The sequence below is a fragment of the Talpa europaea genome (genome assembly GCF_964194135.1).
Source record: "Talpa europaea genome assembly, contig: HAP1_SCAFFOLD_147, whole genome shotgun sequence".
NCBI classification, from domain to species: domain Eukaryota; kingdom Metazoa; phylum Chordata; class Mammalia; order Eulipotyphla; family Talpidae; genus Talpa; species Talpa europaea.
The window spans coordinates 51,691-114,000 of NW_028167972.1; the positions used below are offsets into that span (position 1 = coordinate 51,691).

The 62,310-nt window shown below is 43.6% G+C and overlaps 10 protein-coding genes across 10 annotated transcripts; 5 read left to right on the plus strand and 5 right to left on the minus strand.

The window, feature by feature from the left end:
* Window positions 1-2,982: 2,982 nt before the first annotated feature.
* On the minus strand, window positions 2,983-12,925 carry HFE (homeostatic iron regulator; the record flags this gene model as incomplete). Its single annotated transcript, XM_084259826.1, has 6 exons — window positions 2,983-3,023; window positions 3,949-4,059; window positions 4,177-4,452; window positions 5,210-5,509; window positions 5,711-5,974; window positions 12,850-12,925. The coding sequence occupies 6 exons, from the start codon at window positions 12,923-12,925 to the stop codon at window positions 2,983-2,985; spliced, it is 1,068 nt and encodes a 355-aa protein (XP_084115952.1).
* Window positions 12,926-29,654: 16,729 nt separating this feature from the next.
* Window positions 29,655-30,317, plus strand: H1-2 (H1.2 linker histone, cluster member; the record flags this gene model as incomplete). The annotated part of the gene is made up of 1 exon (XM_084259827.1): window positions 29,655-30,317. The coding sequence occupies exon 1, from the start codon at window positions 29,676-29,678 to the stop codon at window positions 30,315-30,317; it is 642 nt and encodes a 213-aa protein (XP_084115953.1). The 5' UTR covers window positions 29,655-29,675.
* Window positions 30,318-37,872: 7,555 nt separating this feature from the next.
* LOC311188060 (histone H3.1) lies at window positions 37,873-38,283 on the minus strand (the record flags this gene model as incomplete). Its single annotated transcript, XM_084259830.1, has 1 exon — window positions 37,873-38,283. One exon carries the CDS (start codon window positions 38,281-38,283, stop codon window positions 37,873-37,875), a length of 411 nt encoding a protein of 136 aa, XP_084115956.1.
* Window positions 38,284-39,096: 813 nt separating this feature from the next.
* Window positions 39,097-39,489, minus strand: LOC311188053 (histone H2A type 1-D; the record flags this gene model as incomplete). The annotated part of the gene is made up of 1 exon (XM_084259823.1): window positions 39,097-39,489. One exon carries the CDS (start codon window positions 39,487-39,489, stop codon window positions 39,097-39,099), a length of 393 nt encoding a protein of 130 aa, XP_084115949.1.
* Window positions 39,490-39,813: 324 nt separating this feature from the next.
* LOC311188051 (histone H2B type 1-B) lies at window positions 39,814-40,194 on the plus strand (the record flags this gene model as incomplete). The annotated part of the gene is made up of 1 exon (XM_084259821.1): window positions 39,814-40,194. One exon carries the CDS (start codon window positions 39,814-39,816, stop codon window positions 40,192-40,194), a length of 381 nt encoding a protein of 126 aa, XP_084115947.1.
* Window positions 40,195-47,235: 7,041 nt separating this feature from the next.
* Window positions 47,236-47,628, plus strand: LOC311188052 (histone H2A type 1-B; the record flags this gene model as incomplete). The annotated part of the gene is made up of 1 exon (XM_084259822.1): window positions 47,236-47,628. The coding sequence occupies one exon, from the start codon at window positions 47,236-47,238 to the stop codon at window positions 47,626-47,628; it is 393 nt and encodes a 130-aa protein (XP_084115948.1).
* A 965-nt stretch (window positions 47,629-48,593) lies between these two features.
* On the plus strand, window positions 48,594-49,004 carry LOC311188064 (histone H3.1; the record flags this gene model as incomplete). The annotated part of the gene is made up of 1 exon (XM_084259833.1): window positions 48,594-49,004. One exon carries the CDS (start codon window positions 48,594-48,596, stop codon window positions 49,002-49,004), a length of 411 nt encoding a protein of 136 aa, XP_084115959.1.
* Window positions 49,005-52,694: 3,690 nt separating this feature from the next.
* Window positions 52,695-53,006, plus strand: LOC311188063 (histone H4; the record flags this gene model as incomplete). Its single annotated transcript, XM_084259832.1, has 1 exon — window positions 52,695-53,006. One exon carries the CDS (start codon window positions 52,695-52,697, stop codon window positions 53,004-53,006), a length of 312 nt encoding a protein of 103 aa, XP_084115958.1.
* Window positions 53,007-59,398: 6,392 nt separating this feature from the next.
* LOC311188054 (histone H4) lies at window positions 59,399-59,710 on the minus strand (the record flags this gene model as incomplete). Its single annotated transcript, XM_084259824.1, has 1 exon — window positions 59,399-59,710. One exon carries the CDS (start codon window positions 59,708-59,710, stop codon window positions 59,399-59,401), a length of 312 nt encoding a protein of 103 aa, XP_084115950.1.
* A 758-nt stretch (window positions 59,711-60,468) lies between these two features.
* Window positions 60,469-60,879, minus strand: LOC311188062 (histone H3.1; the record flags this gene model as incomplete). Its single annotated transcript, XM_084259831.1, has 1 exon — window positions 60,469-60,879. One exon carries the CDS (start codon window positions 60,877-60,879, stop codon window positions 60,469-60,471), a length of 411 nt encoding a protein of 136 aa, XP_084115957.1.
* Between the last annotated feature and the right edge of the window lie 1,431 nt (window positions 60,880-62,310).

A 62,310-nucleotide genomic window follows, 5' to 3' on the forward strand; every position in this document is an offset into this window, starting at 1 on the left:
CAACATAGATAATAATATCCCTACAGTTAAGAAAAGCAATTAATTCAGCTACAAGAGTTTAATAAAATTTTCCTTAAAATCAAAATATAAACAGATTGGCAGTATGTACCTCCAAATGGCATGATCAAGTATACACATAGGATGCACGAGTACGTCAGAAAAATCATGCAATACAAATATACATTAATTAAAATATATGTATTTGTTAATTTTCTATGTCTATGGTAGCAATATCAAGGGGAAATATACCAATTAACATCACTGGCTAATGGAATGATAGCTTCGATTCAGCATTTGTACAAGCACATGTTACATGTACTTTTAGCCATTTGACTACTGTAAAGAAGTCAGAAAAAAAGTTAAAAAAAAATAGTTGAGATCCACATGCCCCCAAACCAGACATACAAAATAAACTTTTGAGTAGTATTTCATCTCTAGAGGAACTCCTCCTCCAAGACAGAAGAATGCCTTGTTCTCAGTTATGTGATCAAATAAATGTAGCAGCAGAAACACCAGCCATCAGGGTGTGATATTAGTACTCTTTTAAATATGGTCAGATGAACGACTTTCCCTGAATCCAGTCCTTCTGTAATGGGGTCATCCCCAAGGAAAGGGGAGGTTCCAGGTTCCCTGCCCCATCTTATGGAAGGGAGGAGCTAAGCAGGGATGGGGAGCTAGAGCAGACAGGGAGGCCAAAGGAGAGCAAGAAGGAGACCTGGAAGAGGCACTTGGAGCAGAGAGACATGTGAAGGAGCTGCACTTGCTTCTCAGCCTTGGACTTGTAGAAGGGACTATGGGGGACATGGAAGGAGGAACTTGAAAAGAGGCAGAGATGTAGGTAAGAGACCCGTGGGGAGGCTGACATTGGCAGCTTCTATCTTGACTTGGATTTTATTTTGCTCTTTTCCTTCCAGATTTGTCTGGTCCCTTCTGTCCCTTTCCTATTGGTCCCCACCAGAAGGTAGCAAGCTTTCAAGGCCTTAGTGGTCCTGCTTTGAGCCAATCCTGTTTGGCTGGGCATTTACCCATAACTTTGGGTGCTTCGTGGAAAAAAAAAAAAAACTTTTAAACTAGCAATATATATTCTTTCTCTTCTCTTTATTGCACATTAATTGTATTGAAGGTCTTACACACTAGACTATGTTTTATCTTGACATGGTGGCTGGTAGACTCCATTTAGAGAATGTAGTTTGAGGGTCCTGAGGTGCCCCTCAGCCCGCCCTGTAACAATTCCTGAGTGATCTAGTTAGATTCATTTGAATGTGCCAGTAGGGGATGAGAAGCAGTCATAGGGACCCCAGGAATTTGCCAGTCCACTTGGTAGCTTCTGGTTAACCATCTTTATTATGAAATTGCTCCAGTTCTTGGAGGATAAAGGCACCAGGGTCCTGACTCCAGAGGTTGTGGTGGAGGGAGGACACTGGGAGGCCCAACACAGCCATTACTTGACACCACCAATCGCAGTGCTGGGGGTGCCTAAAAGAGATGCCAGGAGATGCTAGGGAGACACATTTTAGGGACTTTGGAAGGAAACATGGCTGAGACTGTTTTCTGCTGTTTTTCCTGCATTTGGGTCAAGTTCCTGAAAAATTAGGAGAAAACAAGAGAAGAGCTATCTCCTCCTTTCTCCGTTTATTCCAGGTAGCTAAACCATCTGAATGCAGGGCTCTGTGAACTGGATCATAGTGCCAGACTGAGTTTGAAACCTGTCTCTATCCCTGGCAAACTGTGGCAGACTCTGTACTTCCTTCATCTAAAATAATAATACTAATATTGATACTAATACCTATTGATACATCAAAGAATTGTTGCAAGAATTACATGAGATAATGCCTATAAGCAGGTGCTCAGACCTGAGTTTGGCACCAGATAAGTGTTTTTGGATAAGTATCAGCAACGTTATTACTAATATCATCATCATCCTTATTATCATTTTCTTTAACAAGACAAGGAGAGAGGGTCCGCAGAGATCAAGTAGAAAATTACTATGGTCGGTGCTTCTAGTCTGACACCAGAGAGGCATTAGATTGATAAATACAAAGGCATCACTAAACTGAAGAAATATCTATGACACCTTTCTCCAAATTAGAAAGAAAAAAAAATATTATTCAAGACACATGCCACTGACTTTCTGAAAAACTATCCTAATGAGTCCCAGGTCAAGTTAGGGTTCATTAGGCAGCTTCAGGGACAGTACAGACAGGGACTTCAGGAGAGTTAAAGAGGCTTCTTAGTAAGTTCTGTGAAGTGCTAACCAAACACACTCCAGAGATGAAGTCAGATAGTCCAGGAGGACTAAACAAAGACAACAAAACTTGAGAGAAGACAACCTTGGGATAAACCTATATAAATCACTAATACAAACATACAGTATGCTTCTGTAAAAGGAGCTTCCTTGGGTTGTACAATGCACAACTTTCACAGCTGTACAGTGACCCAGATACATCTCTGTTAGAAGAGACCAAAGGGCTTGTCAATGAACTACTATATAAAGGGGAAGGGGGAAGGATTCAAAGAAAACTTGAGTGTTTAAGAAATGCCTGGATGTGTGTGCAAAGTTCTGGTAGGGGTATGAGAGTGTATGTCCTGATGAGTAGGTTCACAGCATTTTCAGCTGTTGCAAGGAATCATGAGGGCCCCCCAAATTTAAGAAGCCCTACTCCAGAGGAAGGAGATGAGATGTAGGCATATGGAGTCTGAGGTGCTGCAGGCAATGAAGACAGGCTCCAGATGCAGCTTGAGATTCCTGAGATCTAGTGAGTTCCTGGGGAGAGGTCACAGCTAGGAATTCTTAATATGTAGGAACTCAAAAACCTACATGGGGGTAACTTTTTGTGGGTGAAGAGGAAGGCTAAGAACAGTTCCACAGGCGGTTTCTATTTGTTAGGTCCAGCTCTGTCTTGAAACCTGAGGAAGGCCACAGTGCACCCTTCTCTCTGAGTCTCTGTTTCTCTTTCCCACCAGGGGCCTGCAGGTGGCACTTCATTCATATTCTGATAAAACATAGTCCCCCCTGGCTCCTCCTGTAAAGACAAGAGAAGAGAAAGAAGCATCTCAGACCTGGGTGGTGTCTTCCTCCCTATCCCTTACTCCTTCACCTGCTCGTCTCAACTCTGAGCACTCCCTTCCCAAAGAACTCTGGATTTCAAGTACCATTATCCCACATCTGGGATCACTTAGTATCTTTCTAACTGGTCTCCTTGTTTCCCATCCCACCTTCTTATGGATGGTGTATTCTCCAGACCGAGATTATGGCCCTCCCTGCTTATATCCCTTGCACTGACTCCAGTGTAAATAGACATGAGGTGCCAAAGGTGACCAGGGTGCTGCAGGAGCTGGCTTCGGTTGGCCTGTCTTTTCTCACACCACAGACTTGCAGAGGTAGAATTGGTCACCGATAATTATGCACAGTTAAGGAAGAGGCTGGAGAATATGGCCTCACCTCCCTCTGTCTCCCAACAGCACCTGTGTAGCTCTGTCCTCATGTTCAAGCTCACCTAAGAAATCCTCCTTCCTTTAGTTCTGGAAGCCTTTCCAGATCCCCAGCTGAAAGTGGACATTCCCTTTTATTTACCCCCTCTCCCCCAAAAGTGTATCTACCACAGGGTCATCTATAACCACATTCCCTTGTGTTAGGGATCTCAATCCCTACTAGCTCTGGGTTTGGAGACTAGTAGTAGTGACTAACTAACGTAAAGACCTGCACCACCTTGCAAGATAATAGGCGCTCAAAGGTATTCATTGAATTTGTAGCTTTCATTCTGAGGAAAGCAGCTAACTCCTGCTTCCAGGGAGGTGTTGGTGCCCCCAAAGAAAAAAGAGGAGACAAGGTTTCTCCTGGACTCCAAATCCCCTCTGCCCTCCCTCCATCCCACTTCCTGCAAGAGAATTATTGGGGGTGGGGAGAAGGGAGGGTCAGAGGCAAGAGAGTTCCTTTTGCCTACTCACTGGAAGCCTGCCTTTTCCTTAAGATTCTGAGCAGAATCCCAATAAAGATGATGACACAAACAGCGATCCCACTGATGATGCCAATGACCAGGGTGTCAGGCAGCGAGGACTCTAAAACAACAAAAGCCTCTGATCACTGCTGGGCCCAGCACAGCGGGCACTCCTCATTGCAAGGCTCACCTCCATCCCCCACAGCATATTTGCTCAGTCCCTGGCTCTCAGCCTTACCCCAGCGGGCAGTGAGGGGCTGATCCAGGCCTGGGTGTTCCACCCTGCAGGAGTATCTCTGCTCTTCCCCAAAGGGCACAGTCAAAGCCACCCAGGCCCGGTACATCCCATCTCCACAGGGCAGCACGTTCTTAGGGGTGCCGTCCTCAGTGGCCAGCAGCTGCCTGTCCTTCCACCACACCATGGTGATGTTCTGGGGGTAGAAGTTCAGAGCCTGACACCGCAGCATGGTTCCTGTAGAGGCTTCGTGGCGAGTCACTCTCACCAGAGGTGGTACTGCACGAGAAGAAGGAAGCATCTGGAGAAGGGATCTTTCGACCCTTGCCAGGAAGACCAAAACTTTCAATTCCCTCCTACCAGTGGGCAGGAGGGAGGGGAGCCCACTGGTTAGACAAAGGCAGCTACAAGGGAATGTGTGTTCTCCACTATATTCCCAAATGCAGCTCTGAGGTGGTCCCACACGCAACAGTCACATCAGCCTGTTTTCTGTCCCCTGTGGAAATAGCTGTGTCTGTTGCCTGCATCTCCTGTTTCGCATTAATATATTAAGTGCAATTAGAATGAATCGCTATGTACTAGTATAGGAAATGACCAAATAACTACTGTCAGCAGTTTCCCCTGGTTCAATCCAGTAAGTGTTCTTGTGAAAAGGGGCCTTGACAGAGAGCTAGGTGGCTCAATGTTCTAGGAAAGTAACGTTTACCTCCAAAGGATTCTGCTACTCTCATCAGTTACCTCACTGGTAATTCCTCACCTGGGCATTCCTGTGAAAATCATGAATTCCTAAAAGGTACAAATGTACACAGGACATTTGGTTAAACAAAGAATAGATCACAGATACCTCTTTGGCCTCAGGCACAGAGAAAACTATGAAAGCTGTGAATAATGGCTGCTGTGTGTTTCATTTCAATTATGAGATGAGACCTCAGGGAGGAAACCACAGACCTCAGTTCATTCTCATAGTCACATAACCTCAGGCTCTGAACCCCTGGCCAGGGATCTCCTCCACTCTGGGGGGGGGCTCCCATCATACCTGGCTGGTCCAGAACCCCTCTCCCCAGCTCCAGTAAGCGCCGCAGCTGCTCCGGGCAGTCTCGCTCGAGGTAGGCCCTGTTCTGCTTGGCCCGAATCTTAGTATTTTCCCATTCCAGCTTGGTGACCTGGGCCCCGGGTCCCACTGCTTTCCAGTCCTGTGTCTCAGCGCAGAATTCAAGATGGTCCAGTCCATCATACCCATACTTCCAGAAGCCCCTGGTGCTGTTGTCCTCTTGCACTTCACAGCCCAGGATCACCTGCAGCGTGTGGGACTCTGGCAATACCCCTGGCTTCGTTACTGAAACCAAAAGAGTAGATCCTGGTCTCCAACTTCTCCAGGGACTGAATGACCTCAGGAAGCAAACTCCTTCCCCTGTCCCTGCTCACTCCCTTCAGGACCTTCAAACTCCCATCTCCCTCCCTCCTCAGGAATGGAAGGGCTGGGTCCACCTCAGGAGGGAAGCCCCCCCCTCCCCCCCCCACCCCCCCTGCCACATACCCTTGCTGTAGTTGTGGTTGTCCATAATGGTCCAGAAGTCAACGCTGAACATGTGGTCCCACCCTTTCAGGCTCTGACTCAGCTGCAGCCACAGGCGGCTGGTGGCCGCACCCAAGACCCACTGGGCGCGAGGCTCAGCACGGCGAGTCTCGTGATTATAGGCCACGAACAACTGGTCATCCACGTAGCCCAAGGCCTCAAACAGGGACAGCCCCAGGTCCCTCTCTGAGGTGCCCATGAAGAGGTATTGCAGACAGTGTGACCCTGGGGAGAGGGTGACAGGCCACAGGGGGTTGGGAGGCGGTACCTCCACTCATCCGCTAATCAAATGGTCCCCCCAGCTGTGTCTTGGACCACCATGGGCAAGGTGAAATGTAGGGCCAGCCTTCCAGTCATGGCCCAGTCTGTCTGTGCTCTCCTTGGGCCTCTCTGATGCAGCAGCAAAGTCTATGTCTGCCCCACCAGATATGCTTCCCCATATCCTTTCATTTCCCTCTAGGCTTCATAAACCCTATTTTTTAACATTGCAAGGAAAAAGAGCTATGCTACAGAGATAGCATCAAGATAGCTGAACACCAGGTGATGGCAAAAGCAAGCTGGTGTCAGATGGAATCCCCAGATACTTGTGTCCCAAGTCTCCCACTTCTACATATAACTTGAGATGAATATCCCTGTCCTCTGTCAAAGAGCAGGATGGCATCTTTCAGACACCAGTCTGCTGCCCTCCTGGTAACAGTGTGATATGCAGAGAAAGGGGGAGATTCTAGGTTCCCTGCCCCACCGAAGGAAGGGTGGCACTGGGCTGCAAGGAGAAGCTAGAAAAGACTGGGAAAAGGCACTGGAAAGGAAGGAAAGGGAGAAGAAGGAAGAGCTGGAGCAGGCACATGGAGCAGAGACATGTGAAGAAGCTGTGCTTATGTCTTGACCTTGGACTTGAACCAGGGACTTGGGGGACATGGAAGGAGACACCTGGACCAGATGTGGGCCAGAGACCTCTGGGGAGGCTAACAATAACAGTCTTTATCTTTTTTTTTTTTTTTTTTAAGATTTATTTATTTGTCCGTACAAGAACGGGGGTGTAGACCAGAGGTGTGGGGGGTGGGGTGTGAGAGGATTTACCAGAGACAGAGTGGAGAGCAGAACAGGCAGAATGACTGGAATACACTGCTGAGGGGAGCAGCAGGTGAGACAGGAGAGGTCTGCTTTGCCATGTGGGTAGCTACCTGGTGAGCTGGGGATGAAACTCATACTGCAGTGGCTGGTGATAGCTTGGTAGCTCTGAGACTTTAACCTCTGCATCACCAGGGAAACCCAACAGCCTTTATCTTGACACATACTTTGATTTCATTTCTTTCCTTCCAAACTTGCCTGGCACCTTCTGCTTCTTTCCTATGGGTCCCCACCAGAAGTTGCTTAGACTTGTGGCAGACTCTCTGGCCTTAGTGATCCTTGCTTTGAGGCAACACTGTTTGGCTGGGCATTTACCCACAGGGGAATGGGTAACTTTGGACGCTTCAATGGAAACTATTTGTGCTCTATTCTTTCTCTGTCCCACACTAATTATCTGTCTCACAGTAATTGTATTAAAGTTCTTTTCGATTGAAGGTACTAGGCAATGGCATACGTTAGCCTTTATGTGGCAGGTGGTAGAACCTATTTAGAGCATGTAAATACAGGGTTCCTGGGATACCCTTCAGTTTGCCCTGTAACATCCTCATTATATCAACAAATTAACCTACTTTGCTTCTCCTCAGACTCTGTTTCCTTTTATTGGCCAAGAGAAGCAAGAATAGCCAGCGTTCCTGCATGCTTCCCTCTGCCGCACATGCCTGCCACAGCCTTGCTGCCCCCGGCCTCTGCCCAACCATCCATCAGGCAGTCTCCTCTGGAGCCGGTAGACTCCAGAAGATCCTAGGGCAGCTTTGGCAACTGAGTTCAGGTGTTGGTGCTCAGAGATAAGAAGATCTGGGGCCTCCCTGGTGGAGCAAGGGGTTAAGATGCTACCTATGAAGCTGTCTGCGGCCTCTGTAAGCATGAGTTCAATCCCCAGCCAGGGAGCTACCCGTATGGCACAGAAGACCTCTCCTGTTTCGCCTGCTGCTCCCCTTAGCAGTGGATTTCAGTCAATCTGCCTCTTCTGTTCCCCACTCTGTCTCTGGTGAATCCTCTCACCCTCCACACCTTTGGCCTGTACCCCAGCTCTTGTATGTATAAAGAAATAATCTTTAAAAAAGAGAGAAATAAGAAGATCTGAGGTGAAAAAATCTGCTGTACATTGTTTTGTTTTGTTTTTTAGCCACTTCCTCTTTCTTTCCCATACTGTACCTCTACTCTTTCCTGTGTAAATGGTTGCTGTTAAATGCTGGTAGTAACTCAGGGCAGCTTTTCCCCTGGCAAAACAGTTGCAGAGCAAATATAGGAGGAAACCCAGTAAACCAAAAAGGCAAGTGATTGTTTCCCTACATCTTCCCTCAAAAATAGCACGCACCCCCAGTGCCTACAACACTCAAGCAAAAAGTGCTTAATACAAACTTGTTGGCTGACAAAGGATGACAACTAAATTTTTATCTCTGGCTCTGAATTCAATTGACTGCAGGGTACTGTAGCTGGATCTCCTGCTTTTTGCAAAGAAAACAGCCCTGGAATAAAAATTAGGAAGTGGATTAAACTCTAACCACCCTTTTGCAATCCTGCTTCAGACTGCTAACTCACTGAACTGAACCTCCTATTCCCTTCTTCCGATTAACCATTAACTGGCTCCATCTCCATTGCTGAGAACTTGGAAAATCGTGTTATATTGTAACAGGGTGGTCCCCAGGAAAGGGGGAGGTTCCAGGTTCCCTGCCCCCACCCAAATGGAGGGTGGAGCTGAGCAGGGAGAGAAGAAGCTGCAGAGGAGACTGAGGAAGGAAGGAAGCAGGATGGAGAGCCAGGAGGAGATCTGGAGGAGGCACATGGAGTCGAGAGACACGTGAAGAATCTGCGCTTGCCTTGTGGTCGTGGACTGGGTGACACAGATGTGGGTGAGACCCGTGGGGAGGTGTCAATGGCAGCTTTTATCTTGATTTTGATTTTGCTCTTTTCCTTCTGGGCTTGTCTGGTTGTTTCTGACCCTTTTCTGTGGGTCCCCACTGGAAGGTGCTTTAGACTTGTGGCAGGCTTTGGGGCCTTGCTCTGGGCCAATCCCATTTGGATGGAGTTTTACCCACGAGGGGACGGGTAACTTTGGGTGCTTGATTTAGAAACTAGATTCTTTGCCTTTCCTGTCTTATTTCCTAGTTGTATCAAAGTTCCTTCCCATGAAAGTCTCATATGTATGTGTTGATGTGGCGGATGGCAGAACCCATTTAGAATAGGCAGGTTTGTGGGGTTTGGGCTGCCCCTCTCCCTGCCCTGTAACAATATTCCTAATAATCTTCTCTGTGTCTCTGAGTTGATAGTGGCATCAGAACAAGAAGCACCTGCTGATTCCTGAGACAACCAACCCCTGCTGGGAAAGTCAAACACCTTGACTCCTGTCATCTAGACTGCCTGGCAACACCTAGGACCTGGAAAGGTAAAACCTTGACTCCTGCACATTCCTTCACCCCTTATAAGGTCCCAGCACTCCCTCCATTCAGGAAGCATGTTGTTTGGGACTGCCTATGCTGCCAATTCCCTTAATGGCCATTTTGCAAAAATCTCCTTCATGTAAAGATAAGTCTTGTGATTCAGAATTTGGATTTCTTGTGGTGAGTGAAAAACCTGGTTTGGCTGCTTACAATACCATCAGCCACTGCTTTTTAATACGGTTAAAAACTGAGTACAACACTGCGTGGAATCTTAAACTTAACTAGTCCCCAATCAGGCTTTTGAGGCCTCCCCACCCCCAACTGCACCTTGTTCTGCCCATTCCATCTCACACACGATATCGCCTGGTATACCATCATTCATGCCAATCACATAAAAGTCAAAAATGAAATAGTTACATTATTAAATAACAGCCACCTCTTCCTCTCACCTATCACATAGATCCTTCAAAAACCTCCTTCAAATTATACCTGGAATCCAAGGATGTCCCACCCCCACCTATGATCCCTCCTGGCCCAGTTGATCACCTTGGCTGGACCAGGGCCACAGCATCCAGGCTTCTCTCTCTGCTTTTATAGTTGCTCTCTTCCTTCTGCTCCCCAGAGAGGCTGGAGTGATCTTTGTCACAGCTATGACAGATCAGGTCACTCTGGGGCTCGAATCCACCAGCAGCCTATGGGGCCCTAGGAGAACTTGCAGTGCCCATCACCCACTCTTGACCTGTGGCCCCCCAAATCCTACTCTTCCTTCAACCCAACAGTTCTTAGTTGGAAGGTGTTTTCTCTTAGGGGACATCTGGCAAGTGTTTTGAGGCATTTTCAGTTATCACAACTAGGGGGGCGCTACTAGCCCCCAGTGAGTGAAGGACAGGGATGCTGTTAAACCCCCCCTGAGGCTCGACTGTCCTCACAATGAAACACCATCACAGTGCTTAGGATGAGACTCCAGCTTCTACCCAACCTACCAGGCCCCCCTCACCTTCTCTGGGCAATGAGTTCCCATCCTCCTGGCCCTTAGTTCCTTCAGGTCTTGTTACAGGGCAGGGAGAGGGGCAGCTCAAACCCAGCAAACCTGCCTATTCTAAATGGGTTCTGCCATCCACCGCATCAACACAAAACATATGAGACTTTAATGGGAAGGAACTTTAATACAACTAGGACAAGACAGGAAAGGCAAAGAATCTAGTTTCTAAATCAAGCACCCAAAGTTACCCGTCCCCTCGTGGGTAAAACTCCATCCAAATGGGATTGGCCCAAAGCAAGGCCCCAAAGCCTGCCCCAAGTCTACAGCATCTTCCAGTGGGGACCCACAGAGAAGGGTCAGAAACAACCAGACAAGCCCGGAAGGAAAAGAGCAAAATCAAAATCAAGATAAAAGCTGCCATTGACACCTCCCCACGGGTCTGACCCACATCTGTGTCACCCCGTCCACGACCAAAAGGCAAGCGCAGTTTCTTCACGTGTCTCTAGGCTCCATGCGCCTCCTCCAGGTCTTCTGGCTCCATCCTGCTTCCTTCCTTGGTCTCCTCTTCAGCTCCTCTCCCTGCTCAGCTCCACCCTCCTTTGGGTGGGGCAGGGAACCTGGAACCTCCCCCTTTCCTGCGGACCACCTGTTACAGTCTCAGCTCAAAGATCTCACCTAAGGTTCCACTTTTTTATTTGTTGAGGTCCCCCCCCCCATTTGCATTCCCTCCACATCTGAATGCAAAATAATCAGAGGGCATACATGACTCCCTGCTATCTCCCCTAAGCCTAGAACAATCTTATACAGGATTTGGATTCCTGCTACCTCTGTGAACAATTAATTTTTCTGTTCAACATCAAATCTTATGCTTCAACCTCTGAGGCATGAATGGTGATGTTTATGAATCACAGCCATGATGGGGAGAACTGGGCTCAACCTCCAAAGCCTGGGTTAACACTAAGGGAAGTTACCAGAGAATAAGTCATCTCCAAAATGTGGACACACATAACACCTGCCCTCAAAGTGTTGTTCTGAGGCCAGTGATAACTCGCTGAGTGATGCTCAGATAACAAACTCACTGTTGGGATTGTTCGGTACCATTTAATAAGGTTAAAAACCTGCTCCTTGCACAGCAGGTGTGTTTTGGAGGCTGGAATAGATAAGAGAATTAATATGAATGCCAGGGGAACTGGGCCATAATACATACCCCATAACCAGAAAAAGCAGCCCAGCCCCAGAAGTGCAGAAGCAGAGTGAGGACACATTTCTGTGTCACAGGCCAGTGCCAGAGACCAGACATCTCAGCAGATAATTGGTGCAACCTGGTGCCCCAAGTTAGAGCACCCACACAAACAATATAAAAGAGAACCTCAAATCCCCCTTCCCTGAAAGACCTTTCCCGTCTGGACCCCTGCTCCCTTGCAGGGTATTTCAGTAAATCTACCCCTTCTGTTCTCCACTTTGTCTCTGGTGATTTCTTTCACGCCCACACCTCCAGCCTCACCTTGGTATTTCTACCCACTATAAGGACGGGAAAGTATGGCAAGGCAGAAAACTAGTTAGCTAAAGTCTATTACCTGGGGGAAGTTATTGAACTTGAGGGCTGGTTAGCCTCTAGTAAAAGCAACTTAAAATATCTGCTACCTCTCCAGTACACAGTGGAGTCCCCTGAGATCACAGATGGGAAGATGATTTAAAACTGGGGTAACCATATTAATGGTGATTATTAGCACTCTGGCACCCACCATTAGTAAATCCTCTTCACTCTACCCAGCAAAGTAACAGGACAAGTCAACAATCCTGAGCTGAAAAAGAGAACTATTCCCGTTCAGTTCAAAAGTTCAAAAATAACAGATCTGTTATTTTTTCTGGGCAAAATAACAATTGCCAAAAGTCAGTACCTCTCAGAAGCCTTCCATCCCCAGCGGCCTCCACCCAGTGTCACCAAAAGCAGTGAGTAGGGCAGAACCCAGATTCTGCTCTCCACTCCTATACACCCCTGTTCCCCAAGTGGAAGCCCCAACCCCCCGTGGATTCTTGTAAGCCAGAAGTCTCACAATCCTCCTGCTGCCCTGCTGCCTGCGGAAACACCTAGGGGCCCTGAGGCCAAGGTCGCCCTTAGTCAGAAGAACTTCCTGTTTGGGTTTGACCTGAAAAGGGGGAGGATGAGGAGGGGGCTGAGGATGGTGGGTGTAGGGGGAAGGGAATGCAGGGGGTGACACAACCAACAGAAAAGACAAAACCCGAAATCTGAGTTCAAAGACCCCAAGCCCAGTTGCACCTCAAAGAGAAACTATTGAGAAACAAAAAAGATTTCTATTTAAAAGCATAGGGGAGGGGAGGGGTGGTTGTGAGTGCCACTCAGCAGAGCTGGGACAGCGGGGCAGGATTGCCAACAAGGTCCCGGGGCTCAAGGCCCTTTAACCCATTCTTGCACCCCAGTGGCCAGGGTCCCTTTCCTGGGCAGTCGGGAGATGGGACTGCGCACAGGTCTGAGCTGTGGCCTGGAACTTAGCGAACTCCCAAATGCTGAAGATAAAAGGAAGCCCGTTTTGGTTTTTCCTCCCCCGCCGCGCCCCCTTCCCGCCCGCGGCCCCCGGACTCACGTGGCGATCTGCCCTGGGCGGCCAAAGTCCGCAGGAGAATCAGGAGCAGCAGCGCGGGCTGAGCTCGCAGGCGCATTTCCCTGGCTCGGACCGCTAGTGCCAGTGCTTCTGCAGGGCGGGGAAACGGGATTGGCCAGAGAAGTCACCGGAGCCATTGCCATGGCTCCCGGCTTCACAAATAAAACCTCCTGCCCACTGCAATCCTTTTCCGGCCAAGAATCAGATCTCCTGAACTTGAACTCCCTCTCCTGCAGGCCTGCCTACTGGCTTGAGAAACCACTCAGTGACCCAGCCTGTTGTCTGGTTTTTATTTTATTTTTTTTAAGTTTTTAATTTAATTTATTTATTTATTTAAGATAGATTTATTTATACAGCCCTGAGCGGGGAGCAGAGCAAGCAGACTGATGAAGTACACTGCTGAGGGGAGCAGCGGGCGGGGCAGGAGAGGTCTGTCTCTGTGCACCATGTGGGACCCTCGCCCAGCAGCCAGGGATCGAACAGGCGCTGCAGAGGCTGCGGGCAGCTTCGCAGGCCAGCACTCAACCGCTGCACCACCAAGGGAGGCCCTGTTCTCTGGTTTTTAAACTTAAAAGGGATGCTTCTGATTAGGTAAAGTAATTCTAACCTTTTTCTGATCTAAATACTCGATATGTAAAAATTGAAAACTTTTAAAAGTAAATTATACATTTACAAAACTTTTAAGTCCAACTTAGATTTTTTTTTCTATTTAGGATATAATGATTTTTGTGTTAAAATTCATCCTAGTCTCTGATTAGAATTAATTAAATCGTAAGATTGACAAAATTAGGTCTTACTGAAAGAGCTTTTGCGATTTACATAGTGAATGAATTAATAACTGATTGATTTTCACAGACTTTACCGCACATTGAAATTATCTGGAGAATTATTAAACCTTTAGATGTCCTGCTTTTGTTCCCAGATATTCAGGTTTAATTGCTTTTCCATGTCACTAGGTCACTGGAATTTTGAAAGCACCCCCTCTCCCCCACATAAACACCCCCCAAAATTTGAGAACTATTGTCTTAAGGGTTTCAAAAGTATATTGACATCTAATTTTACCCAAACCTTTCAATACCTATATGCAAAACTTTCAATACTTAAATTCTATATTTAGGCATCTAAGAGAAAAATTAAACTTGAAAATTAGGGTCTTAGCTGTAAGGGGATATGAAGTAGGTTTAAGAAAATACAGAATTTTGGTGACGAGTACATGGGGATTGATGGTACTAGTACTTTTTTTCTTGGTAACAACTTTATGGGGATATAATTCACATATCAAACAATTAATTCATTTAAAATATAAAATTTGGTGGTCACAAAGGTGTGCAACCACCACTATTTTAGAGTATTTCTCACCCTCCCCACAAAGAAACCCGTTCCTGTTAGTGGTCACCTCAAAATCCCGCCTAATCCTAGCCAATTTTTAATCTACTTTCTGTCTTTGTAGAGTGCCCATACTGAACATTTCATATACATGGAATCATGTAATATGTGGTCTTTTGTGACTGGTTTCTTTCATAATGTTTTCATCATCTTTTTCATAGATAAATAAAATTCTGTCATAGGCATATACTACATTGTATTTTATTTATCCATCCAGTCAGTTGGTGGACATTTGGATTGCTTCTGCTTTGGGGCTCTTAGGAACAATGCTACTCTGAACATTCATGTGCATGTTTTTTACATTTTATATTTTCATTTCCCTTGGGTTTAAATTAGATTTAGGAGTGGAAGTCCTCTGTCACATGGTAACTATGTTTCATCTTTTAAGGAACTGGCACAGTGTTTTCCAATGTGGCTGCACAATTTTATCCTCTCAGCTGCAATGTTTGACAATTCCAGTTTTGCTACATCTTTGCCAGTACTTCTAACTGACCATCTTTGTAATCTAGCCATCTTAGTGAAGGCTCCTAGTGTGAAGCAGTACCTGCTTTGTGGTTTGGACTTACATTTCCCTGAGAACTAATAATGTCAAACATCTTTTAAACTCCTGGTTGACCATCTATAAACCTTCTTTGGAGAAATGTCTATTCATATCCTTACCCCATTTAAAAATTGGGGTTATTTGCTTTTTAATATTGACTTGTAAGTATCTTTTATATATTCTGAATATAAGTTTCATAGTAGATCTATGATTTGGAGATATTCTGTCCAATTCAATTTTATCTTTTTATTTCCTTGATGTTGTGCGTTGAGGCACAGATATTGTCAGTTCTGATAAAGTCCAATTTATCTATTTTTCTATAGTTATTTTATTTTTGTGTCATATCTAAGTGTTCATGGGTGGACTGAGGGGCACCCCAGGACCCACAAACTTGCAGGGTCTAAATGGGTTCTGCCATACATCCTATAAAAACAAAGCATTCTCTTACTGTGGAAGAACTTTAATAGGATTAAATGATATTAACCCTATTATCGAGTGCTAGAGAGAGGAGAAAGAAATGGGTAATAGTTTCCCAATGAAACACCCAAAGTTACCCATCTCCTTGTGGGTAAATGTCCAGTCAAACAGTGTTGACCCAAAGCAGGGCTACTAAGGCCTGAAAATTTGCTACAAGTCTAGCACACCTCATGGTGGGAAACCGTAGGAAAGGGGTAGAAGGGGCCAGACAACTATGGAAGGAAGAAGCAAAATCAAAGTGTAAATCAAGGTAACAGTTGCCACTGTCAGCCTCCTCACTTGTCTCTCACCCACTTCTCTTTCAAGTGTGTCTACTCCACATGTCTTGACTCCATGTATCTCCTTCCATGTCCTCCAAGTCCAAGGTTGAGAAGGAAATGAGACTTCTGCACCTGTCTCTCTGCTCCGCATGCCTCCTCCAAGTCTCTTCTCCAAGTTTTCTCTCCCAAGTCCTTTCTGGCTTCCCCCTGCATCTCCTCTCTACCCTTCCTTGGGTCGCAGAACACAGAAATGTCCCTTTCTATGGCGATTTATACTCTTACATAAGTGGGCATTGCCAAATCCAAGATCATAAAGATTTACACCTATTTTTTTTTTCTAAGAGTTTATCATTTTAGTTCTTGCATATATGGCTTTGACACAGGGCACATGGGAGATAGGTGAGTCTTTTGTTCCATTATCTCACAACATAGCCATTCAGTTGTTCCGGTCTAAAGAAAGACTCTTCTTTCTTTAGTGAGTTATTTGGCACTCTCACTAGATGTCAATTTATTTCTGAACTTGTGACTCTATTCCATTGATCTAGACTGATAAAAGTGCTCATATCAACATTAAGGACTCATGTTCAATGAAGGATGTCATGGATAAAGTTAGTATGTAGCTGACAGATTGTGGAAAATTATATGCAATATCTGAAGCACACAAAAAGATTATTCATTTGCATATACAAGGAACACCTGTTAATCAAAAAAATGGAAACTCCAAACCAAAAATGATTAGAAAAAAATGAATAAGAATTTTATCTACTGAAAACCCAAAGTACTTGGAAATAAAGGTAATGCAAAGTGATATGTTGGTTTGCATCCCAGAACACTAACATACTAGAGAGTTAACACTGCCCAGTGTCTGCAGGGACACAAGGACTCAGGGATTCCCAATTGCTGCTGATGGGAATGCAGCCTGGGACTCTAACTCCATTCCTGGGCATGCTTTTTAAAAAAATTTCTCAAATATATCCCATCAAGGACATGTCTGTGAGTGATCAGAAGTGCAAGCAGATGCGGTATCCTTAACCAAAAGGGTGGAGAGGTGACACAGTGTGGACAAGTCCGCAAGATCTTTTAATTAAAAACATATACAGAGACAACCCAAAATACGTATTTAACTCATGAGAAAGGTAATCTGCAAGTTGGAATAGGAGTGGGATCTAGGAACAGAAAAAAATACATGAACACACACACACACACACAGCTTATGCATGTTATTTCTGTGCAGAGAGAGAGAAGAAAGGATATTAATGCCCCATTAAAACACCCCTAATTATTCAGCCAAACATGGTTGGTCTTAAGTGGGGCAGCTGAGACCTGAAATCTTGCCACAAGACTAAGGCAGCTTCGGGGGAACCACAGAGAGGGTTCTGAAGCAGGTCCCGGAAAGCTGGGACTAAATGAGACACCACATCAAGATAACAGCTGCCATTGTCTGCTCCCCCCCACCCCCTCTTGTCTCTCACCCACATATTTCTCTCCAATATCTCTATGCTTCTCTCCTCCATGTGTCTCCTTCTTTACCTCCTTCCCAGCAGTACCCAGGTACAAGTCAGGCCTCAGCTCTTCTTTTTTCCCTGAGTCCACCTGACTTCCAAGTTAAACAGCTTCAATAAACTTCTCAACTCTCCCCTAGTTCCCAATAGCTTGCCCCAAGGGGGCTACATATAAGTGGGGTGGGGAACATGATACCTCTGCCTTACAAGGAGATGCCTCTGTAATAGTGGATAATCTCGCCTCCTTTTTTTTTTTTTTTTAGATTTATTTATTTATGCATACAAGAGCTGGGGTGCGGGCCAGAGGTGCGAGGGGTGAGAGGATTCACCAGAAACAGAGTGGGAAGCAGAACGGGCAGATTGACTGAAATACCTGCTGCGCCATGTGGGTAGATCCCTGGCCAGCCGGGGATTGATCTCGTGCTACAGAGGCTGTGGATAACTTCACAGTGCTGTGCTTAACCCCTTGTGCTATCAGAGAGGCCCTCTCACCTCTTTCTTTAACTTTATTTCTTCCAACTTTCTAACTTGGTCTTCGGCCTCTAGCTGGGTCTTGGTGGCTTGCACTGCTCCGGAGGCACCTTCTGTTAAATAAGCCACCTCTGTGCTAGTAAATCCCCACACTGATCATCAGGGCACACTGCTTTAGAAGTGGGGAGCATGTGAGATTCAGTCATGAGGGGTGAAGTGCTGAAGAAAGTCATTGAAAGGACATGACTATTGATTGACCTTTGACCTGGGTCCATGTGGGGCTTCTCCCCCTGTCCCTGGAATGGGCTCCAGCTTGCCCCAAGGACTAGCCTTGAGATAATAATGTGCTGCTGAGAGCATCTGGATGGCCTATGTGAATGAACCCCAAACAAAAGCAAGGCCACCACCCTTCTGCCTATCTTTCTTACCTGATAGATGAGCTTTTCCCAAAGAACTCCAATTCCAGCCACAGTCAAAATTCCTAACATGAGCACTCCAACAGTGGTGTTCATGAAGTCAGATAAAAACTCTGAAATGACATGCAACGTTTGGGGTTCAGCAGGACTGACTCTCTGGCTTCTCCCCTGCCCCTCTGGTAGAATCCCAAAGGATTCTGGGTCCTTTGGCTCAACCCTCTGGTGACTAGGCCAGACCCATTGAGGGCAACAGACCCTGGCAGTCTGGATCTTACCCCACATGCTAATGACAGCCCCACATGTTAATTACATCCTATTGAGGCCTAACTAAGGCTCTGTGGCAGGAGTGTGTGGCTTCTTCTCCCTGAGGGATGGTCACATTCACCCAGCACTGATAGGTTCTGTTCCCACTGAGCCACTGCCCTCTGTGCTTTGAGTCCAGACCTTCCTGGCCCATTAGCAAACTCAGCACAGTGGCACAGGGGTGTCCACCACAACCCCATCTTCTGCCATGCTTACTAAATGTAATGGCCATAAAAAGGGGAGGTTCCACACTCCCTACCCCACCTTTTGAAGGACGGAGTTGATTGGTGAGAAGAAGACTAGGAGCAGAGATATGTGTGAAGCAGAGCATACTTGTTACTCTGCTTTCGGACTTGTATCAGTGACTTGGAGAACATGGGAAGACACATGGAGTTGAGACATGTAGAGATATCTGGAAGAGACGTGGCTGAGAGACCCATGGGGAGGCTGACAATGGCAGCCTTTAACTTAATTTATATTTTGATTTTGCTCCTTTCATCCCAGACTTGCCTGGCCTCTTCTGCCCCTTTCCTATAGTTCCCACCAGAAGGTGCTTTAGACTTTTGGCCATTTTCATGTTTTAGCAGCCCTGCTTTGGGCCAACCCTGTCTGACTGCATTTACCCACAAGGGGATGAGTAACTTAGGGTGTTTTATTAGGAAGCTATAATCCTTTTTCTCTTCTCTCTCCATGCACAGTATCCTATTAAAAATTCTTTCACACGAAGATTTTGCTTTGTCTTTATGTGGCAGATGGCAGAACCCTTTCAGAGCATGCAAGTTTGGAGATCTCGGGGTACCCCTCAATCTACACATTAACACCACAAGATCCATGGTGGGTCACCTCCACTGAAAGACATTCTGGGGAGGAGGTGTGGGATAAGGAATGGGCCCTGGGCTGTCCTCTTTACAGGCCTTCCTGCCTCTCTCCTGAAAAGTCAGTTTACAACATGAAACCCAGACACCACTCTGCAAACTAGCCTCCGCCCTTTATGTCCCTAAAAACCCTCATGGGTGGGTAGTTGTTATGGTCTGAAGCATGTCCCCTAAAGTGGTTGAAATTCTAATCCCCAGTACCTTGAATGTGTCCTTATTTGGAAATAGAATCTTAGCAAATGATCAACTAAGGTGAGGTCATTAGGATGAGCCCTGATGCAGTGTGACTTGATTTTGACACTGAGAAGTTTACAGGCAGCTGGTGGGGAGATTCAGGGGCAGGCCAGATAGGCCAAGGACTGAGCATTCCTTGGAAGGAACCATTGCTGCTGGAACCTTGATTTCAGAATTAGCCCCCAGGAGTGGGAGACGATAGGCTTCTGTTGTTTCAGCCACCCAGTGTCTGGTACTTTGTCACAGCAGCTCTAGAACAAATGCTTCCCTAGTGCCTGGCTCAGTGCATTGTACATAGCAGATCCTCAATAAAAATTGATTGAATTATGAAATGAGACCAGATTTAATGTTCTGGGAGACAAATGAAGGGAGGGGCTAGGACAGTTTAAATGTGCAAATTATCCTTTAAAACCCTGTTTTTTCTTTCACACTGCACCCTGCACCCTCAATGTCAATGATGGCTGAGACCTCTGAGTCCAGGGTTGATCTGATTCAACATCACCAAAGAGGCACACCCCCAGGCTTCTACTGAGTTGGGTGTTGGCAGTCACCTGGGGCTAGGTAATCTGAGCATTAGAAGGCCTCTTCCACAGATTTCTAACAAACCTGCCAGTTTTCAGTCCTGCCTATAACCACGACCTCAGAGGTACCCGGTGTCTCAAAGGACTAAATCTTTTCTGACAAGGCCATTTAGCATTTATCCATCTCTCCTCCAGCTTCCAATATACTGTTGGCATCTCTCTTGAGTTGATTCTTCTCCCATTCCTTTTATCATTGAAGGGCTACGCCTTCTTTGTGAAATCTTTTGCTGTCACTGGGTGAGTTTTGGAGAAGGAGCAGCAAGTGAGATGTGTTCAATAAGCACACTTAACTGCAAGTTTATTCCTTTAAATAATAGTAAAAAATATAATGAGCTTTGATAGTAGCAGGAATAAAGAATGTTTGCTAGGAACCACACTAAACTTTATGCAAACTTTCTCTCATTTCATTGTCAAAACTATCTTGGTAGCAATGAATTTAGTCACATTGAAGAGATAAGCCTTAACAAGGAGCCAACAAGCAGTGTCCTGGAACCCCATCGTGTCCATAACTAATGAGGGTAACAGGGCTCCACAACTGTCTTGTCCCCTTGACAATTCCATTTCTTAGTGCAAATTTATATGGCTGCATTTCAAGACTGATTCCTTGTGCCTGGCCTTTTGTGAACTATGGCCTTACTCCAGCTCCTTTGAACCACAAATAGCTCATATGTTAAATGGGGGCAAAAATTTTGGATCACCAAATGATACTTTGTATGAATGATCTCTTACAACTGTTAACAGATATAGACATCACTAATGTATAGACTAATATATACATCACTAATGTATAGACATCACTAATTATAGCAGGTAATAATTACAGACCTGACAGATTAGAAATAAACTGTATATAGTACATTTTAATTTAGAGAGTCACTTATTTCCCATCAGATCTAATGATGGGTCAATGTCTAGTTTAGCTCGGAAAAGTTGAGGCGGATGCAATGACATTTCTTGTTACTAGTTATCTTTCTGCAGCCTGAGAATGTTTAAGAGAGCAAAAAGTTCTCCATATTTAATTTGTGTCAATGGAAACAGTCCACGTATATTTTTTCATTACTAATGAGAAAAGCAACAGTCTAATCCTTCTCATTTTTGTACATCCTGGCTTTTTGTAAACTGTCACTTGTATCTGGTTTCTTGAGCATATGTATGTGTATGTGTGTTTCAATGACACATGAATTAGAATTAGCCTGCAAGGCAAAGTTATATTATAAAGCTACTTAAATCTCTGCCTCCATTTTCTCATTCATAAATAAGTGATAATAGCAGCTGTCTCATAAAATGATCTTTAGAATTAAATGAAAAATACAAAAAACTGATCAAGGAACTTTCAACACAGTACCTGATATAAAATTATGATAAACCATGTTTATAATTATTATATAGCTTAATAAAATAGTAGCAATAACAATAATATTATTGTTATCAATGACATTGTTTTTCTGAAGAGGTGCTCTCTCCCAGGTGACAGGTCAGTATCCTCAGATAGTGGCCTATAATGTGGTTATCTCACTATTAAATATTTAATAAAAAAATTTTAAATATAAACCATATACAATCTCTCTAAATTCCTGGGTTTTTAAAACTAATTTGCTACTCACCTTAAAGTCCCAATTACAGTGGCTTCTCCAAGAGACTATTTCCATTCACTCATTCGGTAAATTGGCCATTTCTTCCTATGGTCTTTACCCCACACTATCTTGAGGCTAAAACATACCCGCACCTTCTCTTCCTGGTCGTTCCCCCTTGTATTTTAAACTGTAGGTTCTGATAATGATCTTTATCTCCCCTGCTGAATTATTGTTTAGGGGAGTGATTTAATCCACAAAAGTGACTTTCTTGTCCATTTGACATTTTATTTCTCTTTATTGAGGGTACTGACTTCAAAGGTCCTGGCCTCCAGCCTCACTACTTGACAGCTGTGGGTCCTTTCTCCAATTTCACAGCTTCTCAATCCTTTCATCGTGAATTATGGGTAATTATCACTGCTGTCCGTTAAAAGACTGTCTATGACAAAGGTAAGACAATGTCAAGTCAAAATGAGTAATGACACCCCGCAGCCTGATCAGCTGTCCCGCCAGTTTGGATTTGGCGCGCCACCTAGTGCCTATTGGCACAAACAACATCCTACTTCGTAAATACTTTGGGGCTGTGAAGCAAACCTTAATAACTGTTCTTCAGAAACTCAACTAGCGTTGGAAACATTAAGGCAGAAAAAAAATCTTTATACTCACTTGTTCACCTAAAATTTAAAAAATGACTACTTAACAATTGAGTTTTTAGAATTTAATTAATTCATTTATGTTTTGTCTTCCCCAATGGCAAAGTAACAGTGAGGGAGGCTTTTCAACTCTTGGACTTTTGGACAAACTGCCCTTCAGTCCAAACTACTTTGGGGTTTTTTCGGGGTGCATTTGTTACAATCAAGGTGCTAGATTGATTTTAGCATATGGCAAAGTTACAAAACCCTGAAATAGTTGTATCCCTATTAGCACATACTGTTTTCTAAATGAATTACCACTATTATATTACTGTCAACCTTGTCACAATTCATGCACCTAAACCAATAATTTCATGCTTCTGTTTGCTATTGGGAAAGAGCCTTTTCCAGTGTCATAATCTTAGCACAGACATGTTCTCTTTTGTTATTTTCCTTCTCACTGTGGTAACTTTACTTTCAAAGGAGAAGTAATTTCATCTTTTAAAAGTTGCCATTGTAAAAGTGTCTAACGTCCACCTTGGTAAATGGACTGCCCTCTCCTGTTCAGGTCCAGCAGACCTTGTCTTCACTAACACTATTAACTACAAATTTCTAGGTCTCAGCCTCCAAAATCTTCTTACTTTCTCATCTGCCAACCCAGCACAGTGCTAGGCCTATAGAAAGTGCTTATTAATTCCTTATGAAATGAATGAATCATCTAGCATGATTTTTCTGAACCTTTTAGACAAAAAACCAAGCCTTTGTTCCTCCCATGTGCTTGTCTGCCAGTGGATTTGCTGCAGTCTAAGGTCTTACCTGTGGTTTACCAGTTCATCATCCAGTAAATGGGAATAATAGTTTCTGTCCAGCAAAAGACTGAAAATATTTAAATGTGTAACTAGAAGTCAATAATTAAATAAAAGGCCAGAGACTCAGTCTCCAAAGTAAACGTTGGTTAGTTCAGAGCGCCATCTAATGCCCATCATAACAAATAGCACAATGTATTGTAAACATCTTTGCTGGGGAATTGTGAGGTCCATAAGGATGTATTGACATTTACAAGGTGAAAACACCTTCTATCCACAACTCACAAAAAAAAAAAAAAAAAAAGAATTAGTAAGTAGATAAAAGTTGAGTTTTTTTTAATTTTTTTTGCTTTTTTTTTTAAAGATTTATTTATACAAATACTGGGTACAGTCAGAAGCACAGGAGGGTGAGAGAATTCACCAGAGCCAGAGTGGGGAACAGAACAGGCAGACTGACAAAATACACTGCTGAGGGGAGCAGTGGGCATGGCAGGAGAGGTCTGCACGCCATGTGGGACCTTCACCAATGGCCAGTGATCAAACCGGTGCTGCAGATGCTGCGGGCAGCTTCGCAGCCCAGCACTCAACTGCTGCACCACCAGGAGAGGCCCAATTTTTTGCTTTTTATAAATAAAGGACAAAAGTTTCACCTTCGACTTCAGTTCATAGTGTGTATGTGTTTAAGGGTACATGGATTATAATCAGTTGGCAAGGCTATTGTAGGGCAAATTTGAATTCTTAATCTCTATTTCCTTATTAGTGAAATGCCAATGATTTAATGGTAGTTATAGGATGGTGGTGAAGAAGAATGAAATTGGTGCATATAATGCCTTCAGTTAACTGTAGTCTTTTTAGCATTACTGACATTCTCAAATCAACATTTGCAGATGTGGTCATTGCCTCCAGTCCTTGCCTCCTGCATACTGGTATCTGCATACTCTCAATGGCAGGTATGGCCATCTGGGAGAACTGGACACTCCTTTACTACTGAGCTCACTTAAACCTGCTTAAAGTATGTATGGAAATTTTTTTTTAATATTTTTACTCAAGACACGCATATATACATGTTTACATACATATATGTATATACATACAATGTTATACTTATGATATGGCAGGTACTATCTTAAGAAGTATATCAATATGAACTCATTAATTGTCATAACCTATGAAATAGGTATTATTAGTGCCACTTTATAGATGAGAAAACTGAGGTATAGAGAAGTTAATTAGCTTGCCCGAGATTGTACAGCTGGAAAATGGCAAGGCTACATTTGAATCCAGGGATTATAGTTTCTGAGTCAGTCTTTTGTATTTTTCCTGGATTATTCTACACAATTAAGAGGAAGTACTCTACCATTAGCCATGAAAAGTGTAAGAAATCTATATTTTAACAGAGGCATAACAATATACCCTTAGGTAAGCTAACCTAATAAGAATTTTGTTCCAATCAAAAGATACTGTTTAATTTAAGCAGGTTTAAGTGAGCTCAGTAGTAAAAATTATAGGGTAAAGGAGTGCCCAGTTCTCCCAGATGGCCATACCTACCATTGAGAGTATGCAGATACCAGTATGCAGGAGGCAAGGACTGAAAGACTATGAGAGTGTAACCATCATCTTTTCTCACTGAGTGGTGAGCAAGAAATGAGATCTAAGCGCAGCAATTTGGGGGTACAATCTGAGTGACAGTGATGGACCTGGATTATGTGCACACCACTCCCCAACACTTCATGCATGCACAGTCACTCATGCATATGAGCATACACATGCTTATGTGTTTACATACACACGCGCACACACACACACCCTCCCTTCTCTGATGGTCCAGTTCCTTTTCTTGTTAGACTTTTCTTAGGTTAGTACCCAGATTCTGTGACATTTCAGAGGTGGCCAGGGGAACACCACCCATAATTAGAACTAGTGAACCAATTTGTTGAAAGTGGTTTATTGTCACCCATCCTCTAAAATATGGAGAATACCAGCTACTTCAGAATCACCCCTAAATGGAAAGGTCCCATTGTATGCGGGACTACTGGAAATAAAACTCCAATTACAGCCTACTGTGTGCTCAGCCCACTCCCGGGAAATATATGCAGACTCTATCTAATTGAACCTTCACCCTTTCCTAAGGGAGGTGTTATTCCTGGAAGAGGAAATGAAAGTTAGAGAAGGCTGAGTTCTTGGCAGGGCCACCCAGCTTGTCAGTGGAGGAGTTGATATTGGATGGTTTCGCTTATATGCGGACTATAGAGAAACCAAACAAAGGGTCAAGGGTCGGGTCTGGAAAAAAGACAAAACTAGCAAGCTGACCATAGAACTGAGGAATTCTCAGCAGGGGTCAGGGCAGGAGGGGGTCAAAAGCCTTCACTGCACTAACAGCTCCACTGTGTTTTACCTGCAGGCAACTTTATGAGTTAACCTGGGGTTGCCAGGAATAAGAACTCTCAGTTCATCTTACATCATTTACATATATATGTATATAATATGTGTGTACATATATATCCATGTATATATAAGCTTACAGTGTACAAGATGTATGTATACATTGTATGTGTGACATGTTTTATAGTACATAGATATTACATACATCATGAATATTATAGATACAAATATATAGTATATAATAAAAATGAATATATATTTATAACCTATCAGCTATATATTAATTATATAGTTCTAAATGAATGTAATTGATTTTATAAAATTTAATGAATATTATCAAAGATGAATATTGTTACTAGATTACTTAATTAAATATTCAGTTTTAATTTCTAAAGCAGTTCATATCTCTCTCTACATGTAACCTACATGAGTAAAACTACATGTAACCTACATGAGGAGACCCATGCTAAGTCTGAGGCATGTAAAGTGGTCCTGAAATCTGAAAGCTTTCTGGCTTTCCCAACTGCACTGGGAAGTGCTTGAAGGTAAAGTTGTACCCAGCACATGAACAGCTGAATTTCTTTATTCTTCTGTTCTCTCAGGGTTTGTGTCTTTCCTATGAGACTCATCACACTGAATGAGTTGTGCATGTCTCTGTTGGACTCACCAGGTACAAATTCCTTGAGAGGAGACACTTTGCTTGGCTGACCACTACTTAATGATCTCCTGGTGTGTTGTGCTTAATGGGTATTCAGCAAGCATGTGAAATGCTAATGCATGGATTAGCAGTGGACTAGGACTCAAAAAGCTATTTGTGTTAACGAATCTATCAAACCTCCTTTGTCCATATTCCTTCCAAAATAGCCATTGTGAGGCTCTATACTTATTCTGATAAACTATTGCCTAATAAATGTTTGCATCTTGTGCTTTATAATTGCATTCATCATAGACCAAGACTAGGAAGGTGTAAAAAGGAATATATTCTTAGTATGGATAAATACTTTTCTTCTGGGTAAGTTTAACTTTTTGAAACTGTTGAAGCCATCTGAAAAAGAGCTTGAACAGCATGGCTAGTGTCCTGAATTCTTCATATGGTTCTAAAAGCAATTCCAAAATGTGCAATACATATATTTTGCCATGAGTCACTGTGTTTGTGATACTCTCTGCATTTTTAAGCTCCTGCTCTGAGTGCTGTACTGCTATGTTCCTTTTTGGTTTCCCCAAGATGCTTTGGCAGTAAGTCAAGGAATATAGCTATGGACGCTTTAATCTCAGGCCTTGAGTTACCCACAGGCTGTTGGAGGGGACATTTTGGCTCAGGACTAATTGCCTAAATGTTGGCCATTTGCCTGCAGAGATTGAAAACAGAAAAGTTGCCCTGAATGATGTGAAAGAAAGGTTTGTTAGGAAATACATGGACTGGAGCATTTACAATTTTATTTAGGCTTCAGATCTCTTGTTCTTTTCACATGTTTCTTCTCAGGCTCCCCATTTTGTCGATCTGGTCATGGATCGAAGCACTGATGCTTTGCCAGTGAAGCACTTGCTATTATTAGCTTCATTCTTTGGTGAGTCAGGAAAAAAGAGGTTTCAATCACTATTAGTTAGAGCCTGTAACAAAGGTTATTAATATTAGATTTGCCGACTACTAAATAGACAGACCCTATTCTAGCCATGATAGAATAAGAAAGTGAAAGAACACTCAACTGTCAGTCCCCTTCTGCATCCTACCTGTCCCAGCAACTCCTGTCAGTCTCCTTTGTGTGGGTCTCGCTGTTCCTCCAGCTCCTGGACAGTCTTTTAACTTGACATTCTGTTCTGCTTATTTAACTTTGTCTACCAGCTCCAGACCTGAACACCATGAAGCAAAATTAGCCAATGCTTCACATTCAGGATTTGTGTCAATAGAAGATATATGATATATTGCATTGTAATATTTAACCATGTCCTCAATTTACTGCTGGTTATCTTGAGGCTGTTAATTTTGAGTCACACTTCTCATCTGAATTTTCCCTTGGAGCTAATTTTTAATAGGCTTTTAACAAACGTTTGTTCAATCTTATTTCAAATCATGAGACTTCTAGGGACATTTACCATATCTATGGTGAAAAGTTTTGTATCTTTCAATTTTTAGAAGTGTCTAAAGTCTGATTCATAGCTGTTACGATAAACTAGTTAACCAAGTGTTGAAGCATAATTTTCAGACAATTAAAATGACTCTCATACAAGTATTATATAGAGCTAGTGCATGGGCCAAAGAATGACTAAAGTCATTAATGAGGGAGCCAGGAGATTGAAAAAGCCAGGTCAAAGCAGAATAAGAGGTATTGAAATTTGTATATAGTCCAGGAAAGAAAGAATACTAGAAGGCTGAAAAGTCAGATACAAAACTGCTTTATGTCCTAATGTCCTTCTCGACAATGCAATCACAACTTTTGGAATTACCTTTTCTACTGGAAAGAATTCATTTGCACAAGTGAACTTTCAATGTTACATACTCTGAAGGAAATGTAGAGTCCACGCAGTTGAAGATCTGGGATAGGGGGTGTCTCACTGCACACAGAATTAGAACAAAGTGGCATGCTATTTTATTTTTATTTACCTAAACATATTAGTATGATGAAGGTGCTTTAGTTGTCTGTACACTTTCAATCATTTCTGAGATCTCCTATACCCAAAGTCACACTGATGGATGACAGGTCTAAAGTGGTTTTCTATTGCTGCTAACTCATCCATTACTAATCGTATTAGGCTGTTAATTCCCAGTAGTAGACACAGTTTCCAAATGTTGAATGACTGTTATTCAATGAAACCATGGTGTTATCCTTATTCTAAAAGAAGGTACCTCCTTTGAACTTAATTTGTATAACACATTTTGACTACCACAACATAAGACTCGCATCTTTAATGCATCTTTTCATGAAGACACACATTTGAATGGGAATTACTGGTGAGATGGACCACTTCCTCTGTCACAAACTATAAATCGACGATTATATGAAATGTTATGAGCAGAATGTTTATTCAGCCTTTTCTCTCAAAAAAAGAACTGCAATTGCTTAGGACCAAAGGGTAAAATACGAAGTACAAACTAAGTAGTTAAGCAAACTTGAGGATAGAATACATATGGCCATCTTTAGAGGAAATGAGAAATGATCTCACCAACCAAAAGCGGTATCATAATGTATATGTTCTAGCACTTTTTCTCTTTTTGTTGAAAATTTTGCCATCTAATTTTTTTCTATTAAAGATCTCTGACTATAATTCCTTTTTGAAGTCTTAAAAGATATAAGCTAATGTCAGTTACTTTATTTCCATCACTATCTTTGCGTTCCCATTTCCAAAGTGCCCTTCTCTACTATGACATGTTAGGTATTGTTACTGGAAAAAAGCAAGAATTTTCTTGTGCTGAAATTCATCTCTTTAGGGCAGCGCGCAAAAATAAATAAATAAACGCTTGTTTTCGCTGACAACGGATCATCTGCATGTCTCCCGTTGCCAAGTCTTTGGAGGGTTCTTTGCAGACTTAGGAGGTCTCCCTTCTTCTCTAATTATCCCTATTCTTTGGGGCCAGACCCCCTGCCTTGCACAACCCAGAGGGGAACCCGTGAGCTTTTTAAAAACAGCCCAATTTCTCGCCTGTGGAGAAGTGAAGAGTGCCCCGCCCCCAACTATGAAAAGGATTTGACAGTTTCAGTGACTTCAAATCAAAGATTTAAGTCTCTAAGCGCCCACCATCCAGGACCCCCGCCAAGGCTCACGAACCCACACCCAAGCTGTCCTAAGTGCTTTGGACCGGCCCGGGAATCCTCGTCCCAGTCCACAGTTCCTGCGGGTCTGTACGCAGAATTCACAGAGGACCTGTGTTACTTCCTTTGCGAAGAAACAGAATTGCCGTGAAAATTTAGGTGAAAAACATTTCAGTTTTGCCCCCAAAAGAAGGGAAGCATGTACCCTACCACCCCTGAGAAAAAGAACTTTGAGGGGCAAAGGAGCGAATAGGTAATTTAGAAGAAAAACAGAAAGTGGTCTCCAAGTGCCCTGGACTTCCCTTGGAGTTGGGGGAATTGGGGACGCCTGGGCGCTTTGTCTTTGCAGTTGCAGAAAAATTAAATGGAGAACACGAAGCCTGAGGCTTCTCGGATCCTTTCCCGACCAAACGCGGGTGATTTCGTGCGGGGCATTTTCATATTTTTCCCCTTTTGTGAAGTGGAACAAACACAACTTGGGCGCACCGCGGCGGCTCGGAGCCTGCCAGCCAGGCGGGCGAGCGGAGCACCAATCAGCGCGCGCCTGCGCTCTATATATACGGCGCCCGGCCCGCGCAGCACATCGGCGCTTCGCCACTTGCACTCGAGTCCAGACTTCGACATGTCGGAGACCGCTCCCGCCGCTCCCGCCGCCGCGCCCCCCGCGGAGAAGGCCCCGGTGAAGAAGAAGGCGGCCAAGAAGCCGGCCGGGGCGCGCCGCAAGGCGTCCGGGCCCCCGGTGTCCGAGCTCATCACCAAAGCTGTCGCCGCCTCCAAGGAGCGCAGCGGCGTGTCCCTGGCCGCGCTCAAGAAGGCGCTGGCGGCCGCGGGCTACGACGTGGAGAAGAACAACAGCCGCATCAAGCTCGGCCTCAAGAGCCTGGTGAGCAAGGGCACCCTGGTGCAGACCAAGGGCACCGGCGCCTCGGGCTCCTTCAAGCTCAACAAGAAGGCGGCCTCCGGGGACGCCAAGCCCAAGGCCAAGAAGGCGGGCAGCGCGGCCAAGCCCAAGAAGGCTGCTGGGGCGGCTAAGAAGGCCAAGAAGCCCGCGGGGGCGGCCACGCCCAAGAAGGCGGTGAAGAAGACCCCAAAGAAAGCCAAGAAGCCGGCGGGGGCTGTGGCCAAGAAAGTAGCCAAGAGTCCAAAGAAGGCGAAGGCCGCCAAGCCCAAGAAGGCTGCCAAGAGCGCGGCTAAGGCAGTGAAGCCCAAGGCCGCCAAGCCCAAGGTTGCCAAGCCCAAGAAGGCGGCATCCAAAAAGAAGTAGGCTGCCAAGACGCTTGCTTCTAAAACCCAAAAAGGCTCTTTTCAGAGCCACCACTCTCTCAAGAAAGAGCTTAACACGCATTATATAATTCTGCCCTCTTGCAAGAGCCCTTTCGAGCTTTGCTAAAATAAGCGGGGCCGTCTGCCACGGGGGATGGCGACAAACACCCCGGAAAGGGCAGACCGGCGTCTCGGCCCCCGGCGCGCCCGGCAGCTCGCCCTAAGCCCTGCGGGGCTCAGGGCGGGCGCAGCGGGGCGCTGGCGGCGTCGGTGTACTGGGGCCGTCTGCCCGCCCCGCCCCGCGCTGGGAATGGCAGAAACTCACTAGTGAAACCAGCCAGTTCTTTGGGATCCCGATTGGACTGAAGACTCATTTCAAAAGTCCCGCCTCGCTGGCGGGTTGGCCGGCTCGTGCAGCCCGTCACTCCCAGCCTGTGCGCAATTGGTGAGTGGCCGGGCTCCTGTCGTCTCTGCTACACTTCTGTTTTGCTTCTGTTGAGTTTTGGTCCTTTTTTCTCCAGACTTTAGTGTATGGCGTGTGTTTAATGTTTAATGTTTTTCAAAATCAGGTTGCTAGTCTCGGCGTTAGGATCCCGTCCGGGGGTGGGGGTGGGGGTGGGGGTGGCAAGTGGGTGCGGCCCTCTGCCCTGTTTTGTTTTGTTTTTTTTTTTCTATTAATTCCCCTTTGCTTTGGCAGCAACAGCAAAACTCACTTTAAAGCAGCTGCAGCAGCAGCAAGGAAACTTACAGCCAAGGAGAGACTAGATCCCAGGGATCCTGTATCGGGCAGCTTTGGAGTAAAGTACGGGTTTGAAAACGCAAACACAACTTTAGTCGGCCATTTTGTCCTGGCAGGCGGGTCACTAGTGCTCCATTTAGAAAAACTGAAACATTCAGGGTGCTTGAAATGCCTTGTTCATTCCAAATGTTTCTACACGAGAAGAGGGGACTAATAATGCGTTTGGGTGAAGGTGATGTCTAATAAAGGGTTTCAGTTTCCATTCGTAGTGCTGTCAGTGCGTTCTTCATTTCACTGTTTCTCCGGGATAGAGGAAGTCCAGCGTCCTGTTTTTGATCCTGGCGGACACAGGTTTTCTTGAAACAGGTTCTAGGGGATTCCTAAGACCTGGAGTTCCATCCCTGCGCGGCGCCCACCCCCTCAGCTGAACTGAGAAAGTTTAATCTTCATATTTTTCAGAATCAGGAATTGAAAAAGCTTCTTTGAGAAAACAACATCCAAAAAGAAAGGCACTAGCTCCATGGTTTCTTCAGTAATTTGTCGTGAAATTTACAGTAAAAGTCCTGTGTTTGCTGTTTAATATAGGGAGCCATCTTCCCACTCCCCAAGACCATTTATAACTTCTATTTCTACCTCTTAATCCCCGCCCCACCCCAACCTGAGGTGGCTTCTTTATGATCATATGCGATGCCTCCTTTATAATAAGCTAAATTCCATGGGTAAGTGAACCAGTTCTTGGTTTTCTACTTTCTTATTTTGGTCTTTGGTCATTTCTACGATGAAATCTCAATTTTAAGTATGTTAAATATATTTACAGTTCTGTCTTCAATGTTGAGAATACACGACCCATTGTAGATAATCAAATAATTGAATATTCAATAAGCAGATTTTATAATGTAACTTTAATAGCTGATACAGCTAATTCTTACCTTTCTTTTTCAGAATTTCCTGGTTATTTTTTGTTCAATTAGTTTTGTTTTTCCTTATGTACTTTAAGATACTTCCCCCTCCCTACCATGCCCCTTCCATCCCTGCTCCTTAACATAATTTAAAAACCCATACCACCCTATTGGTAGTTTTATTGGGAGTGTATCATATTTAGATATTTATTTGGGGAGATGCATTTTCTTACGAAAATTTTATACTTTTCAATTTGTTCATATATTGTATATCTGTTGAGGATATTTTAATTTTTCTCCAAATATATCTTCATATTTTTTATTACCTTTACTCCCAGATATCCTATCCTATCCTCTGTGTTGCTGCTAGAAATCGCCACCTATGAGATTTTAGATTCCCTGAGAGCCACTAGCCCTTAAAGTGTACTTTCAAGATGCTCAGTTAATTAAGGGATCTATGCATGAGTGAACTAATAATTTCTAGAACAGTGTTGTTAATAGCCACATATGGAAGGAAAAATGAAATAGGAGGTGAAATCATTTCCTAATATAATTCATGAACCCAATATACCCCAAATATTATGATTCAACACAAAATAAGTGCAAAAATGTTTGAGATTAAATTTAACATTTTTTTTTTGTTTCTCATATGAAGTCTTTGCAATATGTGTGTCTTTTGCATATACATCTCATATCTCTGTTTCCACTAGCCCATTTCGAGAGTTCAATTAAAGTGTATTTGGCTCTTGGACAACATGAAGAATGAAACTAAAATGCCCTGTGATCTCAAATAGGCTGGTGTTCATCTTTGGTTTAAAATTTGCTAACCAGTGTGTCTTAATAGCCACTGTCATCTGTGGAGTGACATTTCAGCAAGGAAGGTCTCTGACAAAGGAATGGTTGTTGATTGGTCCAGAGATCACTAGGCCAATATGAACCTATTAAAATTTTTCTGTTCAAAAACTGCAATTTAGTTACAGAAACTGGAGTGTACTGATGGTAAGGGCTGGGAGTTGCCTTCTTAGACACTGTGTAGGAGAAACCAAGAGATCTGGTGGAGAAAAAGACTAGAATGGAGCCAACGTGCAGAGAACAGCGGAGAGCTGCAATGTCTGGGGCCTGACATCTCCCTAGTTCCTGGTTCTTTGAACCATCTGCATGTCTGCCACTGTGGCTGCCTTATTAATTCAGATTGGGCCAAGCTACAAAATGACTAAGACTCTCCCAATGTACTCACAATTATGGTGAGAGCGCCATGCATACTCTAGAATCCCTTTCTCCTTCAGATATTTTCAAGTCCACCCATCTGGTTGATTTTTGCACCAAAGCTAAGCCTTAGACAGTGGTAGAATCAAACTAAGCAAAGAGAGGTGATTTTCTAATTTTCCCTCAAACTTTGGGATGTCAATTTATAGGAAGTACAATTGATCCCAAGTTGAATGTGTCCTGCAAATATATTTGCATAGATTAAGCATGTCCTTTGCTTTCAAATGAAAAGTAGTTCTAAAAACCTAATATATAAAAATCTCTTAATTTTGCCGAGGCTTTAGTGTTCAAGAATGTTTTCTCAGTGTTGTCCATATTTTTTAATTTTATTCCATTACCTCACAATTGTTCAGATCATTGACTGGCTTTCGTCTGAGTCATTCATTTGACTTGAAACATTAACCATGTTAGGAAACTATCTTTGTCTCAATTTTATTTAGTTCATGAAACCTGCATTTTACTTTGACATTAACATCTCAACATTTGACATTTCTACATCTCATTTATTATAAAATGTGACAATAGCAATAACATTAAAATAATTGCCCCAACATGGCTCATTAGGCAAAATGGCAACGAATACTGCATAAGATAAATTGTTGACTGATAATTCAACCATGAAATTCATAAAATGTCTGTGTATGATCAAAGTATAACAGAAATTAAAGGCTGCTAGGAATGCATGATTTGAATCTTTTCTGTATAGACACAGGAAAAAGCTCTAATATCATTTCTTCTATGCCTGGGGAAATGTGGAAAGTAACTTTGTGGTTGAAATCCATGCCAGAGATGAACAGGTCCAGTGCAAGACTGGATTACACCATTAGAGGATTTCAGAAGGGAACAGGGATTTAGGGCAGAAAGGTAGCAACAACAGCATTGGGTTAGTTTTTCTTTGAGCACTAATTTAGAATATGGCAAACACTGCTGCTAACTGCTTTACATCTTTTCAAACACATTCTAGATACAGCACTTTTGAGATGGTGCAACCATTACTGAAAATTTGATCATTACTGAGAATTGGTGATTTAGGGATATAGCTAACTCCTGATCAGAGATCCAATATAATTATTCTCTCTATACTAGTGCTATTCCTCAGAAATGTGAGTCAATTATGCAATTCAAAATTTTCCAGTAGCCACATTTTTAAAAATAAAAAATAAATCTATTGTAATATTTTAGTTTCTATGATCAAATTATTATTTCAATGAGTAACCTAATGTAAAGTATTAATGAGATTTAAAATTACTTTTTTTCATGCTACGTCTTTAAGATCTAGTGTGTATTTTACACATAAAGCACATCATAATTTGGTCTAGCTCTTTATTAAGTGTTTAATAGTCAGGCATTGCTAGTAGCCTTGTGCGGGGCAGCTCTGTAGTAAATGCTATGGAGAAGACACAAGCAAATACTTGCTCTGGAGCAAAATCCAGAGATTTCCAAGGAAAGGATTATTCTGGCCTGGTTCTGAGGTCTAGACAGCATCTCTAAGACCTGATGCTTCTTAGGGTCCTTTTACCTTTGTCTCATGTTGGGCCTCTAACAGGAGGCCTCTGATAACAGAATTTAACCAGCCTCCCCTCTGAGGCTGTCCTACTGCTGTGACTTAGTAGCCACCCAAGACAAAATTAGATCTGTTCATGCCTTTTCCATCAATCTCATTGAAGAGAAGACATTTAGAGTGTGGGCTTATGAATAGAGACAGTGAGAAAACATGTCCTTTCAGAGAGTTATGAGAATTGCATATAAGTCAGGCCAATCAGTGCACATGGTACTTGACCAATGGAAAACTATTAATGTCAGCTATTGTACTCACTTTTCTAATGAATCCATGATTTTAGTTTCTGTGATGGAACCCTCTGTAAAGGAAGTGGATAATCAGTACAGAACAGACATATAACACCCCACAAAGTTATCCCAGGGAGTTCACCTTGATGGCGAAAGTGTTCAACTTGCTCAGAGTAGACTTTGTATCCTCCCCCAAGATTTTTCCTGCTGGTATCTCTCTGAGCTTGGTGCTATCATCCAAAGCATCAAGCAAAGTAAGAGTCTATCTCAAGCCAGAAAACTGTCCAGGGCCAGTGATTCTAAACCCCTAGTTTGCTCTGCTAAGGCTTTTTAGAAGAGTAGAGGGACAGAGAAGACCATATAGAATGTGGAAAAGCATAGCCAGTACCCACAGTCGGATATACCTTACCTTGAGGCTAACAAAACTCAAATGTCTGGCCCCATAACCCCAAGGCCTTAGGAAGGCCCCTACTAGTATTTTTACATGGTCTCTTAAAATTCTAATTTTATTTAAATAATAACTTGTTAAAACTTATTTCTTCTCTAGTTTGTCTTCTAATATAATTCACCTTTTCTCTGATTATGTTGGGATCCTACTGGGCATATCTGGGATTTGAATAAGAAAAAATTTTGTTAAATATATATTTAGTTAGGGGTTGAAATGTATAATGTGGTTGGCAGACGTGTTCGTATATAACTCAATTGTTGCTAAGTATGACTTCAAGGAAAAGTATGCTCACTGACAGGTTCATCTGGATTCTGAGCAAGATGATGCAGGATTAGATGTCATATGATGACATCTATGTATTTGTTGGGGAGGAGGAAAATGTTCCCCTTTGCATTCTTTTTGGGGTACTCAATTAACATCAGATAGATTAGTGGGAGAAAAAAAATCAATTATATCTGGTCAGGGATTCAACATAGACAATATCCAACATAAGTGAGTAAAAATGGGCTATCTTGAGCTCAGGAATGGGATAGGGGCAGGCCTGGGACTTCAAAGAGAGGGGAGAGGGGCCACATCTCGAGAAGGGTGACTCAGGACGAAGACCAGTTGCTCTGTAATTAGATGTTTGCCCTCCCATATACAAAAGTTTTTGAGATAGAAAATTTATTTCTAGTAATAGCCCTACTTCTGGGTAATACCCCCAATACTTATTCTTCTAAGTAGTTTAAGGGAATGGTATATTTTCCTCTTGTATGCTACAGGGTCTCAGTTGACCTCAGCTGGAATAGTGTGCATGCCAAAGTGACCCGTCTAAGGAACCATATCCTCAACATTTTAAAGAAGGCCTATTTGAACATCTTAGGGAGGCCTATCCTTCATGTCACAGCACTCAGCACTGGGAATGAATGGTTAGGAAAGAACCAAGATTTGAAATGTCCAGAACCGTTACAGGGGAAGGGAGAGGGGCATTCTAGATACCCCAAAGCTGCCTGCTCTAAATAGGTTCTGCCACCCACCACATCAAGACAAAACATATAAGACCTTTAATGGAAAGGAACTTTAACACCATTAGTGTGCAATACAGAAAAGACAAAGAATATAGTTGCAAAATCAAGCACCCAAAGTTACCCATCCCCTCGTGGGTAAATGTCCCATCAAACAGGGTTGGCCCAAAGCAAGGCCGAAAAGCTTTACCTTCTGGTGGGTACCCACAGAAAAGGGTCAGAAAGAGCCAGACAAGTCTGGAAGGAAAAGAGAAAAACCAAAATCAAGATAAAAGCTGCCATAGTTAACCTCCCCATGGGTCTCTTACCCACATCTCTCCGAACCAGTCCAGGACCAAAAAGCCAGCGCAGCTTCTTCACATCTCTTTGCTCCATGTGCCTCCTCCTTGCTTCCTTTTCTCTTCTCCAGCTTCTCCCTGCTCAGCTCCACCCTCCCTTGGGTGGGGCACAGAAACAGGTAGCTCCCCTTTTCCTGGGGACCACCCTGTTACAAAACCAGAAGCCAAATTGCAAAGAAGTTTTCCAATTTTTACAACTCACATGTCAAAACATATTGACAGATTTCCCAAATTTGAAAACAATCCAAAAAATTCACTTCACATTAAAACAAATTGTGATCAGCTGTAAATTCTCTACCCACTACCTGAAATGACAAAATATTTTACTTGAAGATGGAGTATATAAAGTTATAGAAAAATATATTACAATACAAAAGTTAATAAAACATGATTTTATCTGAATTTTGTGACTATAATTCATTTTGAAAACTTAGAACTTGTTGACTTGTTTTCTGCTACATTTACTTTATACCCAGTTTTATATTTGCAATTTTCTGTTGTTTTAGGTGCAGCTCATTAAGCTTTTAGCTTAGAAAACCGATATATATCGTCAGTTAATTATACTACATTTAGAAAATTAAAAAAATAAACACCTTAAATTTGTACTTTTATGTCGAGGTTACGGGGTAAAACAGCTCTGTAATTCCTATCCTTTATTCTCTAAACCTCATTGATAGTGAGTGGAACTTGGACATTGTTCTGCAAAACGTTGTGCCTGTTTTGAGTACAGAGGTCATTTTCTTCTGAGCTACAATTCCACGTAAAGTGAAACCACAATATAGTAGGGCTATCGGGTAATATACGTATAGTGACGCTTATTTTATATTTAATTGTGAATTACATTAAGTACAGACAATATGTATCAGGGGATTTTTGTACTTAAGAGATATAGCTAGCATGAAATGTAGCATCTTAAATTTAAAAACCACAATACCCCAAATGCTTAATTTACTCTGTACCCTCAGGGGTTACTGTTACCTCATTGATAAACTGTCAAGTTACAACTGCTTTTAAGTGAAATTGTGGGTGGCTCTGAAAAGAGCCTTTTTTCAAGTACAAGCAAATGTGTTTGCTTTACGCGCGCTCCCCGCGGATGCGGCGCGCCAGCTGGATGTCCTTGGGCATGATGGTGACGCGCTTGGCGTGGATGGCGCACAGGTTGGTGTCCTCGAACAGCCCCACCAGGTAGGCCTCGCACGCCTCCTGCAGCGCCATCACGGCCGAGCTCTGGAAGCGCAGGTCGGTCTTGAAGTCCTGCGCGATCTCGCGCACCAGCCGCTGGAACGGCAGCTTGCGGATCAGCAGCTCCGTGGACTTCTGGTAGCGGCGGATCTCGCGCAGCGCCACGGTGCCCGGCCGGTAGCGGTGGGGCTTCTTCACGCCGCCCGTGGCCGGCGCGCTCTTGCGGGCCGCCTTGGTAGCCAGCTGCTTGCGCGGCGCTTTGCCGCCGGTGGACTTGCGCGCCGTCTGCTTCGTGCGGGCCATCTGGAAACACTGCAGACGTAGTAGTTAGTCTGTGGCAAGAGAAGCAAAGTCGCCCTTAAATATAGTTAGAAGCATTCTGATTGGGTTGATAATTTTTCAAAAGTCCCGCGCGATAAAACTGTTGGCTGAAGTCTGACCCTGTCTGATTGGTGCATTACTAGACAATCCTATTGGATGAATTACACCGCCCACCCTTATCTTTTTTTTTTTTTTTTGGTAACCGGAAACTGAAGGAATTTCAACTGTTGTTTCATTGTTAAGTAGTGTGCATAACGAGCTATTCCAGGACCAAGGTAAGCATGACTTCTGATTCAGTAATTTTGAGTGAGGCCTGATTCTTGATGAACTCATAATTACTGATCGTGGTCGTCTGCACAGCAAATTGGAATGTTTCCAGTATACTGGGATTCCTTTTAATTAAATCTGGAACCCACTGGACTGGCACCTCCAGCTCTTTGATCTTTTGTATTTCTAAACCTATTCTTCTCTTTCATGGGAACTATATAGTGGGACATGGTAGAACTATCACACCGTACCTAGAATGTTTGCACATTTATTAGACTAAGTGGCTAAGGTGGTATTCTAATTCAAAATGACCAACCGGGGCCTTTTGTTACCCTGAAACAAAAACTGCCTTGCTACTTTTTATCTTGGCGCTAGTGTGACGTTCCTGCACCGCCTCCTTTCAGCTATTAGATTTACTTTGTATTAAATACCTATTACAAACAAGCAGTGATCAACAGCTTTCCTTGTGACCGTGTGGATGGCTCTGAAAAGAGCCTTTGATAGTTGAGATAATGCTCAGTCGTAGGTTTACTTGCCCTTGGCCTTGTGGTGGCTCTCGGTCTTCTTGGGCAGCAGCACGGCCTGGATGTTGGGCAGGACGCCGCCCTGCGCGATCGTCACCTTGCCCAGCAGCTTGTTGAGCTCCTCGTCGTTGCGGATGGCCAGCTGCAGGTGGCGCGGGATGATGCGCGTCTTCTTGTTGTCGCGCGCCGCGTTGCCCGCCAGCTCCAGGATCTCGGCCGTCAGGTACTCCAGCACCGCGGCCAGGTACACCGGCGCGCCGGCGCCCACCCGCTCGGAGTAGTTGCCCTTGCGCAGCAAGCGGTGCACGCGGCCCACGGGGAACTGCAGCCCGGCGCGGGAGGAGCGCGTCTTGGCCTTGGCGCGAGCTTTGCCACCCTGTTTCCCTCGTCCAGACATAGCTGCTACTTGATAGCTATAAAACGAAATTTGTGCTTTCTGCTACCTCCAAAAGCCTTTTTATATACAGTGCCGGGATACACCAGTAAGCTCTCTGATTGGTCAAACTCTTTTGCGTTCTAGCCAATAGGAAAACAGAATGTGAAGCCCTTATTTACATATACCTCTCCCCTTACCCAACGCTGCCTAAAGTTATCCAATCAGAAGCATCAGATCTTGATTCCTCATTTGCATTGACGAAGTATAAGTATTTGGACTGTGACCTCTTCATGTTACCCTTTTCTGTACACAAGTTGTCATTGTGTCTATCTCTTAACAAAAATCATGCCTGAGCCCTCCAAATCGGCTCCGGCTCCTAAAAAAGGATCTAAAAAAGCCATCACCAAGGCTCAGAAAAAAGATGGCAAGAAGCGCAAGCGCAGCCGCAAGGAGAGCTACTCCATCTACGTATACAAGGTGCTGAAGCAGGTGCATCCCGACACGGGCATCTCGTCCAAGGCCATGGGCATCATGAACTCGTTCGTCAACGACATCTTCGAGCGCATCGCGGGCGAGGCGTCCCGCCTGGCGCACTACAACAAGCGCTCGACCATCACGTCGCGGGAGATCCAGACGGCCGTGCGCCTGCTGCTGCCCGGGGAGCTGGCCAAGCACGCCGTGTCCGAGGGCACCAAGGCCGTCACCAAGTACACCAGCTCCAAGTAAATGCCTCTGTAGACAATGATTAATTCAAAGGCTCTTTTCAGAGCCACCTACTGTGTTACAAGAGAGCTGTATAACTGCCTTTTCTTAGCGGAGTAACTGGAAGACCCTATACTACCAGTGTTATTATGTTGGGCCAGGCCGGGCCGGGCCGGGCCGGGCACTTTCTCCCGGATCCTCAGCTCTTCATTGCTAAAAATAATGGGTTTACAGTGAAATCGCCACTGTTCCTGTGGGCACTTCTCGGGGGGTATATACTATATCAGCTCTTTTTGCACAAGCGATCCCTCTACTTTCCTAATAAAATTGCTTACGGATGACAACAGTGAGTTTAAAGTCTTTTCAATGTTCCTGCATCTCAGAAAGCAGGGCTCCGATTTCCTGGGTAATTCACCTTTTTAAGGGAGGGAAGAATGATCCTGCACCTCTGGCCATGACAAAGGGTTTGAATTTCCCGCCCTTGGACATCTAGCGCCACCTCCTGGCTGAGTGGGAGAATCCCCTTTGGAGAGGAGAAAGATTTATTTACTGCTTTTTCTTTGTATTTTTTCCCCCAAACCTGGGGACTCCAAAAATACTCGCATAACAAGAAAGACAGGTTGAGGCAAAAGAGTGGGGACAAGTCTAAATCGGGTTAGGGAGAGGTGAAGGAGATCAACATATGTGGACTGCCTATTACAAAGGAGTAAAGGTTTTTCTTTGGTTTATGAGCATCTGTGGAGGTGACAAAGATATCTTTGGATGAATAAAATTTAAAGTAGAATTCCTCATAGAGGAATATTTTAAGAGAAAATTTAAAGCATATTTTTCCAGATCCCACTTTGAAATATTATGCATATGGCATCATATGCAAAAATAAAGTGTGAAAGCAAGGCTTGTCTTTAAAATTATACGTATTTTATAGATTGTAAAAAGACACACTGCCTCCAGGCAGGGTCGAATTCAGGCTACGGTTTAAGAAATCACTGAAGTTGAGGTTCTTCCCTGGAAGAGATCTGGATAGTAGTATTAGAGCTAAGGTCATTGACTTAAGTCTTCTGAGCTACCTGAGAAACTCTTACCATTGCCTGAACGACCAAAAAGAGTGAAGACTTCTCAGACTTAGAGTCATTACAGAAATAGTAGTCTATCCCTGTGGCGGAACAAGTTGTTTCACAGCATGTAGTTTCTGAGTCCTCCTCAACTCTCCTTTATCCCATTTACTCTAGAATGTACAGTTATGTAAACTCTCCACGTATGTAATTATATTTGTTCATTTTTTCCTACTGATCTGTGTGATAATTATTTGCTCCATCCACCCAAGAAGAACCTACAAGGTAGTAAAGGTAAATTCCCCATCGGCCTCTACAGCTGCTATAACAAAAATAGTGTAGATTGAGGCGCTTAAACAATAAAGTTATTTCTCATAGTTTTAAAAGCTCAGAAGTCCAACAAGATCAAGGCATTTAAAGGTTCTGTGTCTGGTGCAAGCCAGTTTCCTCATTCTTCTTGCTGTGTTCTTACAGGGAGAAAGGGGCAAGCAAGCTCTCTGTGGTGTCTTATATAGTTACTAATCCCATTCATGAGGGCAGAGCCCACTTGAGTATCTGTTCTACCTAATCACCTACCAGAAGCCCCACCTGATGCCATCACATTGGGCATTAGTGTTTCAACATACGTTTTGGGGGGGTATGAACATTCTATTCATCACACCAAGTTACAAAAAATACATAGGATTTATGCTATATATATTGTTTTACTACATATCCCTAAAGTGCCTCCTTCAATGAATGTTTACACGCTAATCAATACTGTTTTGCAGACTTGTACAAATTCCCTTTGAACAGTGGATAGATATTGTCAGTCTTTTAAATCATTTCGCACCTGAGATGTGGGCAATAAAATCTTCCTTGTGCCCCAAGGGAACAAGTCTTTTACTTCTTCACTTTTTATTACCTCTAGGCCCAACCCCATTATCTTGTCAATTCTTTACACATTTGTTTGTCTTTTGTAATAAATGAATTATCTGGTGAGCAACCGGATCTCTTGAGTTTTGTGAGCTGCTCTAAAGAATGTAATTGAACATAAGAAGGCATTTATGGGACTCTCTAACCCGCAGTCAGGTGTCAGATGCCCAGAAAATAGCTTTCTATATATGCAAATTAAGGATGCAGTTTCTGATTTCCTATTGGGTAGTTAATGATAGCCAGTAGGAAAATTTCACACAGCCTACCTTGGTTACTATAGATGATTCTGGGTTTATGACTGGCCTAAGAAGTAGAGAACAGTCTGAGATGTTATGCCCTTGTAGAATCTGTTCTCGATCTGGGCAGATAGTGTGAAAATTGAGTTGAAATCTGGAACACTGCTTGTTGGTGTGGGGAAGTCAACACACACACATTGCACTGGGCTGAAGGAAATCTACACAAGGACAAAAATATACAAATTGTAATTATTTTTTTACATGTAGACGGGAGTTTTCACAAGAAAAATTACCCACAAAAACAGTTACTTGAGTGCTTATAAACTGAATTGGACAAACTAGTAAATTGTAACAAGGCAAAGGGGTTGAGCTATGGTTTAACAAGGTTAGCTTGTACAGATTACTCTCAGCCCCACCTTTCCATCTTTCAGGTATAGGGAAGACATTTTTCACATGGGAATTTCATCTCATGCTTTTAAAGAAAAGAAAGAAGCTGATATTCTATTGTAGCCACTGATTTTCAGGTTCTTTTTAATTGTTAATATGATAGAGCAATATATTCTAGGGTGGTGTCTTCCAGGCTTCTTCAACAATAACCTCATTGCTAGTTTTCCCTCAAGTATATTGAAGTCACATTATAGTTTTGTGATTTATAAGCAGACATGTTTTTCTCATCATACAGACCAATGGGCATCAGATTGTCTTACTTTCACTGCTCCTGAAGTTTGAATTGTTACTGGGGGAACAACTACTGTTTCTATCCTATTTATATGTAAGAGTTTATCCCCTTTATCTCCCTACCCAACCTCTGTCTTGTACATATTTGTCAAAGTGAAGTACCTAGAATTTACTGATTTTGAGAACTTGCTGACAAGATTTCATCATCAAACCATTTTCACAGTGTATGCCAAATGCCCATTGAATTGCTAGACTCAGGGTGACTAGATTTATTCTCATCCGTGATTCAGTGGAATTTAGATTCTTGATATTGTGACAGTCTCAATTCTGCTTCTGGCTTTTTAAAGTAGGTTTTAATCTTGACTTTGTAAGGGAGTAAAACTCTACACTGCAAAAAAATTTTTCTGCAAAAAGTTTATTTTATGGGAGGGGCGCTAAAGACTGGCTAGAATTTACAGTCTATATTTATACTTTCTCTGTAAGGACCTCTCCCTGGAAGCCCTATTCTTTTCAATGGAGAAGGGAGTGTGGGGTCAATCTCTACAAAAGGGTCAGCTAGACATTCCTCAATAGGCCAAGAGTAGTCTTTTAGTCATCCTAGTGTGGGAACTAGAGGTCAATGGAGGCACCGTGAGCCTCTCAATGTCTATGACCATCATTTTAAAAAGACCAGTTGTTTTGAGTTGAGAGCAGTGAGGGCCCTGAAGGGTAGAAGAATCTTCTGCTGTTGCCCAAATACTTTGCCCTCCCCAAATTTAAAAACAAATCATCATGTCCTAAGCTTCTGCTCATTTTATAATTGGAATATTTATTTCCTCTGACTTTTATGACCTGGAAGAATGTAGTTTGGAATCTCTTCCAGTTCTAGGTTTATCAGTAAACATGTTCTCTGAGAATCTCATTTTTGTCAGTAAAGATGAGGCCACTCCCTTCTTATCTGTCATGTGAAGTCTCTTTTCTTTGTCCATCATGTTCCAGCTCCCAAAACATGGAACAAATATTTCTCACCTGCTCCATTATTCTTTAAAATTTATAATCATGTAAAATCTGCATACATAAGGGATGATTTATTTTGCCATCTCCATGCCCCCAAAGCAGAACTATATTTGCATACCTGTTATTTGTTTCCCTAGTAATTGCCATAACTGACTTTTCCCTTTCTCCCTTCAACCTTCCTTGTCTTAGTTAAACTATTTAGGATGGCATCTACTGCCACCTGGGTGAGATACTCAGTCATACTGTTTCTCTCCTGTGTATACAAGACACATATGTGTTACTTTTAGGCTTCTTTTTGGCTTTATTTCTCTTATCAACCTGTCTGATGCTAGATTATTTGCCTGCCTAGAAGAACCCTGAGGGGTGTGGAGTGATTTCCTTTGCACCTCAACAGCTTCTATTTTACCTAGCCCTCTAGACACCCAGTGCTCCATCCAAAATGTTTTACAGCTTGATCAGGAAATGAGAATATTTCTACTTTTGGGGCCCTTGACTTCACATTTCCCAGATTTGAATGCCTCTGGCTTTTTTGGGGAAGTGTTTATTCTTCCTACTTCGTACCTCCTTCAGGTCTGAACTGAAATTGTTACAGGACAGGGAGAGGGGCAACCCAAACCCTGCAAACCTGCCTATTTTAAATGGGTTCTGCCATCCGCCGCATCAACACAAAACATATGAGACTTTAATGGGAAGGAACTTTAATGAAACTAGGAAACAAAACAGGAAAGGCAAAGAGTCTAGTTTCTAAATGAAGCACCCAAAGTTACCCGTCCCCTCATGGGTAAATGTCCATCTATATAGGATCGGTCCAGAGCAAGGCCCAAAGCCTGCCACAAGTCTAAAGCATCTTCCAGTGGGGACCCACAGAAAAGGGTCAGAAACAACCAAACAAGCCCGGAAGGAAAAGAGCAAAATCAAAATCAAGATAAAAGCTGCCATTGTCACCATCCCACGGGTCTCACCCACATCTGTGTCACCCAGTCCACGACCAAAAGACAAGCACAGTTTCTTCATGTGTCTCTAGGTTCCACGCACCTCCTCCATGTCTCCTGGCTCCATCCTGCTTCCTTCCTTCCTCAGTCTCCTCTGCAGCCTCTTCTCTTCCTGCTCAGCTCCACCCTCCATTTGGGTGGGGCAGGGAACCTGGAACCTCCCCTTTTCCTGGGGACCACCCTGTTACAAAATGACACTCTCCTGGTGACATTTCCCCTGCCCATCTCTGTGTCACATAATCTCCTTCCTTCCTTTTTTTCCCCTTCATAGCACTCTTTACCAAAAAATATACTCTAAGCTTTTACTATGAATTTAGTTTTCTGTGCACCTCTTACCACTATGAAATCATCACAATGGCACTGGTAGATGTCTGTTTCACTCACTGGTGGGTTCCCTGGACCTAGAACATTCTGGCTTTTATCATGTGCTTGGTAACTATATGTTGAGTAAATGCTGGGTGCATTTCTCCCAACACAAGCTCTCTTGATTCTTCTGATTTACAGATCCTTCAGATTCACTCTTCTCATCCTTGTGCATTAATGTATTGATTAAAGCTTTATTTTTGGATGCAGGACTATACACTACTATTTCACCATCAGTCATTTAAGTCTTCCTCTTTAAAAGTCTTGTCTTTAAGATGGCATCTGGGAATTTTTTTTTTTTTTTAACAACTTCATGATGGTTGTAGCAACATTTCAACGACACTGTCAGTGGTTATCAATGTTAATTGCTATAAGTGGTGATGAAAATTTTGATAGAAAATGAAAAGGAGTTTGAATATTTTTAATAGAAAAATTAATAGAAGAAAAAAAAACCCTCTAAATAAGGCAAAAGGAAAAAATACATGTCCAGATTCTTTGGATGAAAACAAAGTTTTCTGACAGGATGATTTAGGATCCGATTTTGTCACACTCAGGTCTTGTTCCTTCCACCATTCTATCTAGTAATCAGTTGACATTTAGGCGTGAGCCTGCAAAAGTCCCCCCAACAATTGCCTACCTACATATGGGCACCTTCTACTGCTATCTCAGAGATCATAGGAAAACAACAAGATTTCTCTCAGCACTCTTGATTTTATATTCCTCCATGTGACTGCTTACAACCAGGAAAATACTCAGTGGTAACGTTAGTATAGTATTTTAAAATGTACACAGTAATTTCGAAAATTTTTGTGCTATGGGGTGAATGGTCTCTCATTTCCTAAGAGTCTTAAAATTCCTTGTGATTGTATGCTGCAATATTCTTAGTCCTCTAACTATGAGGGATGCGGTGAGATATGGAGGGTAACTGTAGTATTCTGGAATAACTAGAATTTCCGTGTGCTTTTGGCAAATGAGAAAAAATAGGGAAGGTAGGAGGATTGGGAATAATACTGAGTAATGATGAGAAAGACTTCCATTCATAAGCTAGAAGTCTTTGGTCTCTAACTCAAATGTTTCAAGGGGAAGGTAAATAATAGCTGTAGGTTTGTCAGCTTTGCAATCTCTCAAATTACCACAGTACCTGTTAAATGCTACCTATGTGGAATTTGTTCTGAGTTCATTCCTGCCCAAAATCATGAGTCACACTACCCAAAAAGTGCCAGTGACCAAAAGTTACAACAAAGATCATCACTTTTACTTCTGATTTCATTTAAAAATAGTATTTCAAAACACTCAAATTGATCCACTTTACAGGATTAAAGTATAAACCCATTAGGACCTCCCTGGTGGCACACGCGGTTGAGTACCTCACTGTGAAGCTGCCTGCAGCCTCTGCAGCTCAGGTTAGATCCTGGCCCGCCAGGGAGAAACCCACATGGCCTAGCAGACATCTCCTGTCTCCACTGTCTCCCTCAGCAGTGTCTGCCTGTTCTGCTCCCCACTCTGTTTCTAGTGAAACCTCTCACCCTCCCGCACATCTGGCCTGTACCCCGGTTCTTGTATAAATAAATAAACCTTTTTTAAAAAAAAAAAAAAAAGCATAAACCCATTAGATCAGATTAGATACAGGAAACAAACCCCTCACATGAGACTAAGGGTTATATGCAAATGAAGAATGCAAGTTCTGGTTTCCCATTGGTTTATTCTTGTTAGCCAATAAGAGAATGCCTCACAGCCTACCTCCAGTTAGTATAAATAATGCGCTCACACGCGCTTCTACTGTATTCAGGTTATCTTCTTTGTTAAGGCGCTTAATACTTTTCTCTCTTCAAGATGTCGGGTCGCGGAAAACAAGGAGGCAAAGCTCGCGCCAAGGCCAAGACTCGCTCCTCGCGGGCCGGGCTGCAGTTCCCCGTGGGCCGCGTGCACCGCCTGCTGCGCAAGGGCAACTACTCCGAGCGCGTGGGCGCCGGCGCGCCGGTGTATCTGGCCGCGGTGCTGGAGTACCTGACGGCCGAGATCCTGGAGCTGGCGGGCAACGCGGCGCGCGACAACAAGAAGACGCGCATCATCCCGCGCCACCTGCAGCTGGCCATCCGCAACGACGAGGAGCTCAACAAGCTGCTGGGCCGTGTGACCATCGCGCAGGGCGGCGTCCTGCCCAACATTCAGGCTGTGCTGCTGCCCAAGAAAACCGAGAGCCACCACAAGGCCAAGGGCAAGTAAAGTCTTTTACACGGTGCTTTGTGTTCTCCAGCATCAAAAGTTCTCATAACGTACAAAGGCTCTTTTAAGAGCCACCCACCTTTTCCAGTATCAGAGCTGTCATGCTATCATGCCTCTCGGGGCTTTATGGTGACATGTCACTAATGGTAGAATATCAGTGAGATGCATACTTTACAAAACCCTCAGGGTGAAAAAGTAGGGAGGTTTCCATGAGTTAAACAGAAGTGTGGTTACTATAGTCCTTAACCCTGTGGGTTTTAGTCTCAGTTACAGGAACAATTTAATGTTCCATCCATGGTTTTTAAAGATTATTTTCTTGCAACACCAGGTTCTCTTTATGGACCCATGGGAAAGCATGAAAGTGGCGGTCACTGAGTTTTTAAGGGTTAACCAACATGTTAAGGAATACTCGTCTAATTCTAGATTCTCATGAAAGCTAATTCTACATTAAAGTTTATGAAAACACCTTTGCAAAGAAACTTTGAAATCCCATATTTATCACTTTTAGATCAAGATAACTGGTTATGCACAGTATTCGTGCCACACCCAAGAAAATTATGAAATCCCGAGGAAACACGTAAATGTTCCTAAGCACCCATCAATAGTTTTCTTAGCTTATTCATTAGAATAGTGAAATCACCCATTGGGAATTTCCGCGAAGCGAAGTGATTACCTAGCCTTAAATTTTAAGACCGAAGCTTGCAGTGTAGGATTTATGTCAACAGCGAAGGGGCTGGGTAAATAAAATGACGTCAGTGCTGGTGAAGGATAGGATTGAGGGCCCATTCACCAATCCAAAAGCAGTTCTTAATCCGGGCACTCCCAGCAGATGGGCCAATCCGGGCAAAGCGCGGGGATTTTTGAATGTCCTTGGGTCCAATAGTTGTTATTCTGGGGCTATAAATGAAGGTGGCTGCTCAGTGTCTTTCACACCCGTCAGTAAAGACGATTGCCGTGCTGTAAGGATGGCTCGCACCAAGCAGACGGCGCGCAAGTCCACCGGCGGCAAGGCGCCCCGCAAGCAGCTGGCCACCAAGGCGGCCCGCAAGAGCGCGCCGGCCACGGGCGGCGTGAAGAAGCCCCACCGCTACCGGCCGGGCACCGTGGCGCTGCGCGAGATCCGCCGCTACCAGAAGTCCACCGAGCTGCTGATCCGCAAGCTGCCGTTCCAGCGGCTGGTGCGCGAGATCGCGCAGGACTTCAAGACCGACCTGCGCTTCCAGAGCTCGGCCGTGATGGCGCTGCAGGAGGCGTGCGAGGCCTACCTGGTGGGGCTGTTCGAGGACACCAACCTGTGCGCCATCCACGCCAAGCGCGTCACCATCATGCCCAAGGACATCCAGCTGGCGCGCCGCATCCGCGGGGAGAGGGCGTAAATTGAACCTAGTGTGTGCCAGCTTGAAACCCAAAGGCTCTTTTCAGAGCCACCCAATTATTTCAACAAAAGCAGCTGTGATTTCTTTGGTTAAGTGTCCCCGTTTGTAATCTGTCCTGTTGTATGCTTCAGTAGTATGAGCCGTGGAATGAGATGCTATGTTGCTTGCTTATATTTCTTGTGCCCGCTTGCAATCATATTCCTTACATTGGTTTTGGCGAAGTTGAGGTTTCAGTACTCCAAAGACATTGATAAACTTGGCATTGTCTTTATGAGAGGAAAAATTACATTTAATTGCTTTAACCTGATAACTAATAAAAGCTAGTGTTTAAGTACAAATCATCATTTCTAAAATGCCTGTTTATTCCTCACCCACACCTTTGTGCCTTAAGGTTTTTCAGTTGGTGCCCAATAACCTCAGAGATGTGAATCTTGCAGCCTGGTAGAATCATGGGATGATTTTAAATAAAATAAAAAAATTGTATGCCTTAGGTTTATTTGCATCCCTGGGTTTTAAATTTAAATCAGCTTTTTTCTTTTCTTTTTATTTAAAGATTTATTTTTTATTTACACAGTCGCTGGGGTACAGACAGGCCAGATGCGGGGTGGGGGGGAAGTGGGGGAGGGGAGGGGCTAGGATTCACCAGAGACAGTGGGGAACAGAACAGGCAGAAGGACTAACAGTACTGCTGAGGGGGGGAGCGTGCAAGACAGGAGAGGTAAGGTGTGCCATGTGGGAATCTCCCTGGCTGGCCTGGAGTGAAACCCTCGCTGCAGTCTGTGGACAGTTTCACAGCGCTGTGCTCAACCCGCTACACCACGGGTAGGCCCCTAAATCAGCTTTTAGTTTACCAAATATTTAGTTTTAAAAGTTAAGGTTCAATATATGCCTGTTTTGTTTCACTGTTAACATTTTTCCAGGTTGGAACAGTCCTTTGTCACCCGGAGAAGTGTCTGTCCGAAGCTCCCATACCCTTGACTTAAACCTAGGTTACTTTGGCCCCTTGCTTTTACTTGCAGCTGAAGTGCAATTTTTTTTTCATCATTACTGTTATGTTTGCTCTTATGTTCAGTGTTTGACTTTTTTTCCCCAAATATTTTCTGTATCCATAGGAAGAGTAGTTTAAAGGTACAAGACTTAAAATAGTTTTAAAAAATGAAAGGGCCTACTACTAACAAGGTCAGATGGGTGTGAGCGCGTAGTATGGGTTAAATGTGACTCAAATTGGCTGTTCCTCCTCCCTACCTACCCCAAATCTGGGAACTTAATGTCTGCATTTGCTTCAGCCATTTGACAAAACAACTCCCCAGTGTCTAGGAAAAAACAGATTGGCTTCATCTCTTAGAGAAATACTGTGGAAGCTGGCAGCACAGGCATTGGGATACTATCTTTCAGAGCTCAAACCCAAGCTTTACCAAATATTGGGCCATTTTAGACAAATCATCTCATCAGAAAAGATAGAGGTAAACCCCTCTCAGAAGTGTGAATGGGATATGAGATGATTTTTTGACACAGCATTTTAGAAATGCTGCTAATTTTCCTGAACTGTGTACAATTTTCCCTTATATCACTGCATTTTTCAAAAGTTAAAATGAAAACAAACTTGACTTTCTAAATTTCCTTTTCATTTCACATTACTTAATTCCCTAAATTTTCCTCAGTTTATTAATAAAACCGGATATTTTTAAAGAATGGAAGAAATTCATATTTGTGAAGAAAATATATATTGACAAGTTTTGCCAGGAGTATATTACTAACATCTTAATATCAGCGCATCAGTCTTCTATTACTTTACATTAAGGGAGTGACGAGCTGAAAAGGAAAAGGAGGTATTGAAAGTACACGCTGTATTTTTCAATGGCTTTTGAAGGTTTTTCTGTTAGTTTTCCATTCACAAGCACCATGGAGTGATGCTAAGCAACATTCTAAGTGTACAGCTAATGCAGTTGCAGTCTAGAACTAGTTTGGCTTGTTACAGACTTGACTAAAAACAACCCAGACTCAGAGTGGAGGAGGAAGCCACTTCAGCATGTATTTTTCATATGTAAACTTTTAGCAGTCCTTCCAATCCTATCAGTGGAATTGAGTTAGTGAGTTACTGGAGATAAAGCCAGAAGACTGGGACAGGCCCAAAATGGAGTCGTTTATGCTAAGCCTCATGTCACCAAATTGAGACTTAATTACAACTCTATCTCTCCCAGAAAGGATTTAAACAAGTCAATCAGAAAGCATGCCATCAGTGCTAGTTAGGTAATCTGCCTGATAGAGCCCCACCACATCCCCTAAAGAAAAGTAAATTTATCATAAACAACCAACTTTTTTGTCAAGTATAACTTCCTTTTTCTGCTCCCTTATGGCTTTAAAAGTCTCCTTATGTGCAGTTTCTCAGAGTTCCTTTCTATCTGCTAGATTTTGCCAGTGCAAAGGTTATTATTGTATAATATTCTTTGATGGAATTACTGTGGAAATTATTGCCTTGTAGTCAGATTGGGTTGGTCTTCTAAGATCAATAATCTTTTCTGCCTTCATATCTGGATGATATTCTTTTCTGACCTCACCTTAGATTTCTGGAAACTTCCATAGGTAGTTTATGCTCTATTAATCATTCCAATCTCGGGTTTGTCCTTGTGAGACCTTTTACCCTAAATTTTCTACATTGTTTCATCACTTACATTAGCTAAATCTTCACAAATGTTCCCATAACTACTCTGGTTCTCCCAGTTTTGCAGAGGAAGAAGGGGAAGATCAGGTTTCAAGGTCACACAGTGTAAAGGTATAATACACTTCCCTCTACCCTCTAATTTGTTAACTGAGACGCAGTAATAAGACATATTAATTTTTTTAAAAAATGCATTAACATATACCTTACATACAGGTGGGAGATAACCAGGAAAACTGAGTAAAATTTCCCCAAATTGACTCAAGCCCCCACTCTAAATACCATCTTCAATTAAAGACAAAAGAAAGATGTTAGGGGCAGCAGTACTGTAGCTAGGTATACGAGGTAATCAGGAAATGCATGTTAAGCAGGGTAAGGCTGTTGGAAAATTAAGACCCTGCCATTTACAGTAAGTTTCAGTGACTCACAATGTTCCTAGAATAGAGGGAGACACAAATTTGCAATGTTCTTTAAAAGTATAAATGTGTCTTACAAAAGACTGATTCTACTGTTTTTAGATTCTCCTGTGCCTGGTGTTTCTTAAAAGTAATAAGCTCAAAATAATTCTGATGGGTGGTTCACTGGACTATTGGGTGGTTCTTTGTGCCACCCTTGAGACCAAATTAGTAAGTATTTTGAGAGACCAAGTCTGAATTCCTATGGCCGTGTTTTGGAGTGGCAAATTCAACTACATTTCACACTCATTCCTTCCTGAATGAGAAAGCACAGAGATTTTCTGCCATAAGACATAAATCCCAGTTAAAATTATCACCCGAAGATACAGCTTCAGATTCAAACAGCAAAGGGAGGAGAAAAAAAAAATGAGCGGTCACCAAGTGAACCTATTTACACCGTGTTCCTCCTCCAAAATTCTTGTTCTCTGCTCACAGGGGCGGAGCGAGGACGGGCTGCGGTTCCGCCTTTCCCGCCGGCGCTTTCGGTTCTCAATAAGGTCCGATACGGCCTGTATTTATACGTGACCCAGCACCAGGTCTCGGCACTTGTTGCGACTTAGCGGTGTTGCAGTAATCATGTCTGGCCGCGGAAAAGGCGGGAAGGGTCTCGGTAAAGGAGGCGCCAAGCGCCACCGCAAGGTGCTGCGCGACAACATCCAGGGCATCACCAAGCCCGCCATCCGCCGCCTGGCCCGGCGCGGCGGCGTCAAGCGCATCTCGGGGCTCATCTACGAGGAGACCCGCGGGGTGCTCAAGGTCTTCCTGGAGAACGTGATCCGCGACGCCGTCACCTACACCGAGCACGCCAAGCGCAAGACGGTCACGGCCATGGACGTGGTCTACGCGCTCAAGCGCCAGGGCCGCACCCTCTACGGCTTCGGCGGCTAAACCTGTTTTTCTTCTTTCTCAACCCAAAGGCTCTTTTCAGAGCCGCCCACTTTCTCTTAAAAGAGTTGTGCGTGACTTGTGTGGTTGAGTAGTATAGTTAACAGTTTCGTTTTGTCTCACAATTGAGCAGTTACTGGCCTTTTTCGCGCGGAGTTTTTCAGCCAGTCACCGTCAGCCGCTATCGGCCAATCAGGGCGCAGGGGCTGCTTGGAGGGGGACTGAGGGTGACGCCCGGAAGCCCGTGAGCGGCGTCTGGACCTGCAGTCCTGCGTTCGGCTCTTCCCGGGAAGCTAAGGTAGGACATTGCCATAATTCCTTTTACAGAAAGCCCCACGCCCCTGCGTTTGCTGTCTGCACTTGGGTCCTGGCACGGTGATTGCCAGCCTTCTAAACCCGGTGGTCTCCGTTTTAAAGGTAGGTTAGCTTTGCTGATTTGCGTCCTAAAGCTCGGGACTCTGGCCAAGTAGGGTTTGCACCCAGTCACTGGACTAGGGGAGTGAGGTATAGTTCAAATCTTTAATTTTCTTTGAATTCCGGGCCCTCTGACATTTCCTAACTTGAGATTTTGGGGGAGAAGCTCCCCTCTCTTTGATCATAGTGGCTCTCAGGAGTCTGTACCACTGTCCCAGCTCATTTTCTTTTCTCTGCGTGCTGTATATTGTAAGATTGTTTTTTTATGAATTCTTTAAACATTACAGTAGAACTACAAAAAGGTTTTAATACCTCTTTAAACATACATTTATTTGCCCACTGATTAATTAGCTTTGATTTAATGCTTCATAAAAGTAGTATAAACGAAGTTTGCTTCTTGTTATTCTGCTAACTTGTCTCAGATACTGGAGAGGAAAAGTGGAAAAGTAAGATTCTGGTGATCATTGGTTTATCTATGGTGGGATTAGAGGAGATAACTAAAAGCTATTGCAGCACATTATAATAGTAAATGAGAGACAATAAATTTTCATCAGAAAGAGTTGAATAAATGTATTCATAAAATTGTGTCTTAGTTCAGACTACTGTAACAAATGCCATAGGGTTGGTGACTTAAATAACATTTAGTTCTCGCAGTTCTGGAGGCTGAGATGTCCATGGTCAGAATGCCAAAGGATTCAAACAGAGCAAAGTCAGTGTATGGTGAGGACCCAGTTCCTGCTGTAGACTCCTCACTGCATCCTTCTGCAGCAGAAGGGAAGGGGCCAGAGAGCTTTTGGGGGGGGGGGGGTCTCATAAAAAAGCACTAATCCTATTCATGAGTGCTCCAAACTCCTAACATAATGACTTCTCAAGGACCCCACCTCATACCATCTGTCACGTTGGGACTTAGGATTTCAGCATATAAATTTTGAGTACAGATATAACCAACAGGATACTTCACAGCCTTGCTAAGAAACGGGGAAGCTGTACTCCAAAATGTACTCTCCAGGGTCTTGACTTAGTTCTCAGGACCCTTTCTGTTCTTGTTGGCCTTGTCTAGCCTCCATATGTTCTATGAAACAGTTGATATTCAACAGGAGAGAATGCTATGGCCTGTTAGGTCTGCTCCCAGCAGTTTCTCATTCCCAGTGGTTGTTTGTAGAGGATGGTATTAATCTCTTCTCAAATCCATGTTTCCTTCCACCCACTTCATTCTTCATAGCAAAACATACATACACTCCAAGAAAAATAATGTTTGAGATATAAAATCTCATCCCTGATCTCTAGACTTATCCAACTGCGTATTTGATATTTGTCCTTGGATATCTAATGGGCATTTCAAACTTGTGTGAAATAGATATCTTGACACAAATACCAAATTTGTTCTCTCTGCAGTATTCTTCACGTAAATTAATGGAATTCCAATCTCCCAGTAGCTCAGTTCAGAAACCTCGCAGTCCTGTTGACCTCTTAAAACTTTCATCCAGCCCAGTCAGTTCTATCTTCAAAATCATTCAGATGGCAGCGACTCTGCTGCTGGCCTGACTATGCAGGTGCTTCTCTTCACCAAACTTCTCCCTTTGCAAAGAGGCAGAGGCAGCTTTCCTTCCAAGGTTGCCCGCCTGGGACTATACAGGCATCTCTTGTAACAAACCTGTCCCTTCCAGGAGCAGTTCTTTCTGCCCACTTTTGTCTATGCAAACATCCTTTCCTTCCCTTCTCTTTTTATAATAAACCTGCCCTTTCGAATATACATTTTAAAAAAATCAATCAGATCACCTATTGTCCAGAATGACAATGACTCCTAAGTAGTCTTTCTGCTTCTACTCTTGATATCCCCTACATCTTTTTCTCTACCCTGAAGCGACAGGGCAGATGTAAGATGACCAACAATCCAGTTTGCCTGAGTGAGGGGTTTCTGTGGATGTAGAACTCTCAGTGCTAAAACTTGAAAAGATACATGCAAACAGGATGAGTTGGTTTTAGAAGGTCACCCCTGGCCATTGTCTGACCTCATTCACCATCACATTTCTTTGTCTACCGACCTCTTGGCTATTTCTGGAATGGACCAAGCATGTACCAGTGTCAGAGGTTTTGTACTTTCCTTTTTTTAAAAAAAAAATATGCATACATGAACTGGGGTACAGGCCAGAGGTGTGGGCGGTGAGAGGATTCACCAGAGACAGAGAGGGGAGCAGAACATGCAGATGGACTGAAATATACTGCAGAGGGGAGCAGCAGGGGAGACAGGAGAGGTCTGCTGTGCCATGTGGGTAGCTCCTTGGCTGGGGCTCAAACTCTGTGCTGCAGTAGCTGTGAATTGCTTCATAGTGCTGCATCTTAACCCCTTGTCCATCAGGGAGACCTTGTACTTTATTTTCTATAGGGAATAAAAATGTACCTCTCCTCTTAGAGTTTTCAGCAGGGTGAGTCTAAGAATTAAATTGACAAGCTAATAGAAGAAAAACATTGTGTGTGTGTGTGTGTGTGTGTGTTATGAGACACAGATACACTCACAAGGAAATGAAGACCTGAAGACTAGTTAGAATTGAGCATTTATATACCGCTTTGAACCAAGAGCAGTAAATTGTGAAAATACAAGGCCAGGGGTTGGACTAGGGTAACTAATCATGGAGAAGTAACTTGAAAGATCAGGGTTAGTTTACAAATTGGTTTGCCAGATTGCTCTGGGCCGCTACTCCCCTTTCCTGGTGATAAGAACATTACTTTCCTCTGTATGGGAAAGACATCTTTTATATGCGGATTTTATCTCCTAATTTCATGGAGGAAAAAGAAAGGTCAGAGTGACTTTTTTGCACCTACTGATTTTCAAGTGTCCATTCAAATTAATCTTTATGCCAAACTGGCACATTTGGGGTGACATTCTGCTACATTTCAATGAGTCTATACTTGATTTTAGACCTCACTTCATTCAGGCCTCAGCTCAATCACACCCCCTTTATGAAAGAGATCTTCCCTGGTCACCCTCTGAAATTCTGCCATTTTTAGAAAATAGTACATATATATTCCCACTTCTATGTATGTGTATATTTTGTTTGTTGTTCTGTTTCCAGCTCAAATATAATTCCTTGAAAGTTGGGACCTTGTTTTGTCCCTGGGGTACCCTGAGCACCTGGAATAGGGATGACTCCAAGAGGTCACCAACAGAGGTTGTCTAATGAGTGCTTGTGTGAACTTTCTACACACCCAGGTCCTCCTCCACCCCCAGGCTCACCAGGTCCCCACCGCCCCCATGATCAATTCCCCATCTAGAATTCCTTGACCTGACACTGCCTGAATCTATCAACATGACAGTTTTTCTCTAGAAGATCTAAGGGATGATGCAGAAGTGACAAATTGGGCATTATCTTTGTTCTGAACAAGGATTTCACGTGTGGTAGGATTGAGAAAGGCTGAGATTTCCACCCAGGGTGGTGGCTATGAGTATATGAGTATGATACTATTATGAGATTAGCCTCCCCTTAAAAAGGTCCGGGATGTCCAGAGTAGGTCTTTTCCAATGTGTGTCAGCTTGGGATGAGGCATTAAGTTCAGTCGAGGTCCTGTGAACCTGTTACTATTACTTGAAAAATGCAGATTTAGCAGTATATCCAGAAATAAGTTTATTATTTTAAGGTGATATAGTGAAACAGTACAGGTCTGTCTTCCTGCCCCATCACATAAGCATTCCTATCTGTTGCATTTAATAAGTTTGTCTTCTTGCCTTCTAAGGAAAAGGAAGAACATCCCTAAGAGGATAATATGGATGGTAAACATCAGGTACTAGCAAAGCAAGCTGGCGCCCACCTGAAATCTCCACAGCCCTGCATCAAAAGGACATGCTGACCTTTGCCCATCTTCCTTTTGTTTGACTCCTTTGTATAAATACCCCTGCACTCTGCCAAAGAGCAGAACAGCAGTCTTTCAGTCTGTTGCCCTCTTCAGTTTGTCAGCAAATTAAGCTACTTTCCTTCTCCTCAAACTCTGTTTCTTTTATTGGCTGAGGGAAACTAAGGCCTGCAATCGGTATCACTGATACACATCCAGAGGTAAGGTTTTGTTGACTTCCTCATCCTGTGAGGCCCCTCTTCTCTCCTTCATGCCCCAGGTTCCTCAGTACTGTATTCAACTCCTGGCTTGGCCCATTTTACTTCAGAATTTACAGCCATGTAAGTTCTCCAATGTATGTTATTAAATTTGTCTTTCCTCCACTAATCTGCCTGATGTTAATTTACTTGTTCATCCAGCCCCCAAAGAACCCAGTGGTGTAGGGATAATGTTCCCTGTAACACCAACAAGGCTATGCCCTAAAGATGCCAGGCCAACTCTAGCTGAAGCTAATTAGGATTATGGTGTGGCAACACACATTGCTTCCCATATAGGAAACCTATAATCACACACCTCTTTACATATATTCTAGAATGAGGACAGAGGACCCTGTCTAATTTGTTCACTGATATACTCCAATGTTTACCACAATATCTGGCATGAGGTAAACAAGTATTTCTTAAAGGAACACTGGCGATCAAGGACATGGCCACCCTCCCAACCAGGCCCATTTTTGCACCTCTGGCCATTTAGTATGTAACTCTGAAGCATTATCAGTTTAAATTGAGCCAGCTTAGGTAACTTTAATTATTCAGGATCTCTTGGAGGACAGTTATCAGGTGGAGAATAGAACTCAAAAAGCTAGCAGATACACTGAAGCCAACATGGAGGCTCAATGAAAGCAGCACTCTATGAAAAGTATACTAAAACGAACCAACAGCACAAGCATTTGCGAAAATCTGTTCAGCTGAGAATAAACTTTATTAGCCACCATCAAATGAATTCAAGTCTTCTCTAGTTGATTTCTGAAGTTTGGATATACACCTTTAACACATAATTGGACCAGAGGCATATTTTTAAAAAACTTCCATGGACACAACTAAACCAAGCCCATATATCCAAGTCTAACTGAAGATGCCCTTTACAGACCAAATCTAACCTACTAACCTCTTCTGCCACATGTGTGGGGTCCATATAGGTGGTCAGGGAAGCCTCCTGTATATTATGTTATATACATGTATATGTGCATATAACATACAAACGTTGACTTTCCCTACCACCCTATATAGAATACTGACCACCCATAAACATATAATTGAACTTTTTAAAGATAGCTTACATATAAAACTCACATTTAAGTGTCAATTTTATTTTAGTACTATTTACTTAGTTGTACAACCATCAGCACTAATTTTAGAACGTCTCTATCATCCTATTTCCCATGCCTCTGTAAAGGGGGAAAAAAAGGATGGCTAATTACTGAAGGTTGTGATGACATTGAAAGAGGACCATAAAGCCAATTTTCATGTTGTAAATCCAGTACCTGTGTTTTCCTGGGAAGTTTGAATCGGATTCCTTCTCTTTCTACTATTTCAGAGATTGTTAACCGAGACAAATCACTATTATTCAGAAGCCTTAACTGGTAAAAAGTACAAATTATACATTGTCAACACCCAGGGCTTTGTGATATTTCACCCGCTTTCTCATCCACGAGCCGCCCTCACCCCCCTCCCCCATCTGGCCCACATGAGATCATCAGCTCCCATTGGTTCACAATTACGGGGCGGTCTGGCTGATTGGGCGGCGCTTCTCTTTGTTCCTGGCTAGGCTAAGTTCTTTACCGTACTTGGGTTTTTATCTCTATTTTCCGTATTGTAATTACTCCTCCCCTACCCGTAAGCAGAATTGAGTCGACTGGGGCCTACACTGCCAGTTACCCAGTTACCAGGCTCTGTACATAAGTAAATTTCACTTCACCCCACCAAATGCTTCTGCGCCGAGACTTGTCTAACAGCCCATTTTAACTACAGCGTAGACCTGCACAGGCTCAGTACCTTTGCTAAGCAATAACAGCTCCTTTTTGAGTAGTTGGGTGGCCCTGAAAAGGGCCTTTGGTTGAGAAATAAAAGATCCTGGCAGCTAAATCGGACAACTTAACCGCCAAATCCATAGAGGGTGCGGCCCTGGCGCTTGAGCGCGTAGACCACGTCCATGGCCGTGACCGTCTTGCGCTTGGCGTGCTCGGTGTAGGTGACGGCGTCGCGGATCACGTTCTCCAGGAAGACCTTGAGCACCCCGCGGGTCTCCTCGTAGATGAGCCCCGAGATGCGCTTAACGCCGCCGCGCCGGGCCAGGCGGCGGATGGCGGGCTTGGTGATGCCCTGGATGTTGTCGCGCAGCACCTTGCGGTGGCGCTTGGCGCCGCCCTTGCCGAGACCCTTCCCGCCTTTGCCGCGGCCAGACATGGTCAGTCTTGAAGCGAGCGAGCAGCTAGTGACAAAGGAACAGAGAGCCGAGCTTTATATAACTACTCTCCGCCCAGTGTTCCGCACTTTCTCCGCCCACTGCCCGCTTCCAGCCAATAGATAAAGAGAATAGAAAAAACGCGCCGGCGGGAAATATGACGTCACAGGCACCGCCCCTAACCCCGCCCCCGAAGATCCGGGAACTCGCGGGAGGTCGGCCGGCCTCTGCCGCCGCTGTGCTTGGTTGTTTTAAATGCTTGGAGAAATTAGGCTTAGAATAAACTCATGTCATGATTCCAAACATGACATTAAATAATGCTTTTAAGTACATTAAATAATTAAGGCAAAAAATTCGCTTCGCAGCAAATTCCTGTTATCGCCAATACATCAATATAAATGACTTGCAGCTTAATGACAAAATGGGTTTCGGTTTTAAATCCACAGCGAATTGTTTTCTGGGGCTTTTACACTAGTCATGCTCGTGTTTAACTGAAGCAAGGGGCATTGTTTAATACGCTTAATAGTGCTTTCGCGTCCTTCAACCCCACCCCTAGTTACTCGCATGTAAACCTAATTCGGCAGATGCAGCCCGAATCAAAGTGCTGTTGATACGGGACAACCTTTCATTTTTAAAGCACATTGTTGCCCATTAGAAGCCGCCATTAAGCTGCTCTTTACAGCCACTTTGCGTGAAAACGTGGGTGGCTCTGAAAAGAGCCTTTGGTTAGGTGAACGTTCAGTGAAACCCGGCAGAGCAATTACGCCCTTTCCCCGCGGATGCGGCGCGCCAGCTGGATGTCCTTGGGCATGATGGTGACGCGCTTGGCGTGGATGGCGCACAGGTTGGTGTCCTCGAACAGCCCCACCAGGTAGGCCTCGCACGCCTCCTGCAGCGCCATCACAGCCGAGCTCTGGAAGCGCAGGTCGGTCTTGAAGTCCTGCGCGATCTCGCGCACCAGCCGCTGGAACGGCAGCTTGCGGATCAGCAGCTCCGTGGACTTCTGGTAGCGGCGGATCTCGCGCAGCGCCACGGTGCCCGGCCGGTAGCGGTGGGGCTTCTTCACGCCGCCCGTGGCCGGCGCGCTCTTGCGGGCCGCCTTGGTGGCCAGCTGCTTGCGGGGCGCCTTCCCGCCGGTGGACTTGCGAGCGGTCTGCTTGGTGCGAGCCATGACTAATGATAGGATCACATAAAAAGATGCTTAAATATCTCGGGTAGGATCCTTACCAGTATTTATAGCACGTTACGTCTAGTGATTGGAAGAAAAAACAGGAGGATCCAACCTGATTGGCCTATTTTTAAAATTCCCGGCATTTGAGCAGTTTCATTGGCTACTACGTTCTATTCTTGCCTTTTTTTCTTTCCAGAAATTTTTTTACTTTTGATCCTGCCCAAAATCGATTTAATCTTGATGCAATACTTTATCTTTTCATAAACCTACCGCCATGAATATAATTATTATTGCACTACAATTCTGTAATTTTTCTTTGAGGAAAAAAACAGGTATTGTCCCCATATTCCTGAATGTAATTTGCACACACTCTCTCAATGTCCTTTCCGAAAGCCTTTCCAAAAACATGATTTTGTAACTCTTAAAATGACTAAGGAATTTCCTTGAAACCTACAATACATAATGCAAACAGTATAATCAGGCACACACACACACACAAAATCCCTTGCAATCAGGTACCTTCTAAACGATGTGCTTTGCCTTGTACACATGGAGCTTTAAGAAACATGTTTTTCCCTAGAGAGCCATTTTAACCGAGCGCAAAATGGCGGCGGCTATCTGGCTTCTCCAACACTGCTCTCAGGCAAGAAGGGAACCAGCACCACACTGTAGTGAGAATAGCCCTGGCGCGGCGGGCGACGGACTGCACCCGGGAACTGGACTGTGGGCCAAAAAAAAAAAAAAAAAGCAATTTACAAACACAAGATCTGTTGTTACAAGTTTTTGAAACCTTTTAGATAAATAGCTTTCTCCACGTTACTTTTTCGTACTGCAAAGAGGGAGCACAGACTCTACTTTCTGATTGGATGAGTAAATTGTATAAAACAGCCAATGAGAAAGCATATCTAGTATCCTTCATTTGCATAAAGCCTGACTTCTCCACAGGAGGCAGAAATGTTTAAGTAATTCCCAAATTCAGGACTTGTTTTAAAAGCTGTGTTCTTGATGCATTGTTTTATTTAGTACATTAATCTGTATGCCTTTTCTTTCAGAAAAAGTTCACTTTATGAGATCTCCCTTAGAAACTGTTTACCTGTTATAGGTGACCATTCTTGAAATTAAAACGTGCAGATTTTCTTCCAAGTTGTCAGATGATGCCTTGCCTTTTGAAAACATTCAAAAAATGGTCGAAATGGTAGCGAAGATAGAGAAAATGTGTATCTGGGGAGAGGATACTGATTGCTGTTAATGTCATTTTAGGGAAAAGTGTAACCGCGGATTTAGAACTGCGGACCTGTTTGAAAGCCACAGGCGCGCGCGGGAATGCTACGTCACCCTTTCTTTCTCCCTGTCGCGAAGCAGCTTCCTACAGCAACTCGAGACGTTTACCTGAAACCGGAATGTGAACGAGTGCTTACTTCCTTAATTACA